Source organism: Oncorhynchus mykiss, chromosome 16 (assembly GCF_057628025.1).
Source record: "Oncorhynchus mykiss isolate SJ-2025 chromosome 16, ASM5762802v1, whole genome shotgun sequence".
NCBI classification, from domain to species: Eukaryota; Metazoa; Chordata; class Actinopteri; order Salmoniformes; family Salmonidae; genus Oncorhynchus; species Oncorhynchus mykiss.
The window spans coordinates 49,700,001-49,761,444 of record NC_143037.1 but is presented as its reverse complement, the minus strand read 5'-3'; the positions used below and the strand labels follow the sequence as shown (position 1 = coordinate 49,761,444).

Genomic DNA, 61,444 nt, shown 5'->3' with positions numbered 1-61,444 from the left:
CAGCATTTATTTATTTGTGGCAACTAGGGAGCAGCAAGGTTGTTTTTATTTTAACCTTTATTTAACTAGGCAAGTCATTTAAGAACACATTCTTATAAACAATGACAGCCTACTTGTAAAGCCCCCCCGGCCAAACCCTCCCCTAACCTGGACGACGCTGGGCCAATTGTGCTCCGCCCAATGGGATTCCCGATCACGGCCAGGTGGTGATACAGCCCAGGATCGAACCCGGGTCAGTAGTGAAGCCTCTAGCACTGCCTTAAACTACTGCGCGACTCTGGGTCTAGTTACCTGGGGTCTAATTGTCACTAGTAACCACAGGCAGACCCTGGCAGTATAGTAAAAATGTATGAAAACAAACATCTTTTTGGTCTTAATTTAAGGTTAGCAGTGTGGTAAAGATTAGAGTCAAGGTTTAAAAATCAGATTTTAAGAAGAGGAATAGGCGGGGTTTAACCACAATTATGACTTGGTGGCTGTGGCAACTAGTGTAAACCAAGCAGTAGTGACATCATCATGTCATCCAAAAACATGGCAGACATTGGATGACTATAAAATGTTGTTTGATGCTCTCGAACCCAATCCATGTGTTCGAGAGCATCAAAAGGACTGCAGGCGACTGCCGACTCTCTGATCTACAAATCATCTTTCATCATATCACATTTCACTCATTATTGTTTGTAGATCAGTGAGTCACAATTTCCCCTTGATACATTGTGGCTTTGATCCTCTCGAACGTGGCCAATATCTTCGATTATTTGTGTATGTTGGGCTGGGTACTGTGTCAGCAAAAGTCACCAAATTTCCATTGTCTCAGTATAATGGACCATTAAAGATTACATTGTATTGTGTCTCAGACTCAGCAGCTCCCCAGAGCAGAGCTCTTCTTCTCAGCTAATGCGCAGACACAAACGCCACAGACGGAGGCACAAAGTGGCCAAAATAGACCGGGTGAGCTCCCCTTAAACACTGGACTGTTGCACATACTTGTATGTGAGTGAGTGAGAAAGGGAACAAGAACGGTTGTGAGTATGTGTCTGACACACTAAGTTTCTCCCTCTCTCTTTTCCAGTCTTCGTCCTTTAGCAGTATCACAGATTCCACTATGCACTATTCCAATATTACGTTTTTGAAAGATTGAAATCCGAATAAAACAAAATTCACACACATCCCCCGATTCATTAAATAGAATGTTCATTGTCGTGGCATGCTTGGTTCAATAGCTATTGATAAGAGAGAACTGAATATCCAAAATATGAAACAAATTTTTCCTAACTTTACCATGCCTAAGCAAGTCTGTCTGACTCTGGCATCATTACTGATAAGTATGGGAAAAGTAATGCTTTTAACCAGCCTTTTATTTTGAAGAAACTCAAATAATTGAACCTGGTCAGTCAATCGACTGCTCTTCCCACTCACAGCCTCTAGCTGACTCTGCAGTTAACCGGTCAAGTTCTAGTGAATCTTTGTTTTCATTTGAACAATTTACTACCTGTGATGTGTTACTAGATGCCTTGCATAAGACTGATGTAAAAAATAAAAAAATCCACTGAGGCCGACATGGCTGATATGCTTTATCCAGGTTTACTGCAGCTCTCTGCCCCCCTGATTGGGGAATCATTAATCCATATTTCTTACCTGACGATTATACACGGAGTATTCCCTCAGAACAGCCTCAATTCGTCGGGGCATGTACTCTACAAGGTGCCGAATGCGTTCCACTGGGATGCTGGCCCATGTTGACTCCAATGCTTCCCACAGTGTCAAGTTGGCTGGATGTATTGGTATTTTATTAGGATCTCCATTAGCTGTTGCAAAAGCAGCAGCTACTCTTCCTGGAGTCCAGACAAAACATGAAACATGACATAATACAGAACATCAATAGACAACAGCTCAAGGACAGAACTACATAAAACATTTTTTAAAGGCACACACAGCCTACATATCAATGCATACACACAAACTATCTAGGTCAAATAGGGGAGATGCGTTGTGCTGCGAAGGAGTTGTTTATCTGCTTTTTGAAACCAGGTTGTGTTTTTATTTGAGCAATATGAGATGGAAGGAAGTTCCATGCAATAAGGGTTCTATATAATACTGTACGCTTTCTTTGTTCTGGATTTGGGGACTGTGAAAAGACCCATGGTGGCATGTCTGGTGGGATAAGTGTGTGTGTGTCAGAGCTGTGTGTAAGTTGACCATGTAAACAATTTGGGATTTAACACATTCATGTTTATTATAAAAATAAGTAATGCACTCGACTCTTAGCCAAGAGAGACTGGCATACATAGTATTTATATCAGCCCTCTGATCACAATTAAGAGCAAGACTTGCCACTCTGTTCTGGGCCAGCTGCAACTTAACTAGGTCTTTCCTTGCAGCACTGGACCACACTACTGGACAATAATTAAGATTAGACAAAACTAGAGCCTGCAGAACTTGCTTTTTGGAGTGTGGTGTTAAAAAAAGCAGAGCATCTCTTTATTACAGCTAGACATCTCATCTTTACAACCATTGAATCTATACATTTTGACCATGACAATTTACAATCTAAGGTAACGCCAAGTAATTTAGTCTCCTCAACTTGTTCAACAGCCACACCATACATCACCAGATTCAGCTGAGGTCTAGCACTTAAGGAATAATTTGTACCAAATACAATGCTCTTAGTTTTAGAGATGTTCAGGACCAGATTATTACTGGCCATCCATTCCAAAACAGACTGCAACTCTTTGTTAAGGGTTTCAGTGACTTCATTAGCTGTGGTTGCTGATGCGTATATGGTTGAATCATCAGCATACATGGACACACATGCTTTGTTTAATGCCAATGGCAGGTCATTGGTAAAAATAAAAATTGAAAAGAGGAGAGGGCCTAGAGAGCTGCCCGGTGGAACCCCACACTTGACATGTTTTTTCAACAACAGGTTATGGTCAATAATATTAAAGGCTGCACTGAAATGTAATAGTACAGCTCCCACAATCATTATATTATCAATTTCTTTCAACCAATCATCAGTCATTTGTGTCAGTGCAGTACATGTTGAGTGCCCTTCTCTAAGTATGCTGAAAGTGTTAATTTGTTTACAGAGAAATAGCATTGTATTTGGTCAAACACCATTTTTCTCCAACAGTTTGCTAAGCATGCTGACAGCATGCTTTTAGGTCTGCTGTTAGAACCAGTAAAGGCTGCTTTACCACTCTTGGGTAGCATAATTACTTTGGCTTCCCTCCAGACCTGAGGACAAAGACTTTCCTCTAGGCTCAGATTAAAAATATGACAGATGGTAGCTGACTCTATAGCCACTCCTATCCTCAGTAGCTTTCCATCTAAATTGCCAATGCCAGGAGGTTTGTCATTATTGATGATAACATTAATGTTTACACCTCTCCCACTAACTTTACAAGATTCAAACATGCACTGCTTTTCCTTCATTATTAGTTTTTATGCATGAATACAATTGCTCACTGTTCATGGTGGTTATTTCCTGCCTAGATTTGCCCACTTTGCCAATGAAATAAGCATAAAAATAATTTGCAGCATCAAATGGTTTTATGATGAATAAGCCATCTGATTCAATGAAAGATGGAGTTGGATGTGTGCTTTGGGTGGTGGACCATTCTTGAGACACATGGGAAACTGTTGAGCGTGAAAAACACAGCAGTGTTGCAGTTATTGACACAAACCGGTGCGCCTGACACCTACTACCAACTTCCATTTAAGAATGATGAGGCCACTGTGTTCTTGGGAACCTTCAATGCTGCAGAAATGTTTTGGTACCCTTCCCCAGATCTGTGCCTCGACACAATCCTGTCTCGGAGCTCCGCAGACACTTCCTTCGACCTAATAGCTTAGTTTTTACTCTGACATGCAGTGTTATGTCACTCATGGGGACACTAAGTCACCGCAAAATCTATGGGTAGAGCTCGAAAATTCAAGCCCCTTGGGTGCTGCCATAGATTTACATTAGAAGTTCCCATCCAAGAAGGTCAAGGTCATTGGCCACAGATAAAATCACATCAAATCACATTACTTCTAGAGTAGCTTTGATTGGACTGACCATGTCAACATCATACTTTCAAAATCTTAGCTAGCAAGCTTGCAGTCATGAATCAAGTCGTCAATCTACTGGCAAATCCTATTCAATCCTTGTCATATGAAGTTAAATAATGAAGGGAAATTATAAAATGTATTGGTGCTCATCGGCCATTGGACAAAAACATTACTCACCAAGTTGGAAATCACAAATTCAACAATGACTGGTTTGGAAGGAATCAGTGGATAACTGAACATTGAAAAGCAATCACCAGAATGCTATTCAGTGGAGTGGGTGTGTGATCCAAGTCTGGGTTTAAGGGTCTCTTTTCCAAGATAAAAAGGATAAACATTCGACATTGGCCATGCTTCCAATCCAGCATGACTTCTGCGCGATCAAAACAACTGGAAACTTGGAACTGTGAAATCTCAGACGTCAGTGAGTTCAAGACAACTGGGAACTCGGAAAAAAACAAGCTTCGACTGGGAAAATACGTTTTGAAAGGTCAACTCGGAATTCCAAGTCGGGAACTCATGCCTCTCACATTCGTCGGAAGGAGGAGACCAATGTGCAGCGTGATACAAATACATACTCTTTAATAAAAGAAAGAAACATTAAACTTACACCACAACCCTGCCGCTCTATAACCCAACCACTGACACAGGCAACTACACATAGACAATAACCCACAAAACCAACCTGGAAAATGGCAACCTAAATAGGATCCCCAATCAGAGACAACGATAAACAGATGTCTCTGATTGGAACCAATTCAGGCCACCATAGACCTACATTTACCTAGACATACCAAAACCCCATAGATATACAAAAAACCCTAGACAGGACAAAAACACACATACCACCTGACCCAACCAAAATAATAAAGAAAATAAATATAACTAAGGTCAGGGTGTGACAGCCTCTTTCTAGAGCGCCGACCTGATTATCAGTGATGTCATGATTCAACCTTTTTTCTGAGTTCCCAGTTGTCTTTAAAGCATCAAAGATGCTGAGAATGCCAGACTTTGATGACAAAATTTGCCCACGAAGGACTGCTGTGCCACCTTCCTGTTCAAGTGAGCACAGCACAACAAGATATGTTCAAGAATGTCTTGTATGCTGCTTCATAAATTACGTAATATGCCAGGGAGATATGTATACTGTAGCTAAGAAAGTAATACTAAGTGTATGTTGTGTAGTAAGCTGTTAGTAGCCCATGTGTCTCACCCTAATAATTTGGTCCCTTTCCACCACATAATTTAAGCCTACCATTCTGAGATGGTGGTGCACATGTAGCTTATAGCCTATTTTAGAGAAATGGCATCATCAAATATTGTAAGAGCTTTCATTGTGTGCTTATATGCCTCCCTTATTTATCCTACGGTTCTGACTTGGTGTACAGGGAGCATACTGTAAGAACGGCCCATGTTCTGGATTCTGTCGCTGTCCATTTCAAAAGTGCTGAACAAATAGTTATATTGACTACGTCCGTCCTAGCTCACTCATTGATGTCTTAATCGAAATTACGGATTGCATCTTATCCGCTCATCTTCCCCTTATGCCATAATTTGTACATCTCAATTGTCAGTAGAAACCACATTTGTTTAAACAAGACAGCCATATCAGCTATGTTTTTTAAAATAAAGTAAATGGGGCTGAATGAAAAGTTTCGATGCCATGTGTCACGGATCCCCCCAGTACTGCTGCTCATTCCTTTCACCAGCTCCAGAGGTCTATGTCACCGGTCTTCTAGGTGTCACTGAACGGGACTCATTACCACCAACACTGGACTGTCTTGTCTCATTACACACACCTGGTTCCCATTCCCCCTGATTAGAATGTGTATATGTGTGCCCTCTGTTACCATGTCTGTTGGTCTTGTGAGTACCTGTGCTGTCGTATCGGCTTACATGCTACGTGTTATTGGTTTACGGGTCACGGCCCGTGTTTGAGGTTTACACCGTACACTTTTGTTTGGGTGGAGAAAATTAAAAAAACACTTTCTTATTCCTGCTCCTGTCTCCGATCATTATACAACGTGACACCATGGTGCTGTAAAGAAATCTCTGCTGTTGGGACAGCTTTATGTAGGCCCTAACAGTTTGTGGTCACCATTTGTCGCCGTTCTAGTGCCATTAACCTTTCTGATCTCCCCATCCCGGATCCGGGTTCGTGAATACAGACTCAAGCTCATTACCATAACGCAACGTTAACTATTCATGAAAATCGCAAATGAAATGAAATAAATATGCCATCTCTCAAGCTTAGCCTTTTGTTAACAACACTGTCATCTCAGATTTTCAAAATATGCTTCTCAACCATTGCAAAACAAGCATTTGTGTAACAGTATTGATGGCTAACGTAGCATTTAGCATTAACATTCAGCTGGCAACATTTACACAAAAAAACAGAAAAGCATTCAAAAAAATCATTTACCTTTGAAGAACTTCAGATGTTTTCAATGAGGAGACTCTCAGATAGCAAATGTTCAGTTTTTCCTGAAAGATTATTTGTTTAGGACAAATCGCTCCGTTTTCTGCGTCACGTTTAGCTATGAAAAAACCCCTGTATCCAGGATTGTGTAAATCTATCAGCAAGCTCATTAGCATAACACAACGTTAACTATTTATGAAAATCGCAAATGAAATGAAATAAATATGCCATCTCTCAAGCTTAGCCTTTTGTAAACAACACTGTCATCTCAGATTTTCAAAATATGCTTCTCAACCATAGGAAAACAATCATTTGTGTAAAAGTAGCTAGCTAGAGTTAGCATTTCGCGTTAGCATTTAGCGTTAGCATTAGCGTTAGCATCCAGCACGCAACATTAACAAAAACATAAAAGCCTTCAAATAAAATCATTTACCTTTGAAGAACTTCTGATGTTTTCAATGAGGATACTCTCAGTTAGATAGCAGATGCTCAGTTTTTCCAAAAAGATTCCTTGTGTATTAGAAATAGCTCCGTTTTATACATCACATTTGGCTACCAAAAAAAATCCATAAATTCAGTCCTCAAAACGCAAACTTTTTTCCAAATTAACTCCATAATATCGACTGAAAACATGGCAAACGTTTTTTAGAATCAAGCCTCAAGGTGTTTTTCACATATCTCTTCATTGATACATCGTTCTTGGATACATGCTTTCTCTCCTGAATCCCAGGAGAAAATGACCGCACCTGAAGATTACGCACAAATTTAGACAAAGGACACCGGGCGGACCTCTGGAAAATGTAGTCTCTTATGGCCAATCTTCCAATGATATGCCTACAAATACGTCACAATGCTGCTAAGACCTTGGGCGAACGACAGAAAGTGTAGGCTCGTTCCTTGCGCAATCACAGCCATATAAGGAGAGAATGGAAAACAGAGCTTCAGAAATTCTGCTAATTCCTGGGTGATGCATCATCTTGGTTTCGCCTGTAGAATGAGTTCTGGGGCACTTACAGACAAAATCTTTGCAGATTCTGAAACTTCAGAGTGTTTTCTTTCCAAAACTGTCAAGAATATGCATAGTCGAGCATCTTTTCGTGACAAAATATCGCGCTTAAAACGGGAACGTTTTTTATCCAAAAATGAAATAGCGCCCCTAGAGCTCTAACTGGTTAATGTGTAATTTATTTAAAGGTCTTTATCTTTAAACTAGTATTGTGAGTGTCTTCATTGCAGTGCCATTGACAGTATAATGTCTTTCCTTTCAGTATGGAGGATTTGGACTACTTTGAGCAGTTCCCAGGGATGAAGGTAAAGCAGGACTGCTGCATGTGACTATCAGAGTTTTTACATAGTTGTAAAAGGATGAAACATAAAAGAGTAAGATGTTTTCAGATCCTTATTTTGACTCTCGCTATATTCACGGTTTCAATCGTACAGTTACATCTCAGGCCAGTCCAATACATCCAATATACTTGAATACAATTGCACATGAAACACAGTAAGTGTACATTTAGAATAATGGGTAGTGTGATTGACTTTTGATCTTTGATTTTGCAGAGGAAGCGTTGACTACGCCGGTGCCAGAGATGGTGAAGCCCAGTCATTCTTCAACGAGAGCTCGACTTCGATGTAACGGTGGAATAACTCATCAGTATTTCTTACCAGTTATCTTTGAACTTGTGTACATATCTTTATAATATACTAGATTCTCTGTTTTAAATTTCACCCTGACCCATTTAGGAATGACACGCTGCCGTTCACTTTGAGAACAGTTACAGGAATTATTTACATTTGCATCATTTAGCAAACATTCTTATCCAGAGCAACATACAGTAGTGAATGCATACATCGTCATACTTTGACTAGTCCCTGTACCTCGAAGCCATTCTGGTCCCAGATCTATTTCTGCTGTATAGCCAACTCCTATGGTCATTTTCATACCAAACAATGACCATAGGAGTTGCCTGTACAGCCCAAACAGATCTGGGACCATGCTACCTCAAAGCCTGTCACTGTCACTTATTTCTCTTTGTTATTCCTACAGACTGCCAATGACAGACCCATTTCTCCTCTCCCAGCCAACCTTCCATCAGCAGATGGAACACTGTCCAGTACCACTGTATCCCTGGGTGAACAATAACCTCATGTGCCTTCCACAGCACAAATCAATGAAGTGCTATCCATACCTGTACCATCCCAAGTCAACCAACTGACAACTGAACCTTCACCGGAACTGGACTGTGAAATGGCGAAACTCAACGACCAACCCCAGGAGGAGCCCAAATATAGAAGTACCCCCACACCTCTGAGCTTGTCTCCAACATCACTCCACAGCAGCATGGCTGAACACTTAGAGGCTGAGGAGGAGCAGGACGGAGGAACCTCCACCCTGAATCAGAGAACCACACATTGAACCTGAGCCACCTCACACAGAGATCCAAGCCAACATGCCTTCGCTGGAAGGTGTTTTATATCAGTGTGCATCCCGCAACACCAGATGTAGTGGCTCCCAGGCAGATTGGGAAGAGTTTCCCGGTGTAGTGGCCACCTATCTTTTGAAGTCACAGACAACACCTCAGATTCATCCATGACTAGGGTTGCACATTTTGGGGAATATTCAGAGGTGGAAACTTTCCTTGGGAATATGTGAACTAATGGAAATATGGGAATTAATATTAATACCAATTTAAATATAGATGTTTTTTGCATTGGATATATTTACCATATTTGGAGACAAACAAACATTTGACCTTATCATAAGTAGACAATTGCAAATTATCAAATCCTTCCAATAGAAAAATATATATACTTTAGTTAAGAATTTAACTTTAATTAAATTAGCTGACTCCTCACATGGGATGATTCCACTGAACAACAAAAGGGAATATCTAATGATCCATCGCATCTCCCAAAAACGTTCTCAACATACATCTGTAAAATTATAGTCTAGAAACTAAAGCTTTGGTTGTCTTCCTCTCAGGCTTCCATGTCTCCTCCCTGGACCTCCTCAATGTCCACCTCTTGAACATCAGACTCTGGGGCCTCATCTTCACTGTCACTTTCCAACCTTGTTGAGGATGGCTCGTTGTCAGGCTCAAAAAGCCTAAAATTTGCCCAGATTGCCACCAATTTTTCAACCCTTGTATTGGTCAGCCTGTTGCATGCTTTGGTGTGTGTTTCCAAACAAGGACCAGTTGTGCTCTGAGGAGGCTGATGTTGGTGGGATTTGGAGGATGGAGGCAACAGGGAAAGAGCCTCAGACCCACAAAGTCCCTTCCACCAGGTGGCTGATGAGATATGTTGGCATGACTGCCATATTGCATCTCCATCCCAAAGCCCTTGCTTGGAAGTGTACTTCGCCAGACTGCCAAGAACCTTGCCCTCATCCAGTCCAAGGTGGCGAGACACGGTAGTGATGACACCATAGGCCTTGTTGATCTCTGCACCAGACAGGATGCTCTTGCCAGCATACTTGGGGTCCAACATGTACGTTGTGGCGTGTATGGGCTTCAGGCAGAAGCCTTCACATTTTTTTTTTATTATTTCAGAACTGCAATTTCCTGTGCTTAGAGCAACAGTGAAGTGGACAGGGCAGTACGGAGTTCTTATCTTACATCTGCAAGCAGAGTCTGAACATCAGGCAGGATGGCATTGTCTCCTATCGGATTGTCTCCATAGACCACTGAGGTACTCTGTATGTGAATCTCTGTCTGCAATTGCATTTTACTACTAAAGAGTTTTATACCAAGGTGTCTGTGTCGTCTTATCTGGAAGACTGATCGTTAAAGGAAACTTACATCACCACATGCAAAGGACCACCCAACAGTATCCATTGTTTTCAGTGCCATGATGTCCTTGGGGAGCTGATTCAATGCATGAGCAGCACAGCCAATGGGTGTGATGTGAGGGTAGGATTCCGCCAGTTCATACCAAGCAGCCTTCATGTTCGCAGCATTGTCTGTCACCAGTGCAAATACCTTCTGTGGTGCAAGGTCATTGATGACTGCCTTCAGCTCATCTGCAATGTAGAGACCGGTGTGTCTGTTGTCCCTTGTCTGTGCTCTTGTAGAATACTGGTTGAGGGGCGGAGATGATAGGGTTAATTGTTCCTTGCCCACGAACATTCGACCACCCATCAGAGATGATTGCAATAGTCTGCTTTCTCTATGATTTGCTTGACCTTCACTTGAACTCTGTTGAACTCTGCATCCAGCAAATGAGTACATAAAGCATGTCTAGTTGGAGGGGTGTATGCTCGGCGAAGAACATTCAGAAATCTCTTCCAATACACATTGCCTGTGAGCATCAGAGGTGAACCAGTTGTATACACAGCTTGAGAAAGACATTCATCAGTATTTCTCTGACTACGTTCCTCCATTGAGTCAAAAAAACTAATGATTCCAGGAGGACCATGAGCTGTTTCTATCGATAAGGTGTCTGATTCATCATTTTCACCTCGAATAGAAGTAGAGGGTCTTCTGTCAGAGGTTGCTTGTTGTGAACGCTGAGGGAACTTGATGCACTTGGCCAGATGATTCTTGCATTCTTCACATGATTTGGCACAGTATTTGAAAATGTACACAGCTTTTCATTCTACATTAGCTGCAGTGAAATATCTCCACACATTTCCTGTAAACATTAGGGGGGGAAAAAAGAGTAAAAAAAACAACCAATACAATTCCATGTACCGGTAAATAGTTAAGCAGTTAGATTTAAACAACTACTTTGTAAGATTTTTTTTTTTTAATGAAACATGTATGCAAACAGGTGAATTAACACTGTTAGCAGGCTCAAGCAAGCTAATACCCACATGGTATCAAAAACTAACTAGCAGAAATTGATAAGTTAGAAATGATTTAAACACACTTTGCTGTAGGCTATTTACTAGTTTACAAAAAAATTTCATAAAAAATATTCACCCCACCCAGTATTGTAATCAAAACTTACCAGAAAGCATGTAGTCCTTTGCTCAGACAATGTAGTAGTGTGGGCTAAATAGCATCTCATTAGTGTGCAAGATCTTCAGAATCAGCTGTAAGTGTGATGGAAGAATGCACTGTGCATGCAGAGGGTTGCAATTCCATTGAATTGGGGATAGTTTAACCAAAATATTCCACAAGACCTAGAATTGCCTTGTGTACCCCACACAAAAGGTTCACTGTTAAAGGCAAGCAAAATTCCCAGGCTTAATTTCCCATGGAAAATGTCCAGAAAAATTCTGAAAATGTACCTGAAAGTTTCCGACCCTTTGCAACCCTGTCGATGACCCTGACCCAAGAAGGTACTAGCAGTTCAAATGAGGACGACGCTACTACGGTGGATGAGTTGTCGTCGTAGTTTCGGATTTCCTCAAAAACACTGGGAGGTCTATCAAGCAGATCATCAGAGGCTCAGATCACCAAGCCCCTAACCCCCCAGGCTGAGCCGACCCATGACTGTGGCCATCGGCCTTGTCGTGGGGTCACCAGGCTGCTCATTATTACACATAACTGTCACTATCGGTACGTGCACCAGCGCCTCCTCAGACTCACCTGGACTCCATCACCTGCCTGATTACCTTCCCTATATATGTCACTCCCTTTGGTTCTTTCCCTGGGTGTTATTGTTTCTGTTTCAGTGGTTCCATTTCTGTACCCTACCCGTGTTTCTTGTTTGTTTGTTTGTTCCTTGTGTTATTTAGTCACTCCCTGTACTTGTTTCCTGACTCCCAGTGTACACGTTACAGCAACAAAATGTGGAAAAAGTCAAGCGGCTGTGTGAACACTTTCTGAAGGCACTGTAAATACTGACATACACATAATCCCAGCTGTACTCAGGGGTGTCATGCACCCATTATTTTAGAGGGGCATAAAGTACGTGGAGGGTTGGTGGTCGGAAAATGTAGCATTTTTCAAACACCTGAAACAGCGTTTTCCTTCAATCTAGAGCCATAATAATTACACCCAATTCGATGTAAAAAAAAAAAAAAAGTTATCTAAACATACCTCTGTAATTATGCATATTGAATTGATTTTTAGGAGTCTAGTACAACTGCAACACTGGTAAATAGTATCATAACCCAATAAATAAAGCAATTTTAGTATTTTCTAAAGTCTAGGAACCTTGCCAGTAGGTAGGCATGCCAGTTAAAATAGTTAGACAAGCTAATCTAACTTGATTTTCGCCTGAAATGGCTAGGTACCGTACCTAGCTGAGGTTGGGAGAATGTGAACCTACCTAGCTAAAGGTAAAATTCATAAAATTGCTAGGTGGCTACTGAGAAACAACAAAAGTTTTTTTTGTCTGCTAATATAGGACAAATAAAGGCCCAGTGCACTACTTTTATGAAAAAAAGGAAACTAAATATATTAGTGTTTACCAGCATTTGTAACTTGTGTCTGATAATTAATTATCTGTACAAAACAGTTAATCTGATAATACTTGTGGAATATAAAAATACCTGTTTGATAGACAGTACCAGTCAAAAGCTTGGACACACCTACTCATTCCACGGTTTTTCTTAATCATTTTTATTTTTTTTACATTGTAGAATAATAGTGGAGACATCAAAACTATGAAATAATAGGGCTTTGCTTATTTGAGCTGTTCTTGACATAATATGGACTTGGTATTTTACCAAATAGGGTTATCTTCTGTATACCACCCCTACCATGTCACAACACAACTGATTGGCTCAAACGCATTAAGAAGGAAAGAAATTCCACAAATGAACTTTTAACAAGCAACACCTGTTAATTGAAATGCATTCCAGATGACTACCTCATGAAGCTGGTTGAGAGAATGCCAAGAGTGTGCAAAGCTGTCATCAACGCAAAGGGTGGCTACTTTGAAGAATCTCAAATATAAAATACATTTTGATTTGTTTAACACTTTTTTGGTTACTACATGATTCCATATGTGTTATTTCATAGTTTTGATGTCTTATTTTACAATGTAAAAAAAAGTACCAATAAAGAAAAACCCTTGAATAGTAAGTGTTTCCAAACGTTTGACTGGTACTGTATGTTTTTCAGTTTCTTGAAATACTTTGCAAATGCAACTTATTCTACTGTTCGTGAAAACTGAAATGGTCAATTCATAACTTTTTTGTGTAATATCTCTTATCCAGAGCAACTTACAATAGTGAGAACATACATTTTTGTACTGATCCCCCCCATGTGAATTGAACCCACAACCTTAGATTTGCAAGTGTCACGTTCTACCATCTGAGCAACATCACATCATTACAAACCACTTGATGTCTCAATGTACTCAATTACTGTATTGTGCTTAGTTTTTCTGTTCTTAATTATATAACAACATATTTTTGCCTAAGAGTTGCTGAAAAAATGTTTTTTGTCCATGCTACAGATGTCTATATCCTCTGATAATACTAGTAAAGGCCCACTGCACTACATTTGTGAAAAAAAACATTTTTTCCAAAAATAAGATATATTTTTGTTAATGTATATTAGTATTTTTTATTTTTTTGCTGCAGTACCCTCAGCACCCCTACTTCCTGCTGCTATGCCCCCTCTGCAAAATAGCAATTCATTTAACAGCTGAAAAATACAAAGAACAGGACAGATCTGCCCCCCAGCGAATGTTGTGGTTAACTACTCAGAGAGCTACACATTCTTTGGATAATGCTTGTTAACTTACAATATTTTTGTGCAGCTATAAAGGATCTAATTTTTATGATATTTTAATTGTAATAAAGCAACTCTTATTCATGTGTTTTATAATTACTGTTGGGCCAAATTACATAGGTATTATTCAGTACAGACAAATTTTATCATCATGTCACACTTTATATAATTTACTACTTTTTAGCTACTTTGCAACTACTTAGCATGTTAGCTAACCCTAACCTTAACCATTTTAGCTAACCCTCCCCTAAACCTAACCTTAACCCTTTAACTTAACTCATAACCTAACCCTAACCCCTAGCCTAGCTAACATTAGCCAGCTAGCTAACGTTAGCATTAGCCACCTAGATAACATTAGCAACAACAAATTGGAATTCGTAACATATGTTTTGCAAATTTGTAACATATTGTGCATATTGAAAATTCGTAACATATATTACAAATTGCAATCCGTAACATACCATAAAACTTAAATTACATGTGTCCATTTTAATAGCTAGGCAACTGCACACATTTCAACAAATAAAAAACAGTTTCAAATAAATGGCAGGTCTAAATTAATTGTTCAAGGTTTAATGTTGGATTTGTTACATTAAATAATTCAGTAATGACTCAAAAAAATGATGACAATCATCTGTTTTTATTGTCAGTAGGAAACTGCTAGCCATTGGCTGCTAAAAGCTGAGAACTGCTAGCTAACTGGCAAGCACAACAACAGTCAACAACTTCGGGAGTACAGACACCTGCCTCAAATAGGAAATAGACCGCCTGGCTCAAACAGAAGCTTGTCTTTAATAAGCACCTGTTGTGTTCAGTGATTTAAGCAAATGAATGCCAAGGCTATTAATATAAGTTTCACGGTATTGTACAAATTGCAATACTTAACATATCATACGAATTGTAATAACAAATGAATACATACCATACAAAATGTAACATATCGTACTAAATGGTGTGTCTCTATTTTAAGTACAGAATAGAGACCAGGTTGTTTAAGGTCACAGTGCATTGCCATTCCGACTTCATGACATTTGACCTTTTACATATAGAGGAAATTCCTGGTACATGCAAATGTGGCTTCTTGGCAAATAAAGATTATTATGATTCTGATAGGTGATTCAAATCAAATGAAAATCAAAATGTATTGGTCACATTCGCCGAATACAACAGGTGTTGACTTTACCGTGAAATGCTTACTTACGAGCCCATTCCCAACAATGCACAGTTAAAAGTAAGAAAGATATTTGCTAAATATAAAGGAAATAGTAACACAATAAAATAACAATAACGAGGCTATGTAAAAGGAGCAAGGGTACCGAGTGGAATAGAACTGATGAACCCCGCGAACAGGCGAACAGCATCCACGAAGGCAGACGCAGCCATTTAATTGGGATTACTTTAAAATCATTCATTTAAACATCCAAACGTTTTTATTTTGACGTTTGTCGACTAGACATGCGATATGAATGTACATTTTTGTCATTTTCAATAGCCTATGACAAATCAAATGCGCTCCCATCGTCCGCCAGGCAGACACATGCAATGTGGACCTTCACCGGACAACAACACAGACTGGCTGCAAATTACTGGGTAAATAAATGCACAGCGTTTGCTTCTACATCGTGAAAATAGAGATTCATCGAGGTTATTTTGAAGACTGTGGATATGCGTCAAAAGGCGTCAAGACGTTAGTCGAGGGAAACTCGATATTTCAATTTATGTTTATGGGTATGAAAATGTAAGATTTGGATCTGACGATGTAGAGGAAGATTGTATTGCAGGCTATAGAGGTTAGCCTACGTGCTGTTACTGTTACCTCACCTAAATTATCTTTAGACTATATTTACCTCGGACCTGACGCAACAATAGCCTACCCGATGATAGTGCAAATGGCATGAAATTGTGGAAACGAAAATTTGACACATCCTTTGGTCTGTGTCTGTGTGAAACTTATGCTTAAGAGGCCCAGTAAACGTTATGCTACCTGTGGCCCAACCCAATTGTGTAATCGCTCAGAGAGAACAGACATAGCCTATCTTGAGTGTGGTGGTTTCAATATTGACTGGAGAATATGTTCATACAATGTCAGTGACGCTTTTATGAAGGAGGATTCCCGCATATTTACATATCCTAGCAGTGTTGGGGAGTAGTGAACTAAAGCCTACATGTAATTCAACTAGTTTAACTACATTTTGCAGTAACTTGGTGGTAGTTGAACTAAATAAAAATCATGGTAGTGTTTCAGTAGTATTTTTTTGGCCATGTAGCGGTGCAGCTAACTACTGGAACTACACACTACATTTTTTGCAATAAAAACAAGAAAATATGGGTGAAGTAGGCAATAATTTACTTTCTTTTTCAACAATAGACCTGCCTACTTCTCACTTAAAACATAGTTTTAAGGCTAAATCACACATCCTGTTAACATCTGACTCCAGAGTGATCTGTCTTGCAATTCGTAGTCTATGACATTTCAGATTTAGACATCATTTTTTTGTAGTTTGGCTGTCATGAACATGAACTTTATTTAGTTATATTATTTTTCATTACGGTAGCTTTCGTGTAGCTTCATTTCTTAATTTTCTTCCGGTGTGAAACATTGTAGCTTCTCCAAAACTGTATCCCAGAAATCGAAGGTAAGTTTTTTTCTGTATATGAAGCAAATAATCTAAATGTGACATTACGATGCACCTTATATCTCTTTCCCATGCTGGACTTACACAGGGCATTACTTAAAACATGTCAAGAGTCAATCCAGTGATGAAATGTGTGTTCATGTAGAAATATGTTTCTTATCAAAGCTAGTCATTAGTAGCCAATGCCTGTGAGTAAGATGACATGCATCTACACAGTCTTAATTGTGACGAGAGCAGTATTGCAATAATCTTCAATGTATTTAGTGCCGCCATGCAGGCCCAGCCCCAAGAACAGGTGCGTTGTTATCATGAGTTTCCTGGGCATGGCGCTGTACAGTGACAGTGGTGCTGAAATCTGCGATCAATCCTTTGTTTTAGTTCGCGCTGATGTGGCGCTGTCCATTGTGCTGAATATTTCCTCGCTGGGCACAACAATGAATTCTCGCGGCCTAGTTAGTTACATTTCTTTATAGTACCTGCTCCTTCTACAATTAAGTTGAAACATGCTTGAGTCAGGGTATTCTAATGTGTAGAAAATTCCCTGCATGCTATGTAGACATTTCCTTGTTATATTATTATTATGTTAAGGCCTCCACTGGGAGGTCTGTGTATTCAAATATTAGGGAATAATTTATATTCTTTGAAGTCAACAGGTGAATCACTCACTCTCAGACACGCTCAGAAACCCGCATCTGCCTCCCAACTCCTTTGTTCAGCTATCATGATAACTTAATTTCCATTTACAGTGTCCTTTTAATCACACTTTTTTTTGGCACAAACACTATTTTCACATTTAGAATGTGAATTAGTTGGAAGCTAATGCTGTCTGTCTTATTTGATCTGCTTGGTTGTGCTCTGCTCTGCTCCATCCCCTATACACCCCCATGCATGCACTCAAACACCCACACTTGCACAAAGTATGTGAGCTGTTGTATCTTAGCAACGGGCAAGGTAATTACTGAGTGAGCCAAGGAGCTGGCATGCTGGAGAACTGCTGATCTGATCCCAGCCATAGAAAGACAGTAAGGCGGAGATATCTTCACTGTTGCCCAACACACGCTTCTGAGAAGCCATGTTTTTATTTTCTTTGTTGTTTTTATGCATCTGAATCGGTCTGAAAAACATATAAGACGGCCTGTTATGCAGATCATTGCTCTCTGGTAAATGGATAAATGTGCCCTCCTGGAGTGAGTGTTAATGCACTGTCTTATTTTGTCTGTCTGTTTCGTTGTTCACAGGTGCTGAATGTAATGGAGAAAGGACAAATGAGTCTGTTATGTTGAAAGGATCCTCAGAGCTCCCTGTAAGTGGGACAGAGACATCCACCAGGACGGACGGGAGGAGGGCTGCCTGAGGCGGAAGAGTGGCGTCGGTCAGAGAGAGAGAAGGGGTAGAATCACCCTAGCACCCCGCCCCTAGAATCCCAGAGCTGGAGGCATGTCTAACCAGACCCAGATCTTTGGCATTGATGGACCAGGCAGCCTGCTGGCAGTGTTGGCTTCACAGAGGGCCAGCAGCATCAGCACCAGCAGCAGTGAAGGAATCTCGGCTGCAGCTGTGTCCGCCTACATCAAGCTGGTGTTCCTGGGCCTGATCCTCTGTGTTAGCCTGGTGGGCAACCTGCTGGTGTCTCTGCTGGTCCTCCGAGACCGGGCCCTCCACAAGGCCCCCTACTTCTTCCTGCTGGACCTGTGCCTGGCTGATGTTGTCCGCTCTGCCGCCTGCTTCCCCTTCGTCCTAGTGTCTGTCCACAACAGCTCCGCGTGGACCTACAGCACCTTCAGCTGCAAGGTGGTGGCTTTCCTGGCTGTGCTCTTTTGTTTTCACGCTGCCTTCATGCTGTTCTGTGTGGCTGTGACTCGCTACCTGGCCATTGCCCATCACCGTTTTTATACCAAGCGCATGACAGTCTGGACCTGCGCTGCCATCATCTGCATGGTGTGGACTCTGGCCATCGCCATGGCATCGCCACCCGTCTTTGACGTGGGGACGTACAAGTTCATTCAAGATGAGGACCAGTGCATTTTCGAGCACCGCTACCTTAAGACCAATGATACTCTGGGCTTCATGCTCATGCTGGCCGTCGTGGTCCTGGCCACTCACGGTTTCTATGCCAAACTCCTGCTGTTTGAATACAAGCACCGCAAGATGAAGCCTGTCCAGCTAGTGCCGGCCATCAGCCAGAACTGGACCTTTCATGGACCAGGAGCCACGGGCCAGGCAGCAGCCAACTGGATCGCAGGCTTCGGCCGGGGCCCAATGCCCCCCACCCTGCTTGGGATCAGGCAGACTTTGCACAACCAGCAGCACCGGCGTCTGATGGGCATGGAGGAGGTGAGGACGGAAAGGAGGCTGGGCAGGATGTTTTACATCGTCACCCTGTTGTTCTTGGTGCTCTGGGCTCCCTACATAATGGCCTGCTTCTGGAGGGTGTTTGTCAAGTCCTGCTCCATCCCACACAGGTACCTCTCCATCACAGTGTGGATGAGCTTCGCCCAGGCAGGGGTCAACCCTATCATCTGCCTCCTACTCAATGAGGACTTGAGGAAAGTGCTAAGGGCCCACCTGCCCACCTACAGCAGGACTAGACAACACCAACAGCTGCACCGCCATGAGCTGTTGGTGTTCACCATCACATGATGCACTACTGCAGGGGTGTCAAACATACGGCCCGTGAGGGGAAACAAACTCAATATACTTTAAAATGACTAAAACCATATCAAAACTGTGTAGAAATTATAATGGGCCTACATTCATAAGGTTTCTTGACTGGGTCCAGTTATCACCGAAATGAAAGCTAGACAGTCAGGGAGCATCGGGGAAAAAAAAATATATATGGATAGACTATTTTGACGCAGAGGAAATATAAACAATTTTCAGTGCGGCCCTCTGTACCTCGTTGAAGACCGAATGCGGCCCCTGGGGCAAAATTAGTTTGACACCCCTGCTCTACTGCATCGAGTGATGGTGGTGGGATCGGTGTGTTTTGTTTGTATTATACTGAAATGGCTATCTGACTTTTTTTTTGTTGTAAAGATAATGTTTATCAGATGCTACTATTTTTGCAAATGAATTATGACTTTGTTTCATATGTAATGTACATATCGTGTGTACATGCAGTATGAGAAGCAGGTTTGTAGTAATACTTGGTCATTAACATTATCCATAGATTCTCATTTATATGGCTGAAAATGTCAAAACTATTAACAGTGATTTTCTCTAGCTCAATGGAGGGGGTTGCAACGGTCACCAAAAAAAGCAAAGCATAGGTTATCATCAGCTGCATATGGATAATGCATCTAGATTGGAGAGAATCCCAATAGGACCCAATATAACCCGGGCACAAGTTTGTGCCTTCTATATTCCAAATTATCATACAAATCTAATGACATTCACTAACTTAAACAAGAGTAATGTTTGGAATTCAGTGCCAATGATTTGACTTAAATATGTTGGAACATTCCCTTGTTCAAAGACAACACTTTCTCAAGGTAGAGAGCAACAAAGTAGCATGCTTTCCAACATTTTTTTATGGTTCCCAGACTGAAGTTTGCAAATGTTTGACATTGAAAAACCAACTGAGAAGTGAAATGGGGTTTAAAAATATTAAAGGGGTATGGCTTTGTTTTCTAAAATATCCTGTTGTACAGTATTTAAGGGGATTGTTTTTTCCCCCAACTCACCAATAAAGTCTACTTTTGATGCATTTTGATCTGGCTGCTGACGTCAGTTGCTATGGGATCCATATTCTTAGCAATTTGAGAAACACAACACAAATTGAGCTCAACATGCAGTTGGTATAATACAATATTCATTTTATTTTGCCAGTTGTACATTCATAAGAAAAAGGCATGTTTTATTTACAGAAACATTTGGACCAAGATGACCTCGTAATGCTCAATATACAGTGTAGCTTTGGCCACTGAATGACATCCTGTAGGGATTTTTTTGTTGTTGTGAAACAAACAGATATAGAACTAAAGAAAACAGACAGATAACAGAATAGTACATAACTATTCACCCCCCCAAAGTCAATGCTTTGTAGAACCACCTTTTGCAGCAATTACAGCTGTAAGTCTCTTGGGATATGTCTCTATAAGCTTGGCACATCTAGCCACTGGGATTTTTGCCCATTCTTCAAGACAAACTGCTCCAGCTCTTTCAAGTTGGATGGGTTCCGCTGGTGTACAGCAATCTTTAAGTCTTACCACAGATTCTCAATTGGATTGAGGTCTGGTCTTTGACTAGGCCATTCCAAGACATTTAAAAGTTTCCCCTTTAAACCACTCAAGTGTTGCTTCAGCAGTATGCTTAGTGTCATTGTCCTGCTGGAAGGTGAACTTCTTTCCCAGTCTCAAATCTCTGGAAGACTGAAACGGGTTTCCCTCAAGAATTTCCCTGTATTTAGCGCCATCCATTATTCCTTCTATTTCACTTCACCAATTTAGACTATTTTGTGTCTGTCCATTACATGAAATAAAAATAGAAATCCGTTTAAATTACAGGTTGTAATGCAACAAAGTAGGGAAAACGCCAAGGGGGATGAATACTTTTGCAAGGCTCTGTACACTCATGGTAGACAGTGTTTATGTTATTTAAAGATGGCACACAATTTGATTCTAGTGTTGTATATTAAAACCAAATAACTGTAAGAAAAACTGCAAACAGGTTACAAACCTGTGTTTGATGAAATAGGGTTGAATATTAAAACACACCAAATATTTACATTGTCCATTTAAAATGCCAGAAATAAAGTTTAATTGTCATGATGGCACTACTGGAACAAAATCAAGTTTATTGTTAGTCTTTGTCGCGCCCCTAAAACAAGTACCCCCTGCAATTGTCCTTCTCGCACTTGCACTCCATGCGCACACGCTTTTTAGGTGATCCAGACATGTGGGCCTGTTTAGGTGATCCAGACATGTGGGCCTTTTTAGGTGATACAGACATGTGGGCCTTTTTCGGTGATACAGACATGTGGGTATTTTTAGGTGATCCAGACATGTGGGCCTTTTTAGGTGATCCAGACATGTGGGCCTTTTTAGGTGATACAGACATGTTCGCCTTTTTAGGTGATACAGACATGTGGGTATTTTTATGTGATCCAGACATGTGGGCCTTTTTAGGTGATCCAGACATGTGGGCCTTTTTAGGTGATCCAGACATTTGGGCCTTTTTAGGTGATCCAGACATGTGGCCCTTTTTAGGTGATCCAGACATGTGGGTATTTTTAGGTGATCCAGACATGTGGCCCTTTTTAGGTGATTCAGACATACTGAAATTGGAGTCCATCTTAGTTCTCTCCACATCTATTGAATCAACCCCCCCTCTCCCCAATTTCGATCTTGTCTTATCGCTGCAACTCCCCAATGGGCTCGGGAGAGGCGAATGTGGAGTCAGGCGTCTCCCGAAACATGCCTAACCTCACTCCTTAACACCCGCCAGCTTAACCCGGAAGCCAGCCGCACCAATGTGTCGGAGGAAACACCGTTCAACTAGCGACCGGGGTCAGCCTGCAGGCGCCCGGCCCAACACAAGGAGTCACTAGAGCGTGATGAGACAAGTAAGCCACCCGGCCAAACCCCTCCCTAACCAGGACGACGCTGGGCTAATTGTGCACTGCCCTATGGGACTCCCGGCCATGGACGGTTGTGGCACAGCCCGGGAATAAACCCGGGTCTGTAGTAACGCCTCTAACACTGCGATGCAGTGCCTTAGACTGCTGCGCCACTCGGGAAGCCCAAAGCAACCTGTTTAAAGATATCACATATCTACAACCTAAATGTATTCTGAATCTTACATTAACCTTATCACCAGCTCTATTCAGACATATTCATTAATGTGAGAGAGGTTTCCGTAGCGAGCAGCGTCAACAGTGTACTCATCCTGAACATAGTCCAGGTCAAATAGGTATGTTGCTCCCTGTCTGTCATAGACCTGACCCCGCCTCTCTGCCTCCTCTGTAGTGATGATCTAGATGGAACACAACACAGCCAATCACAACAGAGAACAACCATGCAGTGTAATACAGCCAGGATACACACAGTGCTGCATGAGATAATGTCAACTGTGACAGCTGCCAGTGATATTATAAACTGTGCACCAAATAATCTCTATAATCCAAGTTGTTTTTCTTACCTCTCCGACATACTCCATGATGAAGGAATGCCTTTTGATATGCTCAGAGGTGCGTACGCCCCACCCACGCCCGTTGTCTGTTTTGAAGATGCAGAGGGTATGCTGGATCCCTTTCTGTACCACTCTGTTGGGACAGTCTGGTTGCACTCATAGATGGGCTCCCCAGGCTTAACCTTCACCTGCCCATACTCGTCGTAGGAAAAGCCATGGCCCGATACCCCTGGGCAGCAACCGCCCACAGGGTTCTCCAAACAGCTGGTGCACTCGCACCCCACTGCCACCGAAATGCCCTCAACCCACTTAGGAGAGAAAATCTTTGATTACATTCTACATATTTATATTTGTACTGTATTGCTACATACTAGACTGCGTGATAAAGAGGGTAGCATCCCTACAGTTGAAACATGTTGTGGATACAAAGTACTGGTGAAACACGAGTCCTTGCACACCTTGTATCCGTTGATGTAGGTAAAGTTCTTTGGAGGGCCCTCCAGGTCCACACGGTTGAGGACCAGGATGCGTTTGGTGAGGCCTCCAACACTGTTGATCTGGGCCTCCCACCTCTGCAGGGTCTGCCTATGCCTGGCTCTGTGCTCCGGGTAAGAGGAGAGCTCTGGTTCAAACCGGTCGGGGACCACAGTCTTTTTCTGTCTCTGCAGCTCCAGGTAGACATCGTCCCAGAACTGACGTAGGAGCTCCACACACCGCAGGTTTTTTTCTCGGCACCCAGGTGTTCATGTGATCTGGGTAAACTTTCCATTTAACCAGGTAGAACTCCCTCTCCTAGGAAAAAAAACAGCCGCTGACAAGGAGTCAGACTGAACTCTGGTGCCCCTATGACAAAGTAGACATCTTCTAAGATCACTTTATTTGGCCAATTGTACACAAGGTCCAACGGAAATGTGACTTCTATTTATCCCAACCCCTCTGGAAGACATATAAACATATACAGGCCTGGGAGGTTGGAACAGGGAAGCAGTTCTCGCTCAATTATAGATGGATGCTTTCAGTGGCAGTCAGACATTACCAGCACTGTAAATTACATCAATTAAAGCTGGATCAATATAATCTCCAACTACCAAAATCAAACCATAGCATAGCTAGTAGTGGTGTAAAGTATTTAACTAAAAATACTTTAAAGTACTACTTAAGTCGTTTTTTGAGGTAAATGTACTTTACTCTATTTATATATATATATATATATATATATATATATATATATATATATATATATATATATATATTTTTTTACTCTACTACATTCCCAAAGAAAATAATATACTTTTTACTCCATACATTTTCCCTGATACCCAAAAGTACTTGTTACATTTTGAATGATTAGCAGGTCAGGAAAATTGTCAAATTCACACACGTATCAAGAGAACATCCCTGGTCATCCCTACTGCCTCTGATTTTGCAGACTCACTAAACACAAATGGTTTGTTTGTGAATTATGTCTGAGTGTTGGGAGTGTGCTCCTTGGCTATCCGTGTGTAATATATATATATATATATATATATATATATATATACACACTGCTCAAAAAAATAAAGGGAACACTTAAACAACACAATGTAACTCCAAGTCAATCACACTTCTGTGAAATCAAACTGTCCACTTAGGAAGCAACACTGATTGACAATAAATTTCACATGCTGTTGTGCAAACGGAATAGACAACAGGTGGAAATTATAGGAAATTAGCAAGACACCCCCAATAAAGGAGTGGTTCTCCAGGTGGGGACCACAGACCACTTCTCAGTTCCTATGCTTCCTGGCTGATGTTTTGGTCACTTTTGAATGCTGGCGGTGCTTTCACTCTAGTGGTAGCATGAGAGTCTACAACCCACACAAGTGGCTCAGGTAGTGCAGCTCATCCAGGATGGAACATCAATGCAAGCTGTGGCAAGAAGGTTTGCTGTGTCTGTCAGTGTAGTGTCTAGAGCATGGAGGTGTGACCAGGAGACAGGCCAGAACATCACCATATGCTGGTGCGGTTGGCCCTGGGCTCCTCCTAATGCAAGACAATGCTAGACCTCATGTGGCTGGAGTGTGTCAGCAGTTCCTGCAAGAGGAAGGCATTGATGCTATGGACTGGCCCGCCCGTTCCCCAGACCTGAATCCAATTGAGCACATCTGGGACATCATGTCTCGCTCCATCCACCAACGCCACGTTGCACCAGACTGTCCAGGAGTTGGCAGATGCTTTAGTCCAGGTCTGGGAGGATATCCCTCAGGAGACCATCCACCACCTCATCAGGAGCATGCCCAGGCGTTGTAGGGAGGTCATACAGGCACGTGGAGGCCACACACACTACTGAGCCTCATTTTGACTTGTTTTAAGGACATTACATCAAAGTTGGATCAGCCTGTAGTGTGGTTTTCCACTTTAATTTTGAGTGTGACTCCAAATCCAGACCTCCATGGGTTGATATATTTGATTTCCATTGATAATTTGTGAGATTTTGTTGTCAGCACATTCAACTATGTAAAGAAAAAAGTATTTAATAAGAATATTTCATTAATTCAGATCTACGATGTGTTATTTTAGTGTTCCCTTTATTTTTTTGAGCAGTGTATATATATATATATATATATTAATATCGTGCTGTCTGGTTTGCTTAATATAACACATTTGAAATTATATATAATTTTACTTTTAATACTTAAGTATATTTGAGCAATTACATTTACTTTTGATACTTAAATATACTTCGAACCAAAAACGTTTTGACTTTCCCAAGTAGTATTTCACTAGGTTACTTTCACTTTTACTTGAGTCATTATCTATTAAGGTATCTTTACTTTTACTAAAGTCTGACAATTGGGTCGTTTTTCCATCACTGATAGTTAGGATTTGTTCTAACCTTCGGTACTCCCGTTGGATTGTCCTCTTGTAGTCACACAGGTACTACACTTCGAAGTCGTGCGCTTGCCCACTCTTGACCCCCAGATCCAATCACACAATTCCTTCTTGACGACAGAGTGTCTCCAACTGGCTCGTAGTCACTTTTACATGCAACTTGGCACTCTGTAGTTACACAAAAAGCAACATGTGGCTCGCTCCGATCAGGAACTATCATTACGAGTCCATTTAGTTACGTTTTCAATCTGTATGTGCATAGCTAGGTTGCTAACTATTTAAATGCGATGGTAGTTATATTCATTACTGTTTAATGAAAATCAAACAAGGTACAGCTAACAAGCTAGCTAGGCTAATTTCAAATATATCATAAACTGTGTTGCATCACCATTTTGCTAATCAACTTAATGAAATGTATTTAAAAATGGGTGCTTATCACAGCACAGTTGTTGCAGACGAAAGGTCAACCAAATCCAACTTTTTATTTAGAATTTGGGAGCTTACCTTTTAAATATTCTTCCATCTTTACTTCATCGCCAAAATCCAAGGAGCTCTCGCTAGCCAATGGTTGGGTGGATCCGATTTTAGATTGAAAGCCCAAATGACCAATAGACTTCTACTGTAGCTCAAGCGTGGAAAACAAACACATTTTACACATGGCTACATTGTAATAAACACTAGCAATTCAACCAAACAAGCAGCTCTCTGTGTGATGTACAGTGGTTATTTTATTCAGTATGTGCATATCATAAATATATTATAGTAATTTGCAACCAGCAAGACTTCAATGACAAACACAGGCTAATGCAAATACAAAACGCTCACAAAATGTTTTGAGGTCTCATCATTTCGAACAGTCTTTATTGATGCAGTAGTTATTCTGAATTGTCAATACTGATTTCTAGGATGGGTTATTGACACATCAGAGTCAAACAATAAACATGGGAAATGCTTGAAGGCAAATGCAGAACTTATTAGGAATAAATAAAGCTGTCAATTAGGATATTTCCTTATTCTGCTTCATTACTGCTCTATACTAAGGTGTCCTAATCTTGACTCGTGCAAGCCTCTCAGGTCCTTCAGTGAGAAGCAGGGCTCTCTTTTCTAGGTTGAAAACCTAAAAACTCCACTAAAACCTAGACAACACAGATATTCCTTGACGACCTCATTGCACATTGTCAGTGTTCATTTAATTTTGTACTGTGTTTAACATTCTAGAAGTAAAGTTACATTGGCTTATGGTTGGACAGTAGAGTATGTGATTGGTTGATCACTTCTGCTCCCGCCTCCAGATGATGACCATGCCTGTGGAATCAGCAGAGGCCAGTAAACTCTCGTCACAGTTGAAGCTGACGTCCAGCACTGGGCCACCGTGACCCTGCAGCTTGTTGACTATGGCCTTAGTGTTGCGCTCCACATCGAAGAAGTAGACACAGGCGTCCTCACTGCCAGTCACTGTAATTAAAGGTTAGGAGAAAATGGGGAGGAAAAAGAGAAACAAAGAGGGACAAGTGAGAGAGAATACTGGTGTGAACGGTCCTATGCTATAACTATGTTATAACTGAATGTTATGACCTATGAATGTTTTCATCTTTGGCTTCACTGAGTTGATGTACTGACAACCAGTACACAATTGATGTCCCCAAGTGTGGCGCACTTTTGTCTCTAATATCTATACCAGAGAGTAAGGCAGTGTGAGTGAGGCTCATACCAACACAGGCACCCTGTCTGAACGACATGAGAGGGCAGAAGATGCTGTGGAGGGGCTGGGAGCCGTGTTTGATGGGGAAGCTCGTCTTCAGCTGCAGAGTACCTTCATTATCCACCACCCTGTAAAGATGAGACGGTCACAGAACCAGTCAAACTCTGCATGCAGTGCACAGAGTGGAACACGCCTTCCTTGTTTATGCGATAGCATACAAGTACGTATCACTGATATTACAAACACGTTCCAATGCAAAATGCAGCAGTTAATGAAACTACGACAGTTACATTAATTTTTAAGTGTTTGTATTATAACTAATGGAGCCTCTCTCTGTGTGTGTGAGACCTGTAGAGTAGCAGTTTGTTGACACAGGCATTGATAAGCAGGGATGGGTCTCGGGCCTCTCTGCTGATCCAGGAGCGGGCAGAGATGCTGCAGATGGAACTGCCCTCACTCACCACCAGCCGCTTGGCTTTGGTCAGCTTCCCTGTGGGTTGAAATTCAGAGTTGTTAGACACACACAACACTTTCCTATGCTTGTGGCCTAGTACTTTGGGTTTTTGATAAAGCGCTTTATAAATAAAATTAATTCATACTAATTATTCATAAAAAGCAGGGAGGTTTTTCCTCAGTCTACCTGTGGCCATGTCAAACAGGAAGGAGAATATGCTGCCCCTGTCATCCCCGGCCCACAGGATCCTCCCAGGGGCATCAAAGGACATAGACAGCACCCGTCCTGTCAGCTTACTAGAACCTCCCTTCACCTTCTTCCCTGTGGAGATGTTTACCACCTGCAGGAGGTGCTTACTGTTCCCCACCTGGAGAACGGAAGAGGTCATGGGGTCAGGGGGAGCATTGGTAAAGGTCAGGGAAGCCGTAAGGAAGACAGTTTGACCATTGTAGAGACAACGCTTTTACTATGACTCACTACTGTGAGGTTGTTGTTCATGGGCTGGAAGGTGCAGCAGAGCAGTTCGCTGGCTTCAGGGTCTCTGACCTCACGGATACACCTCCCGTCCCCCGTGTTCCAAATACGCAGCGTCCCATCCTTTGACGTCGACACGATGACGTCGTTGCTAAGGGACCAAGCGAAGTCGGTGACGGGACCTGCGTGACCCTTCAGGATCACCTTCACACTGGGCGGGGACGAGAACAGGGTCATGATGGACAGGGTGCTGTCCAATGAGCAGCAGGCTAGGAGGTGCTTGTCATCGTTAGCAAACTGCAGCCGTGGAACTAGAGGAGAAGAAGGAACCCAACAAAACATGAGAATAAGACACAGAAATATGTCGGTACTTGCATTGAGCGGCAGGGTAGCCTAGTGGTTAGAGCGTTGGACTGCCAAACTGCAGCCATTCCACAAACATTCAAGGTTGCAAGTTCAAACCCCCGAGCTGACAAGGTACAAATCTGTCGTTCTGCCCCTGAACAGGCAGTTAACCCACTGTTCCTAGGCCGTCATTATAAATAAGAATTTGTTCTTAACTGACTTGCCTAGTTAAAAAAAGGTTTAAAAAAAATGATATCTTTCCATTACATACTGCCATTTCCACTCACCTGCAGCGTCCACGTGTTGGTCAAATATGTGGTGCATGCCAGCAAAAGCATAGTTCTCGCTCAGAGTGGTGTCCCCGGCCATGGCACGGCTAGCCTCTGCCACAGAGGTTGGCACCAAGGCACCTGAGGGCCTGTAGGCACAAACAAACCAACATTTCCAATCAGGAAGAATCACTTATTACACATTTGACCATCACTCAATGAAATGCTGTGCTTATAAAGATGAATCAGTGTTTAAAAAGAAAAGAGACTAAAGGATGAATGGGGTCAGTAAGGAGTGGCTGGGGTTACCGCTCATCGTAGACTGCCCTGTTCATCTGGGCCTGTAACTGGTAGGAGCCTCTGCTCACCGATCGACGGTGACCACGAGCCCCCTGAGCACGGGGGTCCTCCTCAAAGTCCTGTCAAGAAAGAGGGTGGGAGAAAGAGCAAGCAGACCTAATGGAGTGAGTGCAAGTGCATGCAGTGAGAGACTTACAGGCCATATAAAAACAATCATCTTCTCAACCTGCCTACATCACCAAACTGCCTACGTTTGTCTTTCTCCCTCCATCTCAATTTACCTTGTCGGCATCTCATCTCAGTCTAATCTTGACTGTTCAAGCTGCTTATTGACAGTACTCTCTTTCTGTCTGCCTCGCGCTCACTCTGCCCTTGTCTCAGTCTAACCTCCATGCGGTCCAGTGTGGTGCGGGAGCTGCGCACACTGCTGGCCCTGAAGCTGCTCTGCTCAGACAGGGGTCCGTAGCGCAGGCCCAGCAGCTGGCTGCGCAGCCTCACGTAACGCCTGCGCAGCCCCGGCTCAAAGCCACACTTGGCGTTCTCCCTGAGCAGCTGGCTGCGCCGGCGGATGTATTGCGTGCGGAACTGTGGGAACGTAGGTGTGCGGTAAGCATTGTATCTGTGAAGGGATCACAGGAAGGGGTAGTGAGGGAGAGAGACAGACAACAGTTATTAGCAACAGTAGGATCTTTGAATGGTAATTTCTCACTTTGTACCTTTAGATCATTTTGCTTGAACTGAGGACTGATGTATAAGTAATAGGTGTACTATTCACTAATACAAACATGCTGACAGCAGTTTTACTACAATCAAGGCCCTTGGCTAGCCTGGTTTAACCATACTAACGACTGCGCTCACCATTGTTTCAGCAGCGGTCAGTCTAGTTTAACCAGGCTATCCCTAGACAGCAATCCATGCCAGATTTGTATCAGTAGACTTGTTTGTATCAGTACTCTGAGGTCATGTTGTGCCACCAGTTCTTTAAATTAGAGACCTACCTTGCATCCACTGCCAACACCTGCTGCCAAACTGCAGCCATTCCACAAACATTCAAGGTAGAGAGGACGCCACGGCCAGGGCAGATATCAGATCCCTATTAACACAAACAGCACAGCTAATTAGAGAATGGTAGGGGAGTAAGCTACATGAAGGCTAATTCAATTTAGCCTCCAGAGTGAGTGGTACAGAACACTGCCAGCTACAGCGACATTGATCACGGGATCTAGCTACAGCGGCATTGATCACGGGATCTAGCTGCAGCGGCATTGATCACGGGATCTAGCTGCAGCGGCATTGATCACGGGATCTAGCTGCAGCGGCATTGATCACGGGATCTAGCTACAGCGGCATTAATCACGGGATCTAGCTGCAGCGGCATTGATCACGGGATCTAGTTGCAGCGGCATTGATCACGGGATCTAGCTACAGCGGCATTGATCACGGGATCTAGCTGCAGCGGCATTGATCACAGGATCTAGCTGCAGCGGCATTGATCACGGGATCTAGCTGCAGCGGCATTGATCACGGGATCTAGCTGCAGCGGCATTGATCACGGGATCTAGCTGCAGCGGCATTGATCACGGGATCTAGCTGCAGCGGCATTGATCCCGGGATCTCGCTGCAGCGGCATTGATCCCGGGATCTAGCTGCAGGGGCATTAATCACGGGATCTAGCTACAGCGGCATTAATCACGGGATCTCGCTGCAGCGGCATTGATCACGGGATCTAGCTACAGCGGCATTAATCACGGGATCTCGCTGCAGCGGCATTGATCACGGGATCTAGCTGCAGCGGGATTGATCACGGGATCTAGCTGCAGCGGCATTGATCACGGGATCTAGCTGCAGCGGCATTGATCACGGGATCTAGCTGCAGCGGCATTGATCACGGGATCTAGCTGCAGCGGCATTGATCACGGGATCTAGCTGCAGCGGCATTGATCCCGGGATCTAGCTGCAGCGGCATTGATCCCGGGATCTAGCTGCAGCGGCATTGATCCCGGGATCTAGCTGCAGCGGCATTGATCCCGGGATCTCGCTGCAGCGGCATTGATCCCGGGATCTCGCTGCAGCGGCATTGATCCCGGGATCTAGCTGCAGCGGCATTGATCCCGGGATCTAGCTGCAGGGGCATTAATCATGGGATCTAGCTACAGCGGCATTAATCACGGGATCTAGCTACAGCGGCATTAATCACGGGATCTAGCTACAGAGGCAAAGAAAGCCAGCATTGGGCACAGTGTAATGTCATTTGTGTTCCAGATGGTAGCTACTCTGTCATAACAGGACAGGTAGAAACAGACACGATCCAGCGATTGACTTCTTGACATTAAAGGGTTGCCCTATTATAACGACAGCTACATTGCTAGTCACAGAATATCAATGACAAAAGAAACAGGGCCGAAATGTTTTATGCAGATGCCACAAAAGTAGCTTGCTAATCGACCCGGTTAGTCTATGACTGCTCACGAACGTCGGCTTCAAAGTGCTTATACTATGTGAAAACAGCTATGCTAGCCCTTGATCATGACTCAGTTCCATTACATATACAAAAGTATGTGAACACCCCTTCAAATTAGTGGATTCGGCTATTTCAGACACACCCATTGCTGACAGGTGTATAAAATCGAGCACACAGCCTTGCAATCTCCATAGACAAACATTGGAAGTAGAATGGCCTTACTGAAGATGTCAGTGACTTTCAACGTGGCACCGCCATAGGATGCCACCTTTCCAACAAGTCAGTACATCAAATTTATTCCCTGCTAGAGCTGCCCTGGTCAGTTGTAAGTGCTGTTATTGTGAAGTGGAAACGTCTCGGAGCAACAACGGATCAGACGCAAAGTGGTAGGCCACACAAACTAACAGAACGGGAACGCCGAGTGCTGAAGCGTGTAAAAATGTCTGCCCTCTGTTGCAACACTCACTACTGAGTTCCAAACTGCCTCTGGAAGCAACGTCAGCACAAGAACTGTTCATCGGGAGCTTTATGAAATGGGTTTCCATGGCCGAGCAGCTGCACAAAAGCCTAAGATCACCATGCGCAATGCCAAGTGGTGGCATTGGAAACGTAGTCGCTGGAGTGATGAATCACTCTTTACCATCTGACAGTCCATAAGACAAGTCTGGACTTGATGGATGCTTGGAGAATGCTACCTGCCCCAATGCATAGTGCCAACTGTAAAGTTTGGTGTAGAAGGCGTCATGGTCTGGGGCTGTTTTTCAGGGTTTGGCCTAGGCCCCTTAGTTGCAGAGAAGGGACATCTTAACGCTACAGCATATAATTACATTCTAGATCTAGACAATTCTGTGCTTCCAACTTTGTGGCAACAGTTTAGGGAAGGCCCTTTCCTGTTTCAGCATGATAATGCCCCAATACACAAAGTGAGGTCCATACAGAAATGGTTTGTAGAGATCGGTGTGGAATAACTTGACTGGCCTGCACAGAGCCCTGACCTCAAACACCTTTGGGATGAATTGGAACGCTGACTGTGAGCCAGGTATATCGCCAAACATTAGTGCCTCACTAATACTCTTGTGGCTGAATGGAAGCAAGTCCCCGCAGCAATATTCAAACATATAGTGGAAAGCCTTCCCTGAAGAGGGGAGGCTGTTATAGCAGAAAAGGGGGACCAACTCCATATTAATGCCCATGATTTTGGAATGAGATAATCGACGAGCAGGTGTCCACACTTTTGGTCATGTAGTGTAAGTCATTGAAGAAGGGGTCTTCTGTAGGGGGAAGTTTTGTTAAGACTAGAGCCACAACGATTGGTCTGAACATTAACATGCATTGCTTGCCTTAAGTTTTTGAAGCATAAGGACCTTATCTTTCATATCAGCAAGAAATGATTTTCAAAAAACAAAAGGTTAAATTGATACACACCTTTATAGGGTTAGGGTTCCCACATGGCCATATTTCCATGTTTGAGTGCTTGTAAAGATGAAAGACAGAGTGGACTACCTGTGCTAATTAGTTATCTAGGTCTCAGAACACCTGTGTGTAAAGGGAAGACAGACACCACAAAAAAATCCGTCACTGCGTTAAAACACTGTACAGGAAGTGTGTCTTTTGGATTTGTGAACTTATTTTGATGTGATATGAAAGTACAGGGTTATGTTTCTAGAACCGTACCGCAATTGAGAATCAATTCACGTTTAGATAATGAATTTGGTTGTTTTAGCTTCCAAAGCCAATTTGCCATGTAAGTTAATGTTCGGCTCCTTTAGTCAAATATTGGGCTAGCTACAGTTGCTTGCTAGCCATGTCTGATCAATAACTGGACGCCCCTGTCCTCAAATGCCACTTAGCAGACTGATTTTGTTTATTTCTTCAAAAGCAGTTTAAACTACATCCTTTACCATAAAAATGACGGTCAACATATAAAGAAAACATCACAGATGGCTCACCTTCCTTCCTTAGCGTTTCGCTGTCAGTGTCAAATTGTGGCACCATTGATCCTGCCCACGTGCGCAGCTACGCTGACTTGTAAAACATGTGGCTGACGCAGGATTGTTTAAACGCAATCAATATGATTTACAAATCAAATAATACGTCTGTACGCCAAAATGTTTGTACGCAGAGTTCGTACAGTCTTTAATAAACCAGGAAATCATGGCAATTAGGGCATTTAACAAAGAAATGCCTAAGCGTTTTGTGTTTTTTTGTTGTTATTCCAAGTTTTGCTTAGCTCTGTTGTTTATTTTCCAATACCCAACATATTCAACATGTATTATATAGTAATGGTTGTATATCAATTACGTCTACTAAAAAGCTTGCCCAGTTTTCCTGGTTCCACTTCTGTATTTCATCACTAGGTGGAGACCTTGACCGCAACACACCACACCCTGAGTACCAGCCTGTATGGCCTCTCATTCGCACCACCATCTGAAGAGAGTTTTCTCCCTAATTGTCTTCCCCATGCCCTAAATGAACTCGTCCATTTCCTCTGTGAATATTCCAAAGAAAAACAATATTGGGGATAGCTTAGTGAGATCTGACCTGCCCACTCAGACACTCTACACCAGTGGAGGCTGCTGAGGGGAGGACGGCTCATAATAACGTCTGGAATTGAGCAAATTGAATGACATCAAACACGTGGAAACCATGGAAACCATGTGTTTAATGTATTTGATACCCTTCCACCAATTCTGCTCCACCCATTACCACAAGCCCGTCCTCACAAATTAAGGTGCCACCAACCTCCTGTGCTTGACACCCATTCCAAATGGGAATTACAAATGTGGCTCATGTGCACAGTGCAATAGCACTATAAAAACATCCTTCTTCAGACACCCACATACAGGTAAAAAAAAAAAAAACTCCCTGTTAGGAGTATCAGCTCATGCAAGACAAAGTGAGTAATCTATCTCATAACCTGTTCATGTGGAAAATCCTACGTGGGACAAACAAAAAGACAATTAAACAACACATAGCTGAACACCGCAGCTCAATCAGATGTAAGAACACAGACTATTCCGTAGCAGCTCACTTTGTTGAAGCTAGCCATCTCCTCCCTCAAATACACAGGTATTGAGCATGTTACTCTACCAAGGAGAGGAGGTAACATCGAGATCCTATTACTACAGAGGGAGGCCTACTGGATAAAAAAAAAACATTGACCTCTAGTGGTCTGAATATTGACTTTGATCTCAGGCCCTTCTTATGAACAATTCTCCTTTTTTTAATCAATAAGTCTGATAAATGAATATATTCTTTCTACAGTTTATCAGTTTACAACCAATGTCCCCCCTTTTGATGATCTTTATTATGCATTATGGTTGAACCAAAATATTACATGGAACCAAAAATGTTAATGTAATTGGAAACAATTAAATGTATGTATGTTGATGCTAATATGATGTCACATATCAAATTATGTTGCCATATGATAATACTAGCCTAGTGTACTCAACATGCTGTAAACTATTGTCTTTTAAGTTTCCCTCAATTAATTCTCATCAACTTAATAATTATGGCACAACCCTCACTATTGACATTGGTGGCACTAATAGCACTGTTTGTCTATATAACCTGGTTTAAGCATTCATGACACTACACTGAAGAAGGCAGTGATGCCGAAACATTGGTGGTTTACCCAATATATTACTGGGAGTTTATATATAGAATGTGGACTCTCTTTATTTATTTTGATAGCTTACAGTTTATTCACCGTTAGTCAGCACCTCTACACAAAGTAATTTATCTGGTTGCTTTTTATTCGACTTCAGCGCTTTTCATAACAATCTAAAAGTGCTTCAAAAGCAGAAACATAAATAATACACATACATACTATTATCTCTATGTAGGCCAGTATGCCTAAAATAATATCCTAGGACAAAGCAATTTGTTGTTGAATTTGAGGACAATGGCACAGCTCATCGTCCATACAATGGTGGGATTATGAGTTTGGGTCGCGCGCTCAGACGTTTCGCCTGAGCTCAGCAAAGGCCGGCAGGACAGTGTGCCTCTCGAGCGGCTGACGGGGCTCTTTGCATTTTCCCTGCGCTCTTTCCCGAAGGGGCCCCGGCGAAGGGAGCACTCAGGTGCTGGAGCCATAAATGAGCGATCTGGACGCCACATAAGCACTGAGTTTTCTAAATAACACACAGACTTTGGACCACATCCAAAATGCCCGGAACAAAAGGTATTTCTAAAGTAGTTTTTATGCTTTCATGTAGCCTATATATTTGTATTAGGCTATAGCATATTATTATTATTTTATAGAAAATCAATTATTATATATAAAGGCTTTTCTCAAGGCAGTGTGTAATGTAGTGAATTTAGGCCAATGCTATATTTGTGTTTTATTCTATTCAAGCTAAATGATGAATTTGGGACTATCCATGTAGATAAATTGAACTCAGTAATAAAGTAAAAGATAAAAAGTGTTAAATTCCCTAAGTCTCCCCTACAGTCATCAATTGACTTGATTATATGAACGTTATTGCAAAATTGAAAAGAAAATGCACCCTCTTCTTACCTGGATCATCATGAAGGGGACAGTTACTCTAAAGACTAATATATCAACATTCTTTCATCATTTGCAGGTAACAAATCTGACAAGAAATCAGCTACCAAGGTAAGAACAAGAAACCAGTACACAGTCCTCATTCATTGTAAGTTAAACATTCAAGTTTGAGTTTCTCTAAATTGAATTTCCCCCCATTTAATCTCCACAGCAACCTCAGAGTCCTAAGGAGCAACCGAAGAAAGCTGATCAGAAAGGAGATGATAACAAAAAGCAAGGAGGTAAGCATTAGACTAATCTAGGACCGAGGGTAGGAGGATCATGGTCTTTTTAACAGCCTCATGTACAAGGTTTCATTTTCTAAGTTTAAATGAACTCAATCCAGTCCTTGCTCTCAAAATGATTGGAGAGAGCTGGACCAAATGAATTACAGTTGGCTATCACTACCCATTATTATGTGAGAAGCATGGCCCCTGTCTATTTCTGTGTTCCGTCCCCTCGCAGGACAGCCGAAGGGAGAGAAGCAATAATTTCCAGGCATTTGTGAAGATGGCTCTGGAGACTCTGCTGGGATCCTGCCGTCGCAAACATGGGGGTCCTTGGGGCAGGCAAGGCTGAAAAGCAGCCTCCCATCCTCTCCCCATCTCCCTTGGAACTGCATACAGGCCCCGTCTTGATACACAACTGTGCCTACTTGCTCTCACAAGGGCAGAAAGTGACCCAGATTTCCATCCATCAGTGACCCACTGTGTGACCTTTCTTCCCACCCTGTTTCTCCTCGCTCATTGTCTGCTCTGGATTGTAGAACTCTTAGACATGGACGGACACAAGGTCAAACCCAGCCAATGTTCCGAGCGTCCCCAGAAACTGAAACCTTGACCACTCCCAATCTTTCCCTCTTCCCAACCAAAGTTCCTTATTTTGATCAAATGTCCAAACCATTCTTGTAAATAAGCAAATAAATCATTTTTTCCTAAAACAGTTCAGCAGTTTCTTGTTGTTACATGTTCACACAATATTTTCGAATGCCATGTAAGAACAGGTCTGCTTGGCAGAAATGGTTTACTTTAAGCTAGAATCCTTAGTTGCTAAATCCATTTTTGGACTAATAAATGAATGATATATACTGTACCCATTGATTCTTGAAAAATATAACTTATACATGCCTCATGAGCTTAGTGCAACTGTCACACTCCACGAGAACCCAACATATAAGCTGGTTTAACTCCAATGTTTGTAAACAACAAACACTTTATAGCCTCAAAACATGGTTACATTTTTTTATATCATGGATAGTCAGTTCTTGCATCCATAGCTCTTTCTATTATTTTGAGAGTGGTTACATTTCTCCAGGTCCAACCCTCAGCTTTTTGCCAAAACAGAGGCGGGGTGTCCACTTCGTTATTGTTTCAGTTAGCTTCCTTTAACAGTGAATAGTTCTTCACATGAACATGAAACAAAGATTCACTGTGTATAGTCTCGCTATTGTTATTCTACTGCTGCTCTTTAATTACTTGTTACTTTTATTTCTTATTCTTATAAAAAAAAATAAAAAAAATGCATTGTTGGTTAGGGGCTCATAAAGTAAACATTTCACCTTAAGGTACCTGTTGTATTCGGCGCATGTGACTAATAACATTTGATTGGATTTGACGATAGACAGTGATTACCGTTTGATAGAAAATGTATAAAAAAATATCACAGACCTCTCTCAGTAGCATCACACAGATAGGTCAAAGTTTGACACAGGGACAGTGGTGAAAGGTGGTTTGCTAAGACTGTGCACATGTGCATCGCATGAACCTTGTATTCTAAGGGAAAGCCTAGGAAATTACTGTATATGTTTGTGTACGTTGCCCAGTCACCGTTGCGTAACAGAAACCAACTGGAAACAAAAGTCCTTAAGGGTCGTTTCTGGACTGGCCCTCATCACATGAACCAAATGAGCAGTAGGTTTCAATGTCCAGTGTGTTCAGGAGCAGTAAGTATTCCATCATGAATTATTCATTTCCTTAAAAAGCATGTTAAAAAGAGCAGCATGTCGAAAATGACCAACGGCTTTGGTTACAGATGCAACTTCATCATAAGTTGTGCATTTTCATAATCAGCTTTAAAGCAACATGAAAAACCCTTACTGAGCAATTAAATACTTTTGTATTTTGGACTGAACTACAATAATGTGGTAGGTATATCAGTTACACAGTTATTAACAGGAAAATTGAAAAAATGTCTCAAATTACACTAGGATGAAAAACATAGTATAAAATGCACAAACACCAATGTACACTTGTTTCTATTAATTAAAAATATATTAAAAAATACATTTTCTATTAAAATCCACAAAGGAAATATGCTCTTATAATGCTGGTTTGTGTGGTCATAAAAACAGGGGTTTTACATGCTCAACAAATGTAACAACTAAGTAGGGTGAAACAACAAAATGTAGCTTTCGAATACGGAGGAAAAGGGAAATATTACTTTAATGGCGTATTACGGAATCACTTCTGAAAACTAGACAACGGGTTCTTAGTTGTGTTCATCAAACAGAGTGAATGATTGACCACTGTCATGCTAACAGGATGAGTATTGATTGAGAATCGCATGGAGATGTCTGATCCACATCTGCTGTTGATCTATCTCGCCACAAGGGGTAGACAAATGCAGCAGCTCAAACGAAACGATGTGATTAAGGAAGAGTGGGGCATTATTTCAAGAGTATCAAAAATAGTTTGTCGCCAGCAGGTTACAGTAAATAGATTACCTCGTCTCCTCGGCGGTGTCCTGAGCACTGTATGTTGGTATTGACAAAATAGTTCATATTCTGTCCATAGGGTGGTTGTGTGTACTCTTCAGTCCAATACAACTTCACAGTGCAGGAGTAGAGAGCCGGTCTTTCCTTAACAGGCTCACGTTAATTCCCTCTTGTTATTGCTTCCCTATATGTCTCTCTGTCCCCAGCTCTCTCTCGCTCCCTCTCCCTCACACATCTAGAGGATGATGCGGTAGAGCACCCAGCAGCCAAACGTCACCCAGTGGCTGGCCCAGCTCAGCTCCGACCACTTCTGAATGGTGTGGTTGGCCACGCCACTCTGTAGAGGGAGAAAACCGACATGGGTTTGAAATACACAAAATCGACCACAACGCTTTGTTCTGAAAGATCTGACGATGCTACGTGACATTGCACAATCAGAGTAACGTATGAGAGTTTGGCCATCTTATAGCTGAAAAGCATTCAGTAAATAGTTACCTCCTCATCATCATCCATGTAGTCCACACTGGAGTTGAACAGAGAGCCCAGGTATGCCAGGTGGAAGACTGCCAGGACACTGAAGGCTATATTAATAATGTACACCCAGGGGGCCTGTGTGGATAGGAGAAGGAGAAGAAAGGTCATGCTGTAATGCAAACATTCTTATTGAGGATTTTTTTGGCATCAATATAAGAGTTATTGCGCAATGTTGCATGGTCCATTTGCATGTGACCAACACTGAAAAATCTTTAGAATTTACACAAGAAAATATCATTATGCATAAATATCACTTTTTTATTTCTTATTGAACCATACCTTTTTGCTCTTGTGAGTGCAGTTTGGCTGACATTGCTTTGACAGAATACACGCGTTTAAAATGTCTGCCAGTCTCCTCCGCAAAACTGGAACAGAGGGTACGCAATCAAATAGAGGTCACAATGATTTATCCTATAGTAATAAACAAACTCTGCATGTCACCTAAAGTTATTCTCCAGGTGTAAACAATGTTATCCCTGAAAGGTAAGGTGGAACTGAAATCAAATTTGAACGTTTATTTTCATTCGATTTTTTTTTTTATAGCTAGCCACATCTTTTACAGACTTACCATGCTCAATATATGTGATGAAGGCGAGAGACAGTAGCACTGCACCCAGGTGGAAGCTCAGACCCTAAAGGCCAAAGGAGACGACGGTATAACGAAACAATCTCTTATACACACTCATACTCACACCCGCACCTGCTCGCGCATACTCACATGTAGAAGTGCACTGGCTGCGTAAGTCACTAGGATGGCTGGAAAGGTACCAAGGTTGCGAGCACGGGCAAAAACATCTGGGTGATCAGACAGAAACAGTTGTCAGGGGATCAACTTTGTATTCCGGTTTAAAAAAAAGAGCAATTGAGTTGGGATGTTTACTGCTTTAAATGTCATTGTAGGAGGACAACTGTGAAAATAGGAGGGGGGGAAAAAAGGTTGTATTATTTGTTATATGTAAGCTCACAATGCTGTAAATATGTTCTATTTCACAGAAAGCTTACAGGTGCTGAGCCATCGGGACATGGGCAGATTCCACGAGGTGGCCACCTCCACCATAGATCTGGGAAACTCCACATGAAGGGGCCTAGCTACAGTCATATCCCTGGAGAAGAGAACACAGGCATTTCAGTTGGGCTGTTTGAGGGGTAAAAGAGAACTGGGGGGGGGGCAAACAAACTATTTAACTTATGGCAAGTCTATGTCAAGCCTAGTCACCATGATGCTTCAGTGCACTGACCATTTGAGATTGTCTTTCTCTTCAGTAAAGCCTGCTCCAGCCAGAGTGGTGCTGGTCTCACTCAGGTAACCCACAAAGTAGTTGCTGAAGTGGAAGGAGAGTGCATTCTCGTAGGCTAGGAGCCAGCTAAAGGTCAATGAAAGAAGGTTCAATTAGAAGACACTTGGCACAATTAAAGCCTCAAATCACACTTAACAACAATACAACTTCTCTATTTTAATATAAATTGCAAAAACATACAGTACCTTGCCACAGCACCTCTGTGCAGCAAACAATTGAAGAAAAATTGTAATAATTTATCACCATTTCATTTGATTTAATACATCTAACTGACACAGACTCACATTTTTAAGTCTCATGGCATGAGTGGGCAGGGCAGACAGACAAGGTTGGGGGAATGATTGGTGTACAGACGTGCAGGTGACAGGGAGGTGGCACAGCTGCTGAGTTAGAAATGGACATGCAGCATTAATTACAGGGACAGGCGGGGGACATTCTATCGTCATAATATCAGATAAATAATTACCCAATCTTCCGTTTTGTTTTGCTGGGGATAAAGCCCAGGCAAGACAAGACCATTTATTGAATGGGAGAGAAAGAAACAAATGAGAATCGGACCGTTGCACTACTGAAACACATTACTCAAACAGCTTTCCTACAAAAACATTTAGGGGAGAGTAAGGTTAGTTCAGCCAAAGGGGTAAATTGACCCACCCTTGTTTCTAGGAAACCATACACAAAATGAATAATTTGACCAAATATTTAGGAAGAGGTCACCATTTCATGGAGTCTGTAAAGGAAGAAACCACATGGAAAAAGTGGTTAGCAAAGTCGGGTCCAAAACACAGATTTTCACCAAGTCAAATGAATTTATTGTGTTAAGAGGTTTTATGATGTTTCTATCTAAACCAAAGTAGATGTTTTTAAGATGATTCGATAAATCTGTTGGGGTCTCTATAAGCTTCAATATGAGGTCCTAAACCTAGCATGAAAGTGCATCCTTGTAGCTGTATGGGCTAATCTAGTCAAAATGTTTGCCTTGGGGTTGAGCAAATTGAAGTGTTTTCTTCCCAGGCATAATGCAAGGCATTATCATTGGCAACAGGGCCTGACCTATGATAAAAGTGTTAAAAAAACAAGAAGTATTTGTTAGGTGTTATGCCTGAGCAGCACCTAACCCAAACCCTTACCCTAAACGGAGTATCCAAATCCCCACCCTCCCCATACACTGATACATCTTCTCTTTCCCTTCTTTGAGTGCACCCCTCTCTTAAATCATGTTTTTTTTATTGATGTTTTGTTTTGACTCCTATTTTTTGGTTTATTTTCATTTTTATAACTGTAAAGTGACTTTGGGTCCTTGAAAAGCGCTACATACCCCAAGTATTATTATTAAAAGATGCTTAAAATGTTGAAAATCATTTTAAAAACGATTGCAATTGTGTTGAATTGTGTTTGGGAAATAAAGATATACATGGTTCTAAAAAAGTAGTGGTATTATTTAATTCAGTACAGAAACGTGTAGGCGACTTAACTTACCCCATAGCCCGGCTAAGTTGTGCCAGGAGAACACCTTTTTTGGACAAGCAATTGCTTCAAAACTGTAATGTTTACATGTATTCAGATTATTTCCAGGTATACACTTCATTCTACAGCTAGAAGACTCCTGATATCGCCAGGAGTGATGAGTATATATATTTTTTGTCGTTGTCTGTTGTGGTCTAGTACTGTCTTTTTGCTAGCTAGGGCCATCTCCTTTAAGTCTTGTAAGTCTGTTTTCCCAGTAGCCTACTTGGTGTGTGAACTGCTGACTGCTCATCATTTGCAGATTGTTGTTGACACATCAACCAGGATCAAGAGTCAGGGCAATTTGTGACTTGTTTCGGTAATCAGTGGCTGTATTGGAGAGGGAGTGGTTTCACCTCTCCTAGGCAATGAGCAATCAGTACAGGCGTGCTCTCCACCTCTGCTAGGCAATTAGCAATTATTGTTAGTTATTTAGTCTCCCTTTTTTTAAATTGATGTAGTTCTGGCCTTGAGCTGTTATTGTCTATTAAGGTTCTGTGCTATTTCATGTTGTGTGTGGACCCCAGGAAGAGCAGCTGCCTCTTTTGCAACAGCTAAGGGGAGCCTAATAAAATACCCTGGTTTCTCAGCGGCAGCTGTAAGTGGCGGTTTTGTCACAAAATTAAGACCGTCGCTGAAACAAAGACTGTTTTGCCGAGTTGTTCTGTGGAGTTAATCGAGAAAGGAAAAAGAGGAAGGCTCCACACTACTCTCGCACCGGAGTATCTTACCTCGTTATTTACAGATGATCAAATGTTGCTCTTTCGTAGCTTTGTCAACTGTGTGTGTTTTCTATACCTGTTCGCACCTCTCCCTGTAGGCGTTACAGACACCCCCGGGCTGCAACATTTCTAATTTAGTTGCCCTTCAGTCCCTTGACTTTTTGTCCCTGACGGAGACATGGATCACCCCAGAGAACACCGTTACTCCAGCTGCTCTCTCTTCATCTGACTGTTTTCTCTCATAGTCCGAGAGCATCTGGTCATCGTGGTGGTGGCACAGGGCTACTCATTTATCCTTAGTGGAGATTTGATCTTTTCTCCATCTCTCACCTGTCCATCTCCTTATTTGAATTCCATGCTGTCACTGTCAATTGTCCACTCAAGCTTAACATTATTGTCATCTATCACCCACCAGGTGCCCTTGGAGAGATTCTCAGTGAGCTTGACACCTTGATTAGCTGATTTCCTGACGATGGCTCACCCCTCTTCGTGCTTGGCAACTTCATCCTCCCGACGTGTGCCGTTTGATTCATTTAATTCCAACTCTCTCTTTCCCCTCACCCTTTCCCAAACCCCTTCCAACTCACAAGGCAGGCAATACGCTTGACCTCATCTTTACTAGAGACTGCTCGCCTACTAATCACACTGCAACCCCCCTCCAGGTCTCTGATCACTACTTTGTTTCCTGTTCTGTCCACCTCTCCTCCAACCCTAACCACTCAGCCTCTACCCAGATGGTAATGCGCCGTTGCAATCTTCTCTTTCTCTCTCCCACTGTTCTGGCCTCTTCTATCCTATCATCTCTCCCTTCTGCTAAATCTTTCTACCTCCTGTCTCCTGATTCTGCCTCTTCGACCCTACTCTACACCTTTTCCGCGTCCTATGACTCACACTGTCCCCTTTCCTCCCGGCCCGGCTCAGCCTTCCCCTCCTGCTCCGTTACTGAGTGGCTCATTGCGAGCTTACAGAATGGGCTAAAGGCAGCTGTGAGGACCTATCATCCTTTCACTCCCTCCTCTCCACCTTCTCTTCCTCTGTATCTGCGGCTAAAGCCACTTTCTACCACTATAAATTTCAAGCTTCTGCCTCCAACCCCAGGAAACTCTTTTCCACCTTCTCCTCCCTTCTGAATCCTCCACTCCCTCTCAGCGGACGACTTTGTCAATCATTTTGAAAGAATGGTTGACGACATCCGCTACTCATTCACTCAGCCTATTGAGTCCACTGGTCTCACTCACACAGAACTACCCTATGCCTTGACCTCGTTCTCCCCTCCCTCTCCAGATCACATTCTGCGACTAGTGAGCTCTGGCTGCCCGACAACCTGCCCGCTCGACCCCCCTGCTCCCTTCTCCAGACCATCTCTGGAGATCTTCTCCCATTCCTCACTTCCCTCATCAACTCATCCCTGAGCACTGGCTATGTCCCCTCTGACTTAAAAATGGCCTGAGTTACTCCACGCCTCAAGAAACCAACACAACATATGTGACATCTAATACTATAGACCTGTCTCCCTTCAGCACACTTGAGTGTGCTGTCTCTGATTAACTTTCTTGCTATCTCTCTCAGAACGATCTTCTTGACCCTAACCTGTCAGGCTTCAAGACGGGTCACTTAACCAAGACTGCTCTCCTCTGTGTCCCGGAGGCTCTCTGCTCTGCCAAAGCTGACTCTTTCTCCTCTGTTCTCATCTTACTAGCTAAATTACTAAAATGGCTCAACTTAGTCCACCCTCCCCTATATTACACTTTTTTTGGACAATCACAAACATCAATTTCTGTGGATGCTTAACTGACCTACAGTAAAACATTACAACAGCACTAAGAGGTTAGCTAATCCACTCACTTGCGTAGCAGCCTGTCCCCTTGAACCATCAGATCCTCCTCTCAGGGCTGGGCATCTCAGGCTCTGCACACTCTTTGATTGCATCCTACCTGGCAGGCCACTCTACCAGGTGATGTGGAGAGGATCTGTGTCTGCACCACATACTCTCACTACTGGTGTCCCCCAGGGCTCGGTTCTAGGCCCTCTACTCTTCTCACTATACACCAAGTTACTCATCTCCATCATATCCTCACATGGTCTCTCCTATCATTCCTATGCGGACACACTCAACTACTTTTCTCCTCCCCCCCCTTCTGACACCCAGGTGGCGACACGCATCTCTGTGTGCCTGACAGACATCTCCACTTGGATGTCGTACCTCAAGCTCAACCTCGACAAGACAGAGCTGCTCTTCCTTCCAGAGAATGCCTGCCTGCTCAAAGACCTCTCCATCATGGTTGACAACTCCAGTGTCACCTTCCCAGAGTGCTCCCGCACAGCCCAGTTCAAGCTCTTCTCTGTCCTGGCACCTCAATGGTGGAACCAGCTTCCCCCTGAAGCTAGGACAGCAGAGTCCCTGCCCATCTTCTGAAACCCTACTTCTTCAAAGAGCATTTCAATAAAATAATGCTCCTCCTCACCTTGACCCCCCCCCCACCCCCTTCTAGCTCGGACTCTACTGATAGCTACATTGAGGAAAAATGTACTTTCCATGCCTGTGATATGTGGTTGTCCCACCTAGTTACCTAAAATGGCTCGACTTAGCCCACCCTCCCCTATGTTGCACTTTTTTTTGATGATAACAAACATCAATGTCTGTGGATGCTTTTTCTGACCTACAGTAAATCATTACAACAGCACTAAGAGGTTAGCTAATCCACTTACTTGTGTAGCAGCTTGTCCCCATAGATAGGGATGAAGTAAGGGAAGAGGTAGGGAGCAACACAGTTAGAGATGACCAGACACAGTTGGCTCTTCACCCAGCTGACACACACTTTCCATATCCAGGAGAAGCTCTGAGGAAGAAGAGAACATCTATATACCATCTTTCTCTCTCTATTCCCTCCACCAATTTCCCCCCCTTATCCTAGCATTGTTAAACCAGACTAGCAAGTGCAGCATTTAGTCTGGTTTAACCAGGCTACCCTTATCTCTATACCAAGACAAGACTTAGTGCTGAACTCACCAGCTTGCGGCCCTCTATAGCCTCTCTGTAGCTGTTGAAGCTGATCCAGGGTCCGAAAATGACTGTTCCCACGAAGTAGATGTAGCCCATGAACTCCACAGGAGAGGGCACGTTGGTCACCACACCTCGGTCCAGGTCAAAGGCCAGAGAAATGGCCTTCATAGCTACCACCATCTGGGAACCTGCAGATACATACCGAAGTGAGTCTTCAAATATTAATTACAGTTGAAGTCAGAAGTTTACATACACTTAGGTTGGAGTCCTTAAAACTCGTTTTTAAACCACTCCACAAATTTCTTGTTAACAAACTATAGTTTTGGCAAGTCTACTTTGTGCGTGACACAATTTTCCAACAAATCTAATCAAATCAAATCAAATTGATTTATATAGCCCTTTGTACATCAGCTGATATCTCAAAGTGCTGTACAGAAACCCAGCCTAAAACCCCAAACAGCAAGCAATGCAGGTGTAGAAGCACGGTGGCTAGGAAAAACTCCCTAGAAAGGCCAAAACCTAGGAAGAAACCTAGAGAGGAACCAGGCTATGTGGGGTGGCCAGTCCTCTTCTGGCTGTGCCGGGTGGAGATTATAACAGAACATGGCCAAGATGTTCAAATGTTCATAAATGACCAGCATGGTCGAATAATAATAAGGCAGAACAGTTGAATCTGGAGCAGCAGCACGGTCAGGTGGACTGGGGACAGCAAGGAGTCATCATGTCAGGTATTCCTGGGGCATGGTCCTAGGGCTCAGGTCCTCCGGGAGAGAGAAAGAAAGAGAGAATTAGAGAGAGCATATGTGGGATGGCCAGTCCTCTTCTGGCTGTGCCGGGTGGAGATTATAACAGAACATGGCCAAGATGTTCAAATGTTCATAAATGACCAGCATGGTCGAATAATAATAAGGCAGAACAGTTGAAACTGGAGCAGCAGCACGGCCAGGTGGACTGGGGACAGCAAGGAGTCATCATGTCAGATAGTCCTGGGGCATGGTCCTAGGGCTCAGGTCCTCCGAGAGAGAGAAAGAAAGAGAGAAGGAGAGAATTAGAGAACGCACACTTAGATTCACACAGGACACCGAATAGGACAGGAGAAGTACTCCAGATATAACAAACTGACCCTAGCCCCCCGACACATAAACTACTGCAGCATAAATACTGGAGGCTGAGACAGGAGGGGTCAGGAGACACTGTGGCCCCATCCGAGGACACCCCCGGACAGGGCCAAACAGGAAGGATATAACCCCACCCACTTTGCCAAAGCACAGCCCCCACACCACTAGAGGGATATCTTCAACCACCAACTTACCATCCTGAGACAAGGCTGAGTATAGCCCACAAAGACCTCCGCCACGGCACAACCCAAGGGGGGGGGGGGGGGGGCGCCAACCCAGACAGGATGACCACATCAGTGAATCAACCCACTCAGGTGACGCACCCCCTCCAGGGACAGCATGAGAGAGCCCCAGTAAGCCAGTGACTCAGCCCCTGTAATAGGGTTAGAGGCAGAGAATCCCAGTGGAAAGAGGGGAACAATTGTCTACAGACAGGTTATTTCACTTATAATTCACTGTATCACAATTCCATTGGGTCAGAAGTTTACATACACTAAGTTGACTGTGCCTTTAAACAGCTTGGAAAATTCCAGAAAATTATGTTATGGCTTTAGGAGCTTCTGATGGGCTAATTGACATCATTTGATTCAATTGAGGTGTACCTGTGGATGTAATTGAAGGTGTACCTGTGGATGTGTTTCAAGGCCTACCTTCCAACTCACTGCCTCTTTGCTTGACATCATGGGAAAATCAAAAGAAATCAGCCAAGACCTCAGAAAATAATTGTAGACCTCCACAAGTCTGGGTCATCCTTGGGAGCAATTTCCAAACGCCTGAAGGTACCACGTTCATCTGTACAAACAATAGTATGCAAGTATAAATACCATGGGACCACGCAGCCGTCATACCGCTCAGGAAGGAGACGCGTTCTGTCTCCTAGAGATGAACGTACCTTGGTGCAAATCAATCCCAGAACAACAGCAAAGGAAAGGGTCCAAAAGTATCTATATCCACAGCAAAATGAGTCCTATATCAACATAACCTGAAAGGCCGCTCAGCAAGGAAGAAGACACTGCTCCAAAACCGCCATAAAAAAGCCAGACTACGGTTTGCAACTGCACATGGGGACAAAGATCGTACTTTTTGGAGAAATGTCCTCTGGTCTGATGAAACAAAAATAGAACTGTTTGGCCATAATGACCATTGTTATGTTTGGAGGAAAAAGGGGGATGCTTGCAAGCCGAAGAACACCATCCCAACCGTGAAGCACAGGGGTGGCAGCATCATGTTGTGGGGGTGCTTTGCTGCAGGAGGGACTGGTGACTTCACAAAATAGATCATGAGGAGGGACAATTATGTGGATATATTGAAGCAATCTCAAGACATCAGTCAGGAAGTTAAAGCTTGGTTGCAAATGGGTCTTCCAAATGGACAATGACCCCAAGCATACTTCTAAAGTTGTGGCAAAATGGCTTAAATACAACAAAATCAAGGTATTGGGAGTGGCTATCACAAAGCCCTGACCTCAATCCCATAGAAAGTTTGTGGGCAGAACTGAAAAAGTGTGTGCGAGCAAGGAGGCCTACAAACCTGACTCAGTTACACCAGCTTTGTCAGGTGGAATGGGCCAATATTCACCCAACTTGTTTAAAAAATATATATATATATTTTACCCCTTTTTTTCTCCCCAATTGTTTTTTTAGTAGCTACTATGTTGTCTCATCGCTACAACTCCCGTACGGGCTCGGGAGAGACGAAGGTTGAAAGTCATGCGTCCTCCGATACACAACCCAACCAAGCCGCACTGCTTCTTAACACAGTGCCATCCAAACCGGAAACCAGCCGCACCAATGTGTCGGAGGAAACACCGTGCACCTGGCAACCTTGGTTAGCGCGCACTGCGCCCGGCCCGCCACAGGAGTCGCTGGTGCGCGATGAGACAAGGATTTCCCTACCGGCCAAACCCTCCCTAACCCGGACGACGCTAGGCCAAATGTGCGTCGCCCCACGGACCTCCCGGTCGCGGCCGGTTACGACAGAGCCTGGGCGCGAACCCAGAGTCTCTTAACCACTGCGCCACCCGGGAGGCCTCACCCAACTTATTGTGGGAAGCTTGTGGAAAGCTACCCAAAATGTTTGACCCATGTTAAACAATTTAAAGGCAATGCTACCAAATACTAATTGAGTGTATGTAAACTTCTGACCCACTGGGAATGTGATGAAAGAAATAAAAGCTGAAATAAATCATTCTCTCTACTATTATTCTGACATTTCACATTCTTAAAATAAAGTGGTGATCCTAACTGACCTAAGACAGGGAATTTTTTACTAGGATTAAATGTCAGAAATGTATTTGGCTAAGGTGCATGTAAACTTCCGACTTCAACTGTAAATGTTTTCATTAATACGGGGGGTTGAAAGCAAAATATTTTTTTATCGTTTCGTTCTGAACAGGATAAAAAATGATGTCTCATTCCGACCAGCAAAATAAAGATCTGAACCGGTTTGAACCAAAAAAGTAACGGTTTATATCGTTCCTTTGTTACTTTTTAAACCTATGAAATCTTTATTTTTTTAATTTAGCTCAACTATAATTTCTTCACCAATCATGCGAGCAAGATATAGCTCAGTGAGTTGTTTTATATGCGTGATGGAAAGACAAGTGTAGGGTGCAAAATGCAACTTACATTTTGCGGTTGGGGAAAGAGCGAGAGGGTGGAGGAGGAAGCTTGGCTCGAAGCGCTGGGCATCTTGTAATGACATGCATTATCTGAATTAGGCCCACAGAATTATACCTACGAAGGAGTGACTTCTATGGAGGAACTTTGAATGTCTTTGAACTTCAGACTTGGCCTAATGTTGGACAAGAGAAGTTAGCTAGCGAACTAGCTTGTATGTGCAAAGCGGCACCAGAATTAAAAACACGTCTCACCTTTTTGTAGTTAATAAAGCCAATGTGATAACTATAGTATTCCTAACTAGCACTAGAAAAAGTTAATCAATTCTTCTCTAATTGAAAATCTCTCTCCTCCTGAATCTCGCTTGTAATATCTGTAGGCTAGCTATACTTTGGAGGGGGAGGGGCAGTTAGCCTACACACACTGGCAAAGAGTTTCAGCTGGCAGGCACACTGGAATAATTTTCTGAACAAGGCATAGGTGCCTTGTTGCGTTTTTTTGTGGGACTGGGAAAAAATTCCCGGAATGTAAAAGAGCGTTAACTGGTTCCAATGCTTTTAAAATAATGGTTATGTGCTGGAACAGTATAAATCACTTTCGTTCCTGGTTCTGATTCTGTTCCTTGAAAAAAATATAAACTGGTTGCAACTCCTGGTTTGTAGTGTATATTCACGCCGAGAGTATAAGTACCAACCTCTCATTTTGTGCCAGGTGGTAGTGTCCATCATATGCAACTCTCTGGAAGGAAAAGGGGAGAGTAGACTGATTAGACAACCATTTTCAATGCACTTTGAGGGATTTGATCACTGGCTGTTTATCATCCATTCTCTTTACTCAAACAGGCATCTTATGTTACCTGGTAACAGATCTACCTACCCCATGAGCAGGTAGATGAGGACGGTGATGGAGAGGAAGGTGGCCCGGTTACTGGAGTGCCGACAGAGGAAGAGGATGAGGTAGCATAGTAGACTGAGCAGCACCACCCACACCATGTGGAGCTCAAAGAACAGGTACAGGGCGTAGAACCCTCCTGCCACGGTGCTCAGGTGTTTCACATAAGAGGGGAGGCCTGACCAGGGGAACAAGACAACAAAAACAACAACGCACACAGAAGAGAATGAGAACATGTAGTAGTAGACATTAGTAGAACATGCATCTAATTATTCAGTTCTACATCATTTCTCAAATGTCAAAATCACTCTCCTATGACTCATCATGTTCTGTCGTTACCAGGAGCTCTGTTATATTCCAAAAGTCACATTTCACGCAAAGGAATGCAAAATGTCACCCAGAATCCAGAGAAGTCGGCATAGAAGGCAGATGACCAGAAGCTGCCACACCTGCTCCAGGCCCTGCTGAGCGGTGGGCAGAAGGCAGCCCTCCGCAAGCTCATGGAAGAACTCCTGTCGGCTGAAGGACCCCATCACGCCATGCACAGGACCTTAGAAAGACAGGGGGGATATAATAACGAGGAAGTATGTTCTAATAGGCAACATTACACATTCAAATGTATAAGTTCCAATGGAAATAACACACGTGACCACCACTCTTCTTTGTTTGTGCATGCCGACAATGGCAGTGATTCACCATGCATCACGATTGACACATCTGTGCACCCTGCTGCAGGGGCTTAATGAGGCATTACCAGACCTTGATAAGGAAGATTCGCGATAAGCAGTTTTATTCCATTATAGGAGCAAGTAGACTGGTTCCAATTAAACGTGTAAAAGGTGGTGTATTGAGTGATAGGACAGTGAGTGGCACTGGTGCAGCTGTGTGCATCATGGAGTGAGTACCAGGCAATCTGCTAAATCAATGTTGGCTAAATCATAAATTCGCCCAAATAATCTACTACAAACTGACATGTTTATGTAATTTCGCAATTTAAAAAAAACTACTTGAATGCTAGTTTACAAGGACCAACTCGCATGTAGCTAGCTAGCAAGGCTAGCAGTGCATTACAAATCCTGCTTCGTCTTGATCCGCAGTGCAGTTTTCACACTACGCTTAGTATTTGCAAAGCTCGTAACTATAGACCTCCAATATTGTGCTTAGTTGAAAACACTATCTATTTGCTATTAAATTAATTCACTGACCATGCTTTCCCCATCAATCATCAGACATGATCAGATAATAAAATAGCTAGTGGCTGGATAGCCAGCCGACCCCCACGCTCTACTTCGCCAGCGGGCGACAGCCACTGGTTCAACGAGACTCATTATTCCACATTTCACTTGCTTGAATTGTTTTGAGTAAAATAATGGGTCTTACCTTCAAACCAACCCTTCAACTAGCTGTTGTGTAAAATGAGTCTACGCGTCTGTTTATTCTCTCTGTAGCCACTTGACACTATAATGTACTTCACGCACTGTCGGTCCTGATGCTGACACCAAACTCCAGGTCACAGCATCAGCAGCAGTCGCTTCAGCCATTCATGCAGCCAGTGATTCTCTACGAATGGATTAACCAATCAACGGCGTCGTGTTGGAGGAATCAGCCAATGATTGTAGTCGATTGCTCCGATACAGAGAGCTAACAAATCAACTGCAATTGTTCAGAGGTGGCTGACTCTTGTCTATACCCAATCAAAAAGAGTACATAATGTTACCGCTATTATGCGACCAATGGGATGGAAACGCCGAAAAATGTGCGGTACCTGCCAATGACGGGATTCGATTATCTGGCCCCGGTTACCCCGGTGGAAATGGCATTGGTGAAAAGTAATAGCATTCGTTTTGGAACCGGGTTTTACCACCCGGGCGTGAGCCAGGTTAGGTGCCCTTTCAAAACCCACAGCGAAACCTAGGCAAGATTAAGCACGTGGAGAAATGAGGATTCCGTGTTCACATGCAAACGTGGTTACTTTTGATAAAAACGCTTTATCTGCCTTCCAAATGAAAATTTGTTTGAAAATTCTAACATATTTTATGGAAAATAGAAGTATGTTTCTGACCTATGTAACGTTCCGCCTAGTTGACGTCATGACCATGAGACGCAATTACTGTTAGATTTCAAAGGTTGCCCCTCCCTCACCACTTTTGCCCGTTCACGTCCAGGGACATAGACCGGTGCACTGCGACTCATATTAATAGAACTCCCTCAATATCACGTAGTTCGCAAACGCTTTCAAGGGGCAGGGCTTTGTTCCAGATAATCCTTACAGAACATAGTTTATAGACAGATCTAAATGGATTAGCAAAAAATCTAAGTGAGTAAAGTAATAACTCTACTGTGGCGGTGGTAGACCAGGGAATATCAGATTAGAATGACAATATATGCGGTTTCTGAAGGTAACTATAACGACAATCTAAATTCAATCTAACCAATATTTACATCGGAGATAGGAGTCAACATAGGGCCCTAGTCATGTTTACACAAGCAGATTTGAGTGTTTACCTCTTGTTGTAAAACAAGGATGATATATGGAGCAGACGCGTGCCTCTTTAAAAATAGACTCAGCGAAATGACGCTGCCACGCAGATATTGTGCGAGATACAAGACTTCGTTCTCAGTCACACACAGCATGGGCTGGGGTTCGCATCACGCTGTTACTGGACCAAACCGGCGAAGTTGAGCCGTGCGCTTCAAAGCTCTTAGTTGTTGCGGAAATTGACCCACTTTGAGGTTTAAGTTCTGCACCTACTTCATTTCAGATTCTACCTTTAACATATTGTAACAGTGAAGATAAGCGATACACGGCTGCTGTATTACAGAGCCGGACACAAAATGACTTTCCAGTATTCATCACACCAGTTAGGTTAGGTATTTGGATGTTAGCTGCAAAACTTAAAGCCAAGTGAATCAATATATTTCTATGCATGCTTACATTCACTTTAAAATGAGTTTCTTGTGACATGAAAAACAAATACCTGGAAAGTGTCAATAATAAAGACAAAGGCAATAAATGTGTAAGTAATCCCATTATCAATTTAAAAAATACATTTTACAATCAGCCTGAGGTAGTTATGCAGAATTCAACTGGAGACGTATCATTTCGACATACATAGACTCTGTTACCCAAATTTCACAACACTGTCCACATTACACAGACTACAGATATCGGGATTCACTTGTTCTTATGACAGGTACATTTAGTAATTAATCAACAACAATGCATCATGATTATTTTTGCTTACATAAATTGGTGAAGGCAATTTCTGGACAACTCAATGGTTAAGGCCCAGAGAGAAACCCTACAGGCCTTTATGAACATAATCCGAAAAGCAGATTAACATTATTTGATATGGAAATACATTTTGATGTGCCACATCAGAGGAGTTAACTAGTTTAATAGCATGTCATTTAATAATGCATGGACACTAGCCCTTACATGGCAATGGATCAAAACAACTGAATGAATCATAACTCAAAAGTGTCTATATTCTATTCTAATACAAAAAAAATGGTCAAGATCTCAAAAGCGAAACCATAACATTTCAGAGGACAGTTAATCATTTGAAATGATTGACATAATGTTTCCAAATCATGATCAATTGTGGAAAGTTATTTTCTCAAACTCATGAAGGAATAAATACCAAAATCACGATGCGAGGCAAAACAAGTGTTTCAAGGTAGAACTCCTTTCTGAAACAGCGTCCACATCGGTGGAGATGAAACAAAACAAACTTATTTTTTTAATCATGATCGGACTAATTATCCCATTTTGTTTTATCATCATATAATAACCTCAATGTCATAAGCAACTTTTTGCAATTTTTCTCCTTTAGTTAACAACACAGGCCAAAGTTCCTCTTGACGCACATAATTCACTTTCTCTGCTGGGCCTGGATGTTTGACTCTACTCCTCTTTTTCTTTTTAGAATGATCATGTTTAGTTGAGAGATCATGGCTCTTCTTATTAAGCTTCTTGTTAAGCTTCTTGTTAAGCTTCTTAAGCTGCTTGGGTGTGAGTGTGACCTGAATGGGAGGTGTTGGTTGCATCGTGGATGTGGACTCAAACCCAGGTCGAGGCTCGAGGTCGGGTCTGGGTATGCCCCCGGGGTACTCGTGACGCTGGCAGAAAAGAACGCCACATTTCCGGCAGCGATACGCCTCTTCTTTGGCATGGATGGTTTGGTGACGCTTCAGGTTGTGGTGTGTGGTGAACGAGCGCTCACACTGGTCGCAGGGAAAGGGCCGCTCCCCAGTGTGAACCCGCTGGTGCTCAGTGTAGTGGCTGCGGCTCAGGAAACGTTTCCCACACACACCACAGGGAAAGGGCCTTTCTTCGTCGTGGAACTGTTTGTGTCTCACCACCTGAGGAAAAGAGAAGAAGTTCTGGCCGCACACCTCACAGGTAAATCCTCCAACTGGGTTGGCGCTGTATGAAGGTGGCAATAGCAGAGTGGGGGGGCGCTTGTACGGCTTCAGGGAAGGTTCTGGTACAATTAAAGGAGTCGATGGGGCAATCCGTTTTTGTACTTTCAGGTTACCAGTAGATTCGTTTTGAAGAATAGCCATTGCAGCCTCACGCACTTTGAAAACCGCAGCACCTGCTGCAGCCCTCTTAGCCAGCCCATTGGGCCCAGTTTCCTGGTCAGCCATGTCTACTCCACTCAGGACCCTGGCGAAGCAATGAGTCAGAAATATAGATCAGAGGTCAATAAAAATCGTTAGGGACAGAAACCTCTGAAGTACAGTAAAAAAAAAAAAACGTTGATTGGCTTGATGTTAGCAGAGAAAAACAAGTGCCCATACTATAGCAAATATCATTTTCTTTACAATTTGTAATAGTTCAATGTAGCTAGCTAGCTAACATTGAGCCATTGTTTACCTGGCTAGCTACCCAGTGCATCTTCTTACCTCCAGATAGCCCAAAGGCCAGTAGATGGCAATATTGAATCGTTTGATCTTACCGTCCAAAGGGACTGCATGTGGCTATAAACTTGTATCCCCATGGACCGGTTCGTACATAAAACATTCTCCATTCAGGCTGCAAAGGATTTAATGGCAAGAAGGTGGGAAATATGTGCATAATTTCTTTATGAAACACAATTTTACACCACCATGCTAGAGTTTAAATGCTAGTCCTGGATGTTGCATATCACGTTCTGCCAATCAGGTTGTAGCAGTCTGTTTACTCTTGGGCTGCGGTCCAATTGTGTTATTTTTACCACCTCAACTCTCGCACTAACTACTTTCCCTCGGGGGAATCCCTGTTGAAACCGGATGCAATTTGGTTGCCATCTTAAGTGGCAGTCCAATTCACAAAAGTTGCCCCCTCAGCCCTTGATTTAGCTTGAGGGAGCAACTTTGATCACTTGTGGGGTTGATATGTCCCACAATTCAATGCAAACAGTAGTGACGTGTCAAACGTCAGTGGCCGTGAAGTGTCAAATGTAATCAGCGCTGCATTTTTCGGCATGCGAGAAAAAATTACAATGCTAGCTTGCAAGTATAAAAGTTATATAATATTATCAATGACAGATTTTAGCGGTGGCCAATGGGAATATGATGTTCAAAGTGGCCGACTCAGTGGGGAGCCTATAAATGTAGCTAGCTAGCTTCATAAACATTTTTGGGGAATTCTGAAATTTATTGGAATATATTACCGAAATATAAAACTAGCTAGCCAGCTATTTCTTAGTGCCGTTGCCATTAAAATCTTTTTAAGGTGTAAGTCGACGCATTTTCTCCCTGAATGAAGAAAGTTTTATCTACAAACTGGTCCACAGAGGATATGAGTGTATGCAGTCTCTTTGGACGGTAAGATGAAACGACTCAATATCGCCATCTGCCGGCCTGGGCTAACCTTCAGTAAACTCACATACTTGCCAACTACATAAAGACACTGCAAATGGGTTGTATCCGGCTATCTAGTAAAATAATGTGGAAAGTAGCTAGTTAGGATAGTTAACATTCATGATGGCTCGTTCTGCTAATAATAGCTAACGTTAGCTCATGCGACTTTTTCAAAAGATAATTTCTGGACCATCAATACTTGAACGTTTGCCATTCATATAGCGTTACGCAAATAGTATACAAAGGGTGGCAGTAAAAAGAAAACTACTTACAGAAAATAACGTTTAAATGTATAAAGTTCTCGGATGAAATTGCACAAATAGTCAAACTAGTAAAATTTCATGGCAGTCTTCTTGAGCGCTTTTTGCATGTAAAGTGCAACATCAACACATCCCGCTGGAAACATAAGCACCCAATTTAGTTCCTACATTACTGTACATGCAACTCTGTAACAATTATAAATCCTACCAAAAACATCTATCTTGAAGTGGATCTATAAGGGTTTAAAAATAAATAATTATATGTGAACACCTGCAACCTTGCCGTGAAAGTGTACTTTGTCATTACGAAATGTGTTTGAGATCATCAATTCTGCTCAGTTGCTGAAGTAAGTATGATGGATTTGAGTAGCCTAACTATCGCCATTATGTTCTGAAATTAAATCTGTGAAAACGCATAGACAAGGAATTTGGGAGAAAATAGAATTTAATCAAAATGTTCAATCTTCTTAAAAAGTCTCTCACTCAAAAGTTAGGTGCTTGATGAAGTTCTTCAGAAATTCTGCCAGGTGTCACTATTGTCTGCAGAATAGCCTACAAGCGATTTGGAAAAGAATAGATCATTAATTTACTCCAAATAATTTAGGATGACACGTCATTTACTTATGACCCAGATTAAACAGTGGTGTAAATAGAGGAAGTAGTGGTGGGCACTAATACTTTTGTGTATAAACATATACATACACTAAGTTACAAAACCCTAATAGTGAGTTGCACCTCATTTTGCCTTCAGAACAGCCTCAATTCCTCGGAGCATGGACTCTACAAGGTGTCGAAAGCGTTCCACAGGGATGCTGTCCCATGTTGAATCCAATGCTTCCCAAAGTTGTATCAAGTTGGCTGGATGTCCTGTAGGTGGTAGACCATTCTTGATACACTCGTAAAACTGTTGAGCGTGAAAAACCCAGCAGCATTACAGTTCTTGACTCACTCAAACCGGTGCACCTGGCACCTACTACCATACCCCGTTCAAAGGCGCTAAAATATTTTGTCTTGCCCATTCAAGTGGCACACACACACAATCCATGTCTCAATTGTCTCTAGGCTTAAAAATGCTTATTTAACCTGTCTCCTCCCCTTCATTTACACTGATTGAATTGGATTTAACATGTGACATGTATAAGGGATCATTGCTTTCACCTGGATTCACCTGGCCAGTCTATGTCATGGAAAGAGCAGGTGTTCCTGATGTTTTGTACACTCAGTGTATATAATGGGTATTTCAGATGGTGTATGTGCATATGCTTGGTGCATGTGTGTTTGAATGAGAGAGAGAGACACAGTGCCATTATATAGAGATCCAGTTTTTGGTGGCCATTGCTATTTTATGCGAGAAGGAGAGAGGTCAATGATGAATGATAGGGGTAGGTTAACACCACCCCTCTCCACCTATGCCCCGGGTGATAGACTGCACTCCAGACACAAGTGTGGAAATTGATCTATCATGCTGCTTCTGAGAGTTAAATCAATATGTGTTTCATTTTTTTCTCATTGCAGTGCTGAGAGAAACAGCAGACCCCCGTTGACACTAGTCTAGTACAAACCTGTATTTTACTCTACTGTACCATTCTATGTAAGATATTATCTACTGGATGTGTTCGCTGTGGAGAGACTTGTAGAGTATGGTGTGTGTTTCTGAATTGGCTATTTAAATACACTATCTACAAAAGTACACACCTTCAAATGAGTGGATTTAGCTAGTTCAGTTACAACCGTTGCTGACAGGTGTATAAAATCGAGCACACCGCCATGCAATCTCCATAGACAAACATTGGCAGTAGAATGGCCTCACTGAAGAGCTCAGTGACTTTAAACGTGGCATCGTCATAGGATGCCACCTTTCCGACAAGTAAGTTTGTCAAATTTCTGCACTGCTAGAGCTGCCCTGGTCAGTGTGGTCAAGTGGAAATGTCTCGGAGCAACAATGGCTCAGCCTGCGAAGTGTTAGGCCACACAAGCTCGCATAACGGGGCCGCCAAGTACTGAAGAGCATGGTGACAATTTTTACGCACTATCTGGCAGTCTGACAGACTAATCGGTGTTTGGCGGATGCGAGGAGAACGCTACCTTCCCCAATACATAGTGCCAACTGTAAAGTTTGGTGAGAGGAGGAATAATGGTCTGGGGCTGTTTTTCATAGTTCGGGCTAGACCCCTTAGTTCCAGGGAAGGGAAATCTTAACGCTGCAGCATACAATGGCATTCTAAACGATTCTGTGCTTCCAACTTTGTGGCAACAGTTTGGGGAAGGCCCTTTCCTGTTTCAGCATGACAATGCCCCTATGCACAAAGCGAGGTCCATACAGAAATGGTTTGTGGAGATCGGTGTGGAAAAACTTGACTGGTCTGCACAGAGCCCTGACCTCAAACCCATCGAACACTTTTGGGAAGAATTGGAACGCCGACTGCGAGCCAGGTCTAATCGCCCAACACCAGTGCCCAAACTCACTAATGCTCTTGTGGCTGAATGGAAGCACGTTCCTGCAGCAATGTTCCAACATCTAGTGGAAAGCCTTCCCTGAAGAGTGGCAGAATAGCAGAAAAGGGGGGACCAAATCCATATTAATGCAGATGATTTTGGAATGAGATGTTCGACGAGCCGGTGTCCACACTTTTGGTCATGTATTGTATGTTTGTATTGTATTGTATTTCATTGTGTTTACATAACAATCCAAACCAGACGGTTGAATCAGCTTGTGTCTGAAGAGAAACAACTTGGCAGCGTTGGCCCCTTCCCTCCATCCTTCTATTCCTCCTTCCCTCCCCCTCTCTCTCAAGGTGACACTTCCATCTGCCCCTTCCTCTTCTTGCCAATCTCTATCTCTTCATTTAAACCCCCCTTCATACTCTGTCCCTCAATATCTCACCTGTTTTGCTCAAGCATACTGTGTTTTGAGGTTGACAGTTATTTGTCTTTATTGATGGGGCAAGTTGTCACAGTAGCCTGTGTATTTGTGTGTGTGTATACTGGAGGGAGATAGAGGTAGAGACAGTTCACATAAACATATATGTTTTATCTCCATCCCCGTCTGGCCAGATGGCACTCTGAGTCTGTCTTTTTACTGTGGCATCATTCACAGCCAAGTGAGATCCTTCATATGTGGTGTATCCCACCATTGCGTCCTTCATCTCTCACCACACAGCATCCCCAATTGAATTCCCCTCATCCTCTCCCCTCCTTGCCTCATCCCATAGGGGGATAGAGAGGATGGCTTAGGGGTGGAGGAATGGAGGGATGGGTAGACACGGGAAAAAGAGGGAATGGGTGTGTTTTGTGTGTGTGTGTGTGTGTGTGTGTGTGTCTGTGTGTGTGGTAATGTGTAAGGTAAAGAGAAGGAAAATCTACTCCATGATATTGTTCACTCCTCACTCGCCTTGTTGATTAAGTCAGTATTTTCCTTCTTTCTGTGCTTTACAGTTGACTACAACAACCTTTCTCTTTCCGGTCAACGTCCGAAAGGACACCAATTTATATTACACCTCTGCTTATTAGCCATCAATGACCTTTGTGCTTATTCTCCCGTTACATGTCTGACATCCAGTCTGGATGTGTTGTTATTACCTGCCGCTGTTTGTTGCTATGTTAAGGTATTGTTGACAGGCTGTTGTGTTTACACAGCCCACAGGCTCAGCCTCAGCCATGTCCGCCCTGCCGAGAGAGACTGAGCTGTCTGCCACGCGATCCGTCAGCCGTGTGCTGAAGGGTTGAGCCACTACAACGCAATTACACATTCATTTCACCCAGTCCAGGCCAGGCAAGGCAGTATCCCCTCCCCCTCTATCCATCCCTTCCTTCCTTCTCTGGCTCCTTCTGTCTTCCTCCACTGCACACAAAAATCCTCTCCATATTCTCTTGCTCTCTTTCTGCCCCTTCATCCCCTTCCATCTCTCCTTGATCTGGCTCAAATTCCCCTCTTTTACCCTCTGCTCCCTCCTCTCTAATGTTCCCTGTCTTCTTACCCAGTCAGCTGTAGGTTCAGACAAATGCAGAACAAAGGCCAAAAGAGGACAGGTAGAGCATGCAGAGAGGAACGTAGGAGATGACATAGGAAAGGGGGAGCAATGAAAAGAAAGGAATCGGAATTAACATGAACCACGAAGGGAGGAGAGACTGGAAGAACGAGGAAAGAGGGAGGAAGGGGGTTGGTTGTAGATTGCTGAGCTAGCTGGGGACCCCTGAATGAGGAATGGAGGGTGATGCAGAGACTGGCTCTAATGTTATATTGATCTGACACAGCCTGAGGGCACATAACTCTGACTGTGTGACTGGTACTAGAGAGAGAGATAAAGAGAGAGAGGGAGAGAGAGAGAGAGAGAGAGAGAGAGAGAGAGAGAGAGAGAGAGAGAGAGAGAGAGAGAGAGAGAGAGAGAGAGAGAGAGTCTGATCGTGGTTGGATTAAATTGACCAAGATTAAACAGAATGGTACATTGTTTTATTCTGTGTGAACTAGATAGAACAAATATGAAGATAATAGAGCTAAATATTTTATCTGTACCTAACCTGTCAAACATTAAAACACCCATTGGGTTGTTAACACCCTGCTGTTTGACTGAGAGCTGAATTACACTGGCATTCTGTTATCACGCTGTCAAGAGCTCCAGTAGCTCTTATGTTACTCTAGC

At 42.8% G+C, this 61,444-nt stretch overlaps 4 protein-coding genes, 2 long non-coding RNA genes and 1 pseudogene across 8 annotated transcripts; 3 read left to right on the top strand and 4 right to left on the bottom strand.

The window, feature by feature from the left end:
- The first annotated feature begins 6,035 nt into the window (after window positions 1-6,035).
- LOC110492784 (uncharacterized) lies at window positions 6,036-8,604 on the top strand. The gene is made up of 4 exons (XR_002469080.3): window positions 6,036-6,123; window positions 7,738-7,780; window positions 8,030-8,107; window positions 8,517-8,604. It is a non-coding gene; the product is annotated as an uncharacterized LOC110492784 (long non-coding RNA).
- Window positions 8,605-15,380: 6,776 nt separating this feature from the next.
- Window positions 15,381-20,441, top strand: LOC110492783 (putative G protein-coupled receptor 173). Its single transcript, XM_021567264.3, has 2 exons — window positions 15,381-15,690; window positions 17,975-20,441. The coding sequence occupies exon 2, from the start codon at window positions 18,174-18,176 to the stop codon at window positions 19,374-19,376; it is 1,203 nt and encodes a 400-aa protein (XP_021422939.1). The 5' UTR covers window positions 15,381-15,690; window positions 17,975-18,173; the 3' UTR covers window positions 19,377-20,441.
- An 89-nt stretch (window positions 20,442-20,530) lies between these two features.
- Window positions 20,531-25,657, bottom strand: LOC110491080 (histone-lysine N-methyltransferase SUV39H1-like; annotated as a pseudogene). The gene is made up of 4 exons (XR_016487033.1): window positions 25,649-25,657; window positions 23,324-23,657; window positions 22,875-23,173; window positions 20,531-22,709 (listed from the first exon to the last, which is right to left on the bottom strand). The product of XR_016487033.1 is annotated as a histone-lysine N-methyltransferase SUV39H1-like (transcript).
- A 910-nt stretch (window positions 25,658-26,567) lies between these two features.
- Window positions 26,568-34,309, bottom strand: LOC110492781 (WD repeat-containing protein 13). 2 transcript variants are annotated; one of them, XM_021567262.3, is made up of 11 exons: window positions 33,691-33,789; window positions 33,167-33,277; window positions 30,279-30,373; window positions 29,668-29,899; window positions 29,290-29,399; window positions 28,999-29,129; window positions 28,370-28,677; window positions 28,079-28,259; window positions 27,787-27,928; window positions 27,448-27,566; window positions 26,568-27,191 (listed from the first exon to the last, which is right to left on the bottom strand). In XM_021567262.3, the coding sequence occupies exons 2-11, from the start codon at window positions 33,203-33,205 to the stop codon at window positions 27,007-27,009; spliced, it is 1,542 nt and encodes a 513-aa protein (XP_021422937.2). In that variant the 5' UTR covers window positions 33,206-33,277; window positions 33,691-33,789; the 3' UTR covers window positions 26,568-27,006. The 2 variants fall into 2 exon arrangements, with proteins under 2 accessions (XP_021422937.2, XP_021422938.2); XM_021567263.3 differs by lacking the exon at window positions 33,167-33,277 and having other exon boundaries at window positions 33,691-34,309.
- Window positions 34,310-35,711: 1,402 nt separating this feature from the next.
- LOC110492780 (uncharacterized) lies at window positions 35,712-37,232 on the top strand. The gene is made up of 4 exons (XR_002469079.3): window positions 35,712-35,927; window positions 36,331-36,362; window positions 36,463-36,532; window positions 36,756-37,232. It is a non-coding gene; the product is annotated as an uncharacterized LOC110492780 (long non-coding RNA).
- Window positions 37,233-37,515: 283 nt separating this feature from the next.
- LOC110492779 (protein-serine O-palmitoleoyltransferase porcupine) lies at window positions 37,516-52,263 on the bottom strand. The gene is made up of 15 exons (XM_021567260.3): window positions 52,075-52,263; window positions 51,092-51,244; window positions 50,680-50,872; window positions 50,498-50,541; window positions 46,074-46,255; window positions 45,773-45,903; window positions 41,302-41,322; window positions 41,021-41,035; window positions 40,776-40,901; window positions 40,540-40,640; window positions 40,256-40,332; window positions 40,106-40,169; window positions 39,817-39,902; window positions 39,499-39,612; window positions 37,516-39,340 (listed from the first exon to the last, which is right to left on the bottom strand). Exons 2-15 carry the CDS (start codon window positions 51,225-51,227, stop codon window positions 39,239-39,241), a joined length of 1,392 nt encoding a protein of 463 aa, XP_021422935.1. The 5' UTR covers window positions 51,228-51,244; window positions 52,075-52,263; the 3' UTR covers window positions 37,516-39,238.
- A 1,445-nt stretch (window positions 52,264-53,708) lies between these two features.
- On the bottom strand, window positions 53,709-56,950 carry LOC110492778 (uncharacterized). The gene is made up of 2 exons (XM_021567259.3): window positions 56,817-56,950; window positions 53,709-55,366 (listed from the first exon to the last, which is right to left on the bottom strand). Exon 2 carries the CDS (start codon window positions 55,345-55,347, stop codon window positions 54,478-54,480), a length of 870 nt encoding a protein of 289 aa, XP_021422934.3. The 5' UTR covers window positions 55,348-55,366; window positions 56,817-56,950; the 3' UTR covers window positions 53,709-54,477.
- Window positions 56,951-61,444: the final 4,494 nt, after the last annotated feature.

Coding starts and splice junctions, on each gene's coding strand:
- LOC110492783 (XM_021567264.3), top strand. CDS start 18,174: ATGTCTAACCAGACCCAGATCTTTGGCATTGATGGACCAGGCAGCCTG.
- LOC110492778 (XM_021567259.3), bottom strand. CDS start 55,347: ATGGCTGACCAGGAAACTGGGCCCAATGGGCTGGCTAAGAGGGCTGCA.
- LOC110492781 (XM_021567262.3), bottom strand. CDS start 33,205: ATGGAAATATGGCCATGTGGGAACCCTAACCCTATAAAG. Junction 30,374..33,166: donor GGAACCCTAACCCTATAAAG/GTGTGTATCAAT, acceptor TTGTGTTAATAG/GGATCTGATATCTGCCCTGG. Junction 27,567..27,786: donor AACAAACTGCTACTCTACAG/GTCTCACACACA, acceptor TCATCTTTACAG/GGTGGTGGATAATGAAGGTA.
- LOC110492779 (XM_021567260.3), bottom strand. CDS start 51,227: ATGGGGTCCTTCAGCCGACAGGAGTTCTTCCATGAGCTTGCGGAGGGC. Junction 50,542..50,679: donor CTCATCTACCTGCTCATGGG/GTAGGTAGATCT, acceptor TTTTCCTTCCAG/AGAGTTGCATATGATGGACA. Junction 39,613..39,816: donor GCACTCACAAGAGCAAAAAG/GTATGGTTCAAT, acceptor CTATCCACACAG/GCCCCCTGGGTGTACATTAT.